Source organism: Mobula hypostoma, chromosome 20 (assembly GCF_963921235.1).
Source record: "Mobula hypostoma chromosome 20, sMobHyp1.1, whole genome shotgun sequence".
Taxonomy (NCBI): Eukaryota; Metazoa; Chordata; class Chondrichthyes; order Myliobatiformes; family Myliobatidae; genus Mobula; species Mobula hypostoma.
This window is the reverse complement of record NC_086116.1, coordinates 29,924,326-29,996,414: the sequence shown is the minus strand read 5'-3', so window position 1 is coordinate 29,996,414 and position 72,089 is coordinate 29,924,326.

The window sequence follows — 72,089 nt, the reverse complement described above, 5'->3', positions numbered from 1 at the left end:
CGTAATTGAGTGTTAGTAAGCGGTGAGCAAAAGATACAGCTTCCACCAGTCCCCAGCAACTACAAACTGCAATGAGCAAAACGTGGAGATGTAACTTATTCCCTTCACTTTTACCAACCCCCACTCATGTGACTAGTTACCATAATAAACATAACAAATGCACAACACAGAATACATGGCAGACAGAGAACAGATACGTGGCTCCTATATACATATGTCCCACCATGTCCCCCCACAATCCACTATTCATCTCCATACCAGGGGAAATTTATTGACCCGGCAACCAGCATGTTCTTGAGATGTGGGAAGAAACTAGAGTATCCAGGTGATGCCCACTGGGAGAATGTACAAACTGGACACAAACACAGCCAGCAGCTCTACCCCCTTGAGCGGTGAACTGGCAGCTGTGTCTCAATGGTACTATTATTCTTGAATTTCCAAAGGAAACTGATGCAATAGGATGATGAGAGGTTCAGTGGTCAGAAGTGACTTGGTGGTGATTTTCCACATCTACTGCCAATCATGATGATGATCATCATCATTATGGGCTGTATGACTTGGGTGATCATAGTCTTTCCACGACCATGATCGTTCTTGGCAAATTTGTCTACAGAAGTGGTTTGCCATTGCCTTCTTCTGGGCAGTGTCCTTACAAGACAGGTGACCCTAGCCATTATCAATACTCTTCAGAGATTGTCTGTCCGGCATCAGTAGTTGTATAACCAGGACGTGCGATGTGCATCAGCTGCTAATACGACTATTCACTACCTGCTTCCATGGCTTCACGTGTTCCTGATCACGCATCTAAGCAAATGCTACACCTTGCCCAAGGGTGACCAACAGGCTAGTGGAGGGATGGAGTGCCTTACACCCCCTTTGGTAGAGACGTATCTCTACACCACCACCCAGACAATAATAATCCAATTAGCAATTACTTGATAATATGGAAAATTGTTCATTTAAGTTCTATTCACAAAAAAAGGTCAAATATTTTTATTAATTACCGCCCAATCAATCTACTTTCAATCAGATACTACATGATGGAAGCTGTTATTGATACCACTATCAACTAGCACTTATTCTCCAGTAACCTGCTCAGCAGTGCCCATTTTGCCAAGACCACTCCACTCCAGATGCCAATGCAAGACCAAATTATAGGGAACACAAGAAAGAATTGAATAGAGAGCAGAAGTACTGGAACCCTGGCGGAAAAGTAAATGAGATGCTTCAGTGCATAAAAGTAAGACCTACAGATTTAGAAAGCTATTGTGGAACATTTAGGATCTGGGGAATTAAGTAAGGACAAGTGAGGTCTTCAACAATGACGACAACCTTGAGAAGCCTGCGTGTGTGCTGGAGTAGTCCACCAGGAGTGATGCAAATGTAGGGCTCAGTACTGCGGATCAATCACATCATTCAAAACCTTTTTCCAAATTGCCATTTTTAGCCTACATTAAATTGCATAAATTAATGCAACAGAGAAATTATGCATTACGCAATACAACCCTTAATTTTGTATAAAAGATCATTTTGTGTATCTTTTAACATCTCCATTATTCCTCGGACTGTATCACAGCGAAACCTGGAGCCGATACTTTTCCCAGAGCTATTAATCTGTCAGCTGAAGATGGATAGTGCGTTCATGTCCAAATTTCACAAAATGCTGCAGTCAATGTGTATTCAGTGCAAAGGATTTACAACTCAGCTTGGGCACAGCTTGAAGCTTGTCCTTCCTCAGGCTGTAACAATAATTATGACTTTGGTTATCCAAATGATTTCAAAACAATCGTCAATATGAATGCTTGAATCTATCTTGACTATGTTTGACAACCAAATTATTAAAAAGTCATTTATTTTTCCACCAAGGAAAGGTGAAAATGCACACATTCGGGAGGGAGGGAGGGAGGGAGGGAGAGAAAGAAGGAGAAGAAACTCTCCTAAATATGCTGTTGAGTTTACGCTGGGAACCGGAGGATAATTTGTTTTTGCAGGTATTTGTTTATCTGGCTGACTGAGTAAGTAAAGTGCATAATAAATCTTCCAGAAATCACTTCCTTTAACATGCATGGAGGTAGAACATTTACACGCTGCTTTCCAAAATGGTTTGCTCAGTGTGCTGTCTTTCTCTTTTAAAGGACCCATTGCTGAAGGGATTAAAGAGGCACACTTCCATTTATTCCTTCCCACCATCTCAGGAAATCCAAAACCACGATATAACAAAGTAAGCAATTTCAAAAGATAGCAAGGAAAACTGAGTGAGCTTAGCACTTGGCTGTTTCCGAGGGTGATCCGTGAGGCTTTGAGCGAAGCGTGCGGCCTCGGAGCCAAAAAGCCTGGAGACAGGGCACGAGCCCACTACTTCTTACAGATCTTGCCAATTAAAGTACCTGAGAAGATTGAAATCATTGAGCAGGTTTTCAGCACCGTCTACCAGCCTATCGCTTACTGTTGCTGGAGGAAGTTCTCCATGTGTGATGGTCTCTCTCCCTCTTTCACTTGTTGCTCCCAAAGAAAGCTCCCTGTATTTAAGTGATCTCTCTCTCTCTCTCTCTCTCCCTAGATAGTGTCAGTAGAAGATGCCGGAGCAAAGTTGAATCAATGCAGATTGTAGATTTGGACTCTAATTCAGGATTATGATGTGTTCCAGCTCTGGTCGCTTTTTCTTTGTTACTACTTCAGGGCGATTGTTGAATCGTGGCAGCCTGCAGATAATCAACACTGAACTGAATAAGCCTTTTGGTTTTGTGTTTTATATTCTGTGTTTCCATTGTTTTTTTTTTGCCGTTTGCTTTTTTTGTGCAGAGGGGAGGAGCAAGGGTTTGATGTTTGATGTTTTTCTTTGCACGGGTTGGTTCCATGGTTCCTCACAACACTCACAACACGCTGGAGGAACTCAGCAGGTCGGGCAGCATCCGTGGAAATGATCAGTCAACACTTCGGGCCGGAACCCTTCGTCAGGACTGTAGAGGGAAGGGGCAGAGGCCCTATAAAGGCGGTGGGGGGAGGGGGGGGGAGGAGAAGGCTGGTAGGTTCCAGGTGAAAAACCAGTAAGGGGAAAGATAAAGGGGTGGGGGAGGGGAAGCAGGGAGGTGATAGTCAGGAAAGGTGAAGAAAAAATAGGGGAAAACACAAGGGTAGTAGAAGGAAGCGGAACTATGAGAGAGGTAGAAGGCAGCTGGGAGAGGGGGCAAAATGAAATAGGGATAGGGGAAGGGAGGGGGAGAGAAAACCCGGAAGTTGGAGAATTCAATGTTCATACCAAGGGGCTGAAGACTACCTAGACAGTATATGAGGTGTTACTCCTCCAACCTGAGTTTAGCCTCATCATCATCATCAGAGGAGGCCATGTATGGATATATCGGAGTGGGAATGTGAAGCAGAGTTGAAGTGGGTGGCAACCGAGAGATCCTGTCTGTTGCGGCGGACGGAGCGGAGGTGCTCGACGAAGCGGTCCCCCAATCTGCGTTGGGTTTCATCAATGTAGAGGAGGCCACACTGGATGCAATAGATGACCCCAACAGACTCACAAGTGAAGTGTTGCCTCACCTGGAAGGACTGTTTGGGGCCCTGAATTGTGGCAAGAGAGGAGGTATAGGGACAGGTGTAGCACTTATGCTTACAGGGATAAGTGCTGGATGGGAGATTCATGTGGAGGGACGTGTGGACCAGGGAGTCGCAGAGGGAACGATCCCTGTGGAAAGCGGAGAGGGATGGAGAGGGAAAGATTTGCTTAGTGGCGGAAGTTCCAGAGGATAATGTGCTGGATCCGGAGGCCGGTGGGGTGGTAGGTGAGGACAAGGGGAACTCTGTCCCTGTTGTGGTGGCAGGAGGATAGGGTGAGGGCCGAAGTGCGGGAAATGGAGGAGATGTGGGTGAGGGCAACATTGATGACAGCAGAAGGAAAACCACAGTCCTTAAAGAAAGAGGACTTTTGAGATGTCCTGGAATGGAAAGCCTCATCCTGGGAGCAGATGCAGTGGAGAAGGAGGAACTGGGAATAGGTAATGGCATTTTTGCATGTGGCAGAGTGGGAAGAGGTATAGTCGAGGTAGTTATGAGAGTCAGTGGGCTTGTAGAAGATGTCAATGGACAGTCTATATCCAGAGATGGAGACCAAGAGATCGAGAAAGGGGAAAGAAGTGTCCTAGATAGACCAAGTGAATTTGAGGGCTGGGTGGAAGTTTGTAGTAAAGTTGATGAAATTGACGAGCTCAGCATGGGTGCAGGAAGCAGCACCAATGTAGTTGTCAATGTAGCGAAGGAAAAGTTGGGGAGCCGTACCAGTAAAGGTTTGGAGCACAGACTGTTCCACATAACCAACGAAGAGGCAGGCATAGCTGGGGCCCATGTGAGTGCCCATAGCGACACCCTTGGTCTGACGAAAGTGGGAAGAGCCAAAAGAGAAATTATTAAGTGTCAGTTTCGCCAACCAGAGGAGGGTAGTGGTGGTGGGGAACTGGTGAGGTCTATTGTCCATGGTTCTTCATTGTTTCGTGGCTGTGAGGTAGACAAATTTCAGGGTTGTATACTGTACTGTATACATACTTTGTTAATAAATGTACTTTGAATCATTTCCATTTAAACTGCTGGCACACGATTCATCAACAGGCACTGGTATGTCATTCTGCAGCGGGAAAGGAAGTGGAATGTCAAAGTCACAGCTTTAACACTGAAGTAATAATTGAGACACATAAAAAGGTTTTGTAGGTCCATGATTTCCTGCAGGAACTTGAATGTCAGAACTAATCAGCTCAACAATTTCGATATTGATTGCTGTTTTAGGTAAGGGAAGCAGGGCCCTGTGAGGTGAAGAAAAGGGAGAAAGGTGAAACTGGGGCATTCAGAACAAACTGAACTATGAGCTGCCAGCCAGGAGAATGCACAGCAAGCGTGCAACAGTAAATGCTGGTCAATAGAGGAATTAAAAGAGATGAAGAGAGCCTGATAGAATGAGGTCAAACTGTTCCTTCCAGTGTATTAAAAACATGCTTATTCATACAGTTCTGATTACAACAACAACTACTTCCAGGATTCATTACAGTTCTCACCGAGCTAAAAGTGTCCCAAGGGCCTTCAAGGAATGTTACTGAACAAAGCAAAATTATTTTGGAGCCATGTGAGGAAATATTAGGGGAAGTGACCGAAAGCTTGGACAAAGGGATAGAATTTAAGGGAGAGAGGAGAGAAGGTTTCATTACAGATTTCTAGAGTTCCGAGACTTGGCAGTACTGCAATTGATGGTGGTGAGATTAAAATGAAGACTGAGCAAGTGTCAGCATTATATCTCAAAGTGTTACTGAGGTACACACAGTACTGTGCAAATGAGTTAGGCACGTAAATATAGCTAGGGTGCCTAAGACTTCAGTAATTTTATGCATTGCACTGTACTGCTGCAAAAAAAACAACAAATTTCAAGACATATGTGAGTGATGATAAACCTGATTCTGATGTGGATCTCTATTGTGGACTGAGAGTAGGAAGGGGCAGGGAGAGGGGAATCATGGTTCGGTAGAGGGGAAGAGAGAGGGGACAGAGTGGGAAGCACTGGAGGTAAACCAATTGTTTGGAATCAAACGATCTTGCCTGAGGTCTCAGGGCAGGGTGCGTCTCCACCCACGCCACCCCTCGCCCCGGCACTCCTTCTCTGCCACCTGTCCCACACCCCACCTATGGCTCTCCACGCTCACCAAACCCAACATCTTTCGCTCCCGCCAGATTTACAAACACAGTGTCCGCTCCACATTGAGAAATATAGTTCTGTGCAAAAGTCTTCGACACCTTATGTATATACTGTACGTGCCTAACACTTTTGCACCGTACTGTATGCACTATCCATGTAAGCCAGATCAGGGTCAGTAAATACAACATCGAATTTCATCTTCCAGATGTTGCACCAGCAATCCCATGTACCGCTTTATGCTTGGAACTCCTACTGCCTCCACTGAACATTTGTGTGGCCCAGCACACTCGTACACGTTTATCACTACTGCACCATTCCTGTCCTTATCGGATAGACTACACACATGCTTCTCCCTGTCCAACGTCCCTTTCACTTCGTGGAAAACTCATGAGCACTTGTCTCTGCATCTTACAGGGGAGGGTGGCACACAACCATGATCAGCAACAGTACTTTAGTTTTTCCACTTACTTGTCCAATTTGTATAGCACTGTGGAGAAACATACTGTATATCTCAGAGCTCATCATTTAGCTAGTAAGAGTCTGCTTTATTTTTCTATTTACAAATCCCAGCAGAGTCATGTGACCTCAGTGTTTGTCATCTCGAAATACTCACCTACGATACTTTCCAACAGCACCTTCCAAACTTTTGGACTCCACTAACAAAAAGGGCAAGAGCTTCAGCTATAAGGGAATAAAGCCACTTGAATACTACCCTCTAAATCATACATTGTCCAGATTTGGAAATATATCAACAGCACTTCACCACTGCTGGGCCTAAATCATAGAACTTGAGTCAGGAGCAATGTGGAAGACCCATCACTGGAAGAACAACCACAGATCAAGAGGGTAATTCATCCTCAACTTTACCAGGACAATTATGGGTGGGTAATAAACGCTGCCCTTATCAGCAACACCCAGATAGTGGTAAACTCATTATATAGAAAAGGAACTTATCGTTTATCAGCACAGGCTGGGAAATTGTTCAGATTGTGGTGCTGATGCATGAAAACTATCTCCTCCTCTCAGCTGTCAGGCAAATTGACTCTTTGTCTGAACTGGATTAACGAGGCCATTAGTGAAAATTCAAAATGATCCTGATGGTGTTTCCTGTCTGTAAATCCCTCCTGCTCCTCTTCCAAGCAGACCAGTTCATTCACAGCCCTGCATGCTGATTTCATTGAAACTACAAGTGAAGAGCTTCAGTGACTATTTGTGTTCTTATATGATCACTGCGCACTTTAGCAGTCTGATAAATAGCAACCTCGCCCAGAGGCAGCTACAACAGTGTGTCAAGATCATACAGTCAGGTATGGTCATTTCTGAAAGGTACTTATACAGTACTGTGCAAAAGTCTTAGGAACACATATATAGCTAGAGTGCCTAAGACTTTTGCACAGTACTGTTTTTGTCAATGTAGAGCAGAGAGTAGATGGAGCTCGTCAGCCTGGAAAGAGAGGGAAAACTCTGATTTCAAACCTCCACTGCCTTGCAGCCATACCCACTCATGGGAAAGGTTTTGGGAGTAAACCCTGAGGACAAATCCGGAGCTGGAGTCCCTAAGGCAGTCCGACGTTGCCTACAACTTCATTCTGGCAACTCCTGCAACGACATCGGTGCCAAATTGTATCGGCCCTTGCCCTTCCCTTGGACAACATCGGTGTCGTGGAGAGGAGAGACTTGCTGCGTGGGCATCTACCGGTCTTCCATAAAACCTTGCCCAAGCCTGCGCCCTGGAAACCTTCCAGGTGCAGATCTATGGTCTCGCGACACTAACGGTTGCCACCACCAGAGCAGAGAGTGACTTTGTAAATCTGGCAGGAGCTTTTCACAAACATGATTCCCTCCTCCCTACCCCTTCCCACTCTCAGTCCACAATAGAGACCCATATCGGAGTCAGGTTTATCATCACTCACGTGTCATGAATTTCTTTTTGTGCAGCAGCAGTACAGTGCAATACATAAAATTACTACAGTATTGTGCAAAAGTCTTAGGCACCCCAGCTATATATAGGGGCCTAAGACTTTGCACAGTACTGTATCATTACCCAAAACCTTCTCTTTTTTTTATGTTATCGCATTTAACCTTCTTATATCACCTTTTTAAACTTCATATTTTTCTTTCCTTTTGTGGTCTTAGTAGTTTCCATAAACTGTTTTCAGATGCCTCTGTCTGTCCTGAATTTGCCGTTATAGCAGACACTTCTCCCATCTCGACTGACTCTGTATTGTTAGCAACTGGTATCTTTCAACCACTCCAAAGACAGACCAAGTTAACATTGTTTTGTTTGACTGAATTACTGCTTTATTCAACAAGAGGTGCATAGAACATTATGACAACAATTACTTGACACAATTGGCTCAATACCTGTTTGCAATATATGTATACTGTAATTGATATACAGTACCTATTTTTTCTAATTTTGTTTTTTTTCTTCTATATTATGTATTGCATTGAACTGCTGCTGCTAAGTTAACGAATTTCACAGCACATGCCAGTAGTCGTAAATCTGATTCTGACTCTGCATTCTGTTATAGGAATAAAGAATAGAAGCCTGTTAATGTATTTACTGTTAAGACTGCAAAGTTCCCCTGATGAGGACAAAATTTTCCATTTTGTTACTTACTGCTGCTGATTGACTTACTGAGGTCAGTGTCTTAGCTTTACAATATCCTTTCTGCCCTGAGCCAAAGTGTATAACATAATACATAGCATAACATATTTCATTTTCTGGCGGCCAGATGTTATTAACAAATTAATAAATTTTGGAGTGCAAAGCAAAGAATTTGGAGAAATTAAACATTTAAATCATGTTAAAGTCTTCAAAATCAGGTTTAATCGGCATTTGTTGAGAAATTTGTTGTCTTTGCAGCAGCAGTATAATGTAATATATAATAATGGAGAAAAAAACTGAACTGTTGTAAATATATACATAGTAAATGACTAACTTAAATTAAGTAGCGCAAAAACAGAAATAAAAGAGTAGTGAAATCAAATGGCAGAGGGGAAGAAGCTGTTCCTGAATCATTGAGCGTGTGCCTTCAGGCTCCTGTACCTCCTCCCTGATGACAACAATGAGAACAGGGCATGTCCTGGATGATGGAGGTCCTTAGCAATGGACGCTGCCTTTTTGTAGCATCACTCCTTGAATATGCCCTGGATACGAAGGAGGCTAGCGCCCATGATGGAGCATATTTTGACTGTGTGTTGTACCACCACACCGGCACCACCCATACCATACAGTGATGTAGCCATTTAGGATGCTCTCCACGGTACATCGGTAGAAACTTGTGAGTGTTTTTGGTGACTTACCAAATCTCCTCAAACTCCTGATGAAATATAGCTGCAGCCGTGCCTTCTTTGTAGCTGCATCAATATGTTGGGTCAAGGTTAAAAACATAGAAACGTAGAAAATAGGTGCAGGAGTAGGCTATTCGGCCCTTCGAGCCTGCACCGCCATTCAGTATGATCATGGCTGATCATCCAACTCAGAACCCTGCCCCAGCCTTCCCTCCATACCCCCTGATCCCTTTAGCTACAAGGGCCATATCTAACTCCCTCTTAAATATAGCCAATGAACTGGCCTCAACTGTTTCCTGTGGCAGAGAATTCCACAGATTCATCACTCTCTGTGTGAAGTAGTCTTTCCTAATCTCGGTTCTAAAAGGCTTCCCCTTTATCCTCAAAATGTGATCCCTCGTTCTGGACTTCCCCAACATCGGGAACAATCTTCCTGCATCTAGCCTGTCCAATCCCTTTAGGATTTTATACGTTTCAATCAGATCCCCCCTCAATCTTCTAAATTCCAACGAGTATAAGCCTAGTTGATCCAGTCTTTCATCATATGAAAGTCCTGCCATCCCAGGAATCAGTCTGGTGAACCTTCTTTGTACTCCCTCAATGGCAAGGATGTTTTTCCTCAGATTAGGGGACCAAAACTGCACACAATACTCCAGGTGTGGTCTCACCAAGGCCTTGTACAACTGCAGTAGTATCTCCCTGCTCCTGTACTCAAATCCTCTTGCTATAAATGCCAGCATACCATTCGCCTTTTCCACCGTCTGCTGTACCTGCATGCCCACTTTCAATGACTGGTGTATAATGACACCCAGGTCTCGTTGCACCTCCCCTTTTCCTAATCGGCCACCATTCAGATAATAATCCGTTTTCCTGTTTTCGCCACCAAAGTGGATAACTTCACATTTATCCACATTAAATTGCATCTGCCATGAATTTCCCCACTCACCTAACCTATCCAAGTCACCCTGCATCCTCTTAGCATCCTCCTCACAGCTAACACTGCCGCCCAGTTTCATGTCATCCGCAAACTTGGAGATGCCGCATTTAATTCCCTCATCCAAGTCATTAATATATATTGTAAACAACTGGGGTCCCAGCATTGAGCCTTGCGGTACCCCACTAGTCACTGCCTGCCATTCTGAAAAGGCCCCGTTTATTCCCACTCTTTGCTTCCTGTCTGCCAACCAATTCTCTATCCACATCAATACCTCACCCCCAATACCGTGTGCTTTAAGTTTTCACACTAATCTCCTGTGTGGGACCTTGTCAAAAGCTTTTTGAAAATCCAAATATACCACATCTACTGGTTCTCCCCTATCCACTCTACTAGTTACATCCTCAAAAAATTCTATGAGATTCGTCAGACATGATTTTCCTTTCACAAATCCATGCTGACTTTGTCCGATGATTTCACCGCTTTCCAAATGTGCTGTTATCACATCTTTGATAACTGACTCTAGCAGTTTCCCCACCACCGATGTTAGGCTAACCGGTCTATAATTCCCTGGTTTCTCTCTCCCTCCTTTTTTAAAAAGTGGGGTTACATTAGCCACCCTCCAATCCTCAGGAACTAGTCCAGAATCTAAAGAGTTTTGAAAAATTATCACTAATGCATCCACTATTTCTTGGGCTACTTCCGTAAGCACTCTAGGATGCAGACCATCTGGCCCTAGGGATCTATCTGCCTTTAATCCCTTCAATTTACCTAACACCACTTCCTTACTAACATGTAGTTCCTCCATCTCACTGGACCCTTTGTCCCCTACTATTTCCGGAAGATTATTTATGTCCTCCTTAGTGAAGATAGAACCAAAGTAATTATTCAATTGGTCTGCCATGTCCTTGCTCCACATAATCAATTCACCTGTTTCTGTCTGTAGGGGACCTACATTTGCCTTAACCAATCTTTTCCTTTTGACATATCTATAAAAGCTTTTACAGTCCATTTTTATGTTCCCTGCCAGTTTTCTCTCATAATCTTTTTTCCCCTTCCTAATTAAGCCCTTTGTCCTCCTCTGCTGAACTCTGAATTTCTCCCAGTCCTCAGGTGAGCCACTTTTTCTAGCTAATTTGTATGCTTCTTCTTTGGAATTGATACTATCCCTAATTTCCCTTGTCAGCCACGGGTGCACTACCTTCCTTGATTTATTCTTTTGCCAAACTGGGATGAACAATTGTTGTAGTTCATCCATGCAATCTTTAAATGCTTGCCATTGCATATCCACCGTCAACCCTTTAAGTGTCGTTTGCCAGTCTATCTTAGCTAATTCACGTCTCATACCTTCAAAGTTACCCTTCTTTAAGTTCAGAACCTTTGTTTCTGAATTAACTATGTCACTCTCCATCTTAATGAAGAATTCCACCATATTATGGTCACTCTTACCCAAGGGGCCTCTCACGACAAGATTGCTAATTAACCCTTCCTCATTGCTCAATACCCAGTCTAGAATAGCCTGCTCTCTAGTTGGTTCCTCGACATGTTGGTTCAAAAAACCATCCCGCATACATTCCAAGAAATCCTCTTCCTCAGCACCCTTACCAATTTCATTCACCCAATCCACATGTAGATTGAAATCACCCATTATAACTGTTGTTCCTTTATTGCACACATTTCTAATTTCCTGTTTAATACCATCTCCGACCTCACTACTACTGTTAGGTGGCCTGTACACAACTCCCACCAGTGTTTTCTGCCCCTTAGTGTTATGCAGCTCTACCGATATCGATTCCACATCTTCCCGGCTTATGTCCTTCCTTTCTATTGCGTTAATCTCCTCTCTAACCAGCAACGCCACCCCACCTCCTTTTCTTTCATGTTTATCCCTCCTGAATATTGAATATCCCTGAATGTTGAGCTCCCATCCTTGGTCACCCTGGAGCCATGTCTCTGTGATCCCAACTATATCATATTCATTAATAACAATCTGCACTTTTAATTCATCCACTTTGTTACGAATGCTCCTTGCATTGACACACAAAGCCTTCAGGCGCGCTTTTACAACTCTCTTAGCCCTTATACAATTATGTTGAAAAGTGGCCCTTTTTGATGCTTGCCCTGGGTTTGTCGGCCTGCCACTTTTACTTTTCACCTTACTACTTTTTGCTTCTACCCTCATTTTACACCCCTCTGTCTCTCTGCACTGGTTCCCATCCCCCTGTTGTGAACTAACCTCTTCTCGCCTAGCCTCTTTAATTTGATTCCCACCCCCCAACCATTCTAGTTTAAAGTCACCTCGGTAGCCCTCGCTAATCTCCCTGCCAGGATATTGGTCCCCCTAGGATTCAAGTGTAACCCGTCCTTTTTGTACAGGTCACGCCTGCGCCAAAAGAGGTCCCAATGATCCAAAAACTTGAATCCTTCAGAAGGTCTTCTTGGATTATTAAACCATCCACCACAAGCAGGACTTCCCAGTGTCCAAACATTTTAATTCCTATTCCCATTCCCACCCCGACATGACGGTCCATGGTCTCCTCTTGTACTAAGATGAGGCCATCCTAAGGGTGGAGGAGCAACACCCTGTGGCATAAGTATCCATTTCTTCTTCCAGTAACAAATTCTCTCTCCTTCCTTTTTCTGTTCCAGACTCTGACCGTTTACCTTGGCTCACCTGCCTATTACTCTCAGGGCCCCTTCTCCTTCTATTCTCCTCTCCTATCAGATTTCTTTCTCTCCAGCCAATCATCTTTCTCACCTACCTGGCATCACCTAACACCTTCCAGCTAGCGGCCTTCCCCAGCCTCCCCTTCCCCTCCACCTTTTTATTCTGGCATCTTACCCTTCCTTCTCAGTCCTGAAGAAAGATCTCGGCCCAAAGCATCGACTACCTATTTATTTCCATAGATGCTGCCTGACTTGCTGAGCTCCTCCAGCATTTTGTGTGTGTTATAACAGACCATAAGACAAAATGGTCGAATTAGGCCATTTGGCCCATCGAGTCTGCTCTGCCATTTCATCATGGCCGATCCATTTCCCTCTCAGCCCTTTCTTTTTCCCTCAATGCATAAATGCAAGTGGGTCACTTTCTCTAATTTCTGCAGTTTAAAACCATGTTAAACCTTGCAGTACTTGTACAAGTGTCTCAGTACGACAGTTGGAGGTAGATTCATTATATTAATAATCAATAGTATTTATTCTCTTGAAAGTCATTTTACCAATTGACGTTTAAGTTCATGGAACAAAGGAAGACACCTTGCGAAGAGCCCTTTTCTACCTGTTAGTTGCTGAGCCGGGTCGTTCAGTGTTAGAATGCTGCATTTGGTCCAGACATTTCTGGTTTGGAAGGGTTAATTGCCCAATGTTCTTCAATCATTTAAATCATTCTGGAACCATAACCACATGGATAAGGCCACAGGATATAGGATCAGGATTAGGCCCATCAAGTTTCCTCTGCCATTTCATCTTGACTGATCCATTTCCCACTCAGCCTCAATCTCCTGCCTTCTCCCTGTAACCCTGACTAATCAAGAATCTATCAACCTCTGCCTTAAGTATACCCAATGACTTGGCCTCCACAGCAACCTGTGGCAACAGATTCCACAGATTTACTGCTTATTTACCAAATCATTATGTCGATTCAGGGTAAAAGCAGTTCAGGTTTTGCTATATATGTTTTTTCTCTGTGAGGATGATCAAATATTTTTTCCCTGTTATTGCTAATCTAGAGCCAATTTCAACAGGGATCAATGTTCTGTTCCTTGTATTACTTTGATCTGCCAATTGTTATTGACTGCCATTTTCTGACTTGGTGCCATAAAGCGAAGAGAATCCTTGTAAGTAATTAACATGGGTTTTAATACAAGCTGAACAGGGTAGGGTAATCTCACATCTGCTTCTGTGTTATCATGACTAAAGTTGTTTAATCTCTCACATTATCGCATGATCTGTTTTTTGGAAATAAGTACCCCATAGATTTTCATCGCTGTTCCCAATATGAAATTGAACTTTGAAATTGAAATGCAAAATACTGTGTTTTGAATGACTAATCAGGAAGAATTTTCAGAAATGTACTTAAATATTTTAAAAAACATGATTTGAATAAAGTATTTTAAAATTCCATGTTACATATAATCATTTCTACATAGATTCTATTGTGTTTTTGGATTTACTGAGTATGCCCACAAGAAAATAAATCTCTGGATTGTATACAGTGACATATATGTACTTTGATAATAAATTTACTTTGAACTCTGAAATAACCCACCTTCTTTAATGGAATTAAATGCAACACCAGTCAAGAATATATTATCTACAAATTCTTAAGTAGTTTAACGTGGAAGGTTGCCAAATCTCAGCAGCTTGTACTAAAGTCACTTTAGTCCACAAATAACTGTTGTGAATATCAGGAGTTCGTTTGTTCGTTATATGCCATGTTGTATGATGTGGGCAATCATGGTCTTGACATGACCATAATTGTTCTTGCCAACTTTAGCTACAGAAGTGGTGTGCCTTTGCCTTCTTCTGGGCAGTGTCTTTACAAGATGAGTGACCCCAGCCATTCTCTTCAGAGTTTGCCTGCCTGGCATCACTGGTCACATAACGAGGACGTGATAAGCACCAATTGTCCATGTGACCATCCACCATCTGCTCCCATGGCTTCACATGACCCTGATCGGGTGGTGGGGGGGGGGCCGCTAAGCAAGTGCTGCACCTTGCCCAAAGGTGACCTTCAGGCTAGCGGGAGGAAGAAGCAAGTTCTACTTCCTTTGGAAGAAATGTATCTCCTCCCCACCACCCTATCAGGAGTTAAGTAATAAATGTGTACATGCATATGATGAGCTCACAATTATATTTTGCAACAAATGCATTAATTAATTAAAAATAAATCATAATGAAGTAACTGGAACATCACATAAAGATAGCAAGAATGTCCAGTGATATTGTTAGCAAAAACACCAAAGGGCTTGTTATTATTTTACTTTCTTATGCTGGAAAATCCATATGTTCTTTTATCTAATCCTGATCGAAAGGCCAAATGAAAAATTACAAACCTACTCCATATATTTGAATTAATAGTTAATTATTTTCTTTCTTGGATTAGCATATATTCTTTCTTTACTGAAAAAGATTTATTCTAGTAGTTTTAGAATCTTTACTGTCAAATAAAAGATACTCTGCAAACAAAATCCCTCTTCTTTCCCTTTTCTTCTATTCCCCATCTGGCCTCTTACTTCTTCTCCTCACCTGCGTACCATCTCCCCCTGGTTCTCCTCCTTCTTCCCTTGCACTCTCCCCTCATAAACCATAAGATAAAAGAGCAGAATTAGGCCATTGAGTCTGCTCCACTATTTCATCATGGCTGATCCATTTTCCCTCTCAGCTCCAATCTCCTGCCTTCTCCCCAGATCCATTCATGCCCTGGCCAATCAAGAATCTATCAACCGCCGCCTTAAATATACCCAATGACTTGGCCTCCACAGCTGCCTGTGGCAACGAATTCCACAGATTCACTGCTCTCTGGCTAATGAAATTTTTCCTCATCTTCATTCTAAAAGGATGCTCCTCTATTCTGAGGCTGTATCCTTTCTATCAAGTTCCTTCTTCTCCAGAACTTGACTTCTCCCACCCAGCTGGCTTCACCCATCACCTTCTAGCCATCCTCCTTCCCCTTTCCCACCTTTTATACTAATGTTCTCCCCCTTCTTTTCCTGTCCTGAAGAAGGGCCTCAGCCTGAAACATTGAATGCTTATTCATTTTCACAGGTGGTGCCTGACCTGCTGAATTCCTCCAGAATTTTGTGTGTGTTCTTTTGGATTTCCAGCTCAGCAGAACCTCTTGCATTCGTGACGTACTCAGCAACTTCAGATGAATGAATGACATTGCCCTGGTAAATCAGTGGATTAGCACGCATTATTTAAAGGAAAGTGAAATCAATCCTGATGTGCAATCAGAACCATGTGCAGTACATTTCAAAATATTCAAGCGTGTGTTCCTGTGCAAATTACATGCATGCATCAAAACACGTTTATCAAAGTACGGATCTAGTATATAACCCCGAGATTCATCTTCTCCACAGACAGCCAGAAAACAAATAAAAACAAGAAAGAAAAGTATAGAGCCCATCCAAAGAAAAAACATCGACCCCCCCACGCAAAAAGAACAAGTTGCGCAAATGGCAACAAGAACATTAAAACCACCCCTCCCAGCAAAAAACAAATTGCACTGATGTCAATGTCTCTCGAGCAAAAAACAAATTGTGCAAAAATAAAAATAAATCGCACAAATGGCAGCAACATCAACCCCCACACTCCCTCAGATGCATACTAATTAAAGTGTTGCTCAATCCCTGTGCAATTGGTGTCTCTTATGTGGAAATGGTTCATGTGTCTGGGTACACATTACACAGGACATTGGTCCAACATGCAATCCCTATGTCAGCACTGTTTAAGGATATAGGGGCACAACTGAGAGCATCCTGACTGACTGCATCACTGCCTGCTATGGGAACTCAACTTCTCTCAATCGCAGTACTCTGCAGAGAGTGGTGCGGCCAGCCCAGTGCATCTGTAGATGTGAACTTCCCACTATTCAGGACATTAACAAAGACAGGTGTGTAAAAAGGGCCTGAAGTATCATTGGAGACCAGAGTCACCCCAACCACAAACTGTTCCAACTGCTACCATCCGGGAAACGATACCACAGCATTAAAGCCAGGACCAACAGTCTGCGGGACAGCTGCTTCCATCAGGCCATCAGACTGCTTAATTCATGCTAACACGACTGTATTTCTGTGTCATATTGACTATCCTGTTGTACATTATATTTATTATAATGACTATAATTGCAGATTGCACATTTAGATGGAGACGTAACGTGGAGATGTAACGTTAAGGTATTTACTCCTCAGGTATATGAAGGACGTAAGTATTAAAGTTAATTCGCCGCTACTGGCCTGGAGTGCAGATGGATGGGCACCGCTTCTAAACCTGATTAATACACCAGATGTGATGCTAAAACATTCACAGATGACCTAATTCAAGCTCTGGGCTCTGTAAGTAGCAGAGCATCTACCTGGCTGCGATCTACATCTCTCAGGCCAAACTTTTGAAATATGGGGAGAAGGCAGGAGATTGGGGCTGAGAGGGAAATGGATCAGCCATGATGAAGTGGCAGAGCTGACCCGATGGGCCAAAAGCCCCAATTCTGTTCCTGTATCTTACGGTCTTATCATCAGGTGCATTGGAGTGAGTCCACTGTATTTGGACAGATGTACATTTGAAGATTCAGTAAAGAGTGAATGAACAATTCTGAAAGCCTACCTTTGTTATCCCCAAAAAAAATGGGGTTTTAGTTTAGGTATTGCTGGGACCCCAACATGACTGGGAATGGTGGGGAAGTAAGGTGGAGGTGTCTCATTTTGAATATTTCTGTGCAGAGGTGGTGGAGAATACTCCCCACCAGAAGGACTCAAGCTCAAAAAGACCCTGGATTAATGCTACTTCCTCAACCTATCTGAATGCTGTGCATCTGGGCCGAAGGTTTTTCAGAAGACAGACATGTAGAACTTTCAACCAGCAAAACTAAGCCACTTATTGGTCCCTGTACTGCCTTGCTGGCAGTGAAGGTCACTCCTGCTCTGAAACTATGAATTCTGCATTGTTCCAGGAGATGGTGGCAAAGATAAGACCTTTAGACCATAAGATATGGGAGCAGAATTAGGCCATTTGTTCCATCGAGTGTGCCCCTCCATTTCATCATGGCTGATCCATTTTCCCTCTCAGCCCCAATCTCCTGCCTCCTCCCTGTATCCCTTTATACCCTGACCAATCAAGAATTTATCAACCTCTGACTTAAATATACATAAAAACATAGCCTCCACAGTTGCCTATAACAGCAAATTCCATAGATTCACCACTCTATGGCTAAAGAAATTCCTCCTCATCTCTGTTCTAAAAGGATGCCACTCTATTGAGGCTGTGCCCTCTGTCCCTAGATTCCCCCACCATAGAAAATACCTTGTCCACATCCACTCTATCAAGGCCTTTCAACATACGATAAGTAAGGGCTGTCATGTGTTGCTCTTGACACATCACAGACGTCCTTATCTGAGGAGAGTTCCTTCCAGGAATGTGATGCATGTGATGTCTTAGGCCAGAATGTGATCCTCTTGAAGGCCTAGTCAATTGCTACTATTTAGTTCCATGTGACAAAGCAGAGTTATCTATCAACTGGATGGATTATTATTCTCCTATATCGCCAAGGTTCATTCCATTAACCACATTCCATTAGCATTTCTCATACAGAGAGACAGCCTGTGCCCAAATGCAACGAGCCCTGACAACAGGGCTTGGAATAACAACAAGCTACTGAACTCACTACTACCTTACAATGACTATCTCCACCAACAACTCTCATTTCAGGATCAATATTTCAGGAGAATTAATTTCAGGAGAATAAAGATGCATATGTAAAGCTCCTTTTCATTGACTACAGCTCTGCCTTTAATACCATCATTCTAAATAAACTGATTCCTAAGCTGCAGAACCTGGGCCTTGGCAGTCAGATCTGCAGCTGGATCTTCAACTTCCTCACAGACAGGACCCAGGCTGTAAAAATAGGGGACAAGCTCTCCTCTGCAATCACTCTGAGCACCGGTGCCTCACGAGGCTGTGTACTCAGCACCCTGCTGTACTCACTGTACACCCATGATTGTGTAGCTAAGTTTCCATCAAACTCAATATATAAGTTTGCTGATGACACCACAATTGTAGGCTGTATCTCGGGTAATGATGAGTTTGAGTACAGAGAGGAAATTAAGAACCTGGTAGCATAGTGAGAAGATAATAACCTATCCCTCAATGTCAGCAAGACGAAGGAATTGGTTGTTGACTTCAGGAGGAGTAGCGGACCGTACGACCCAATTTACATCAGTGGTGCACAAGTGGAACAGGTCAAAAGCTTTAAGTTCCTCGGAGTCAATATCACATTGGGTCCAACCAAGCAGAGTCCACTGCCAAGAAGGCCCACCAGCACCTTTACTTCCTGAGAAAATTAAAGAAACTTGGTTTGTCCCCTAAAACCCTCATTAATTTTTATAGATGCACTGTAGAAAGCATTCTTCTAGGGTGCATCACAACCTGGTATGGAAGTTGTCTTGTCCAAGACCGGAAGAAGCTGCAGAAGATAGTGAACATGGCGCAGCACATCACACAAACCAATCTTCCGTCCTTGGACTCACTTTACACCACACGCTGTCAGAGCAGTGATGCCAGGATAATCAAGGACATGACCCACCCAGCCAACACACTTTTCGTCCCACTTCCCTCTGGGAGAAGGCTCAGGAGCTTGAAGACTCGTACGGCCAGATTTGGGAACAGCTTCTTTCCAACTGTGATTAGACTGCTGGATGGATCCTGACCCGGATCTGGGCCGTACCCTCCAAATATCCGGACCTGCGGCTCAGTTGTTTTTGCCCTACCTTAGTTTCCATTTTTCTATTTTCTAAATGATTTATATTTTAAATTTTTAATATTTGCTATCGATTTGTAATCCAGGGAGCAGGAAGCGCAGAATCAAATATCAATGTGATGGTTTACGTTCTAGTATCAAATTGTTTGGCGATAATAAAGTATAAAGTATATGACTTCAGAGAAAGTCACTAGGATTTGGTGACACTCCACATTGAACTATTTAAGTGTTCATAGCTAACATACTGCTTGACTGCATACTGATTAGGGGGTGGCACGACAGTGCAGTGGTGAGCACCACAGTAACAGTGACCCGGGTCAAATTCCCGCCGCTGCCTATAAAGAATTTGCACGTTCTTCCCATGGCTTCATAGGTTTCCTCCAAGTGCTCCAGTTTCCTCCCACAGTCATCAGTTGCTAGGTTAATTGGTTATTGTAAATTGCCCTATGAATAAGCTAGGGCTAAATCTTGGTTCGCTGGGCGATGCGGCTTGAAGGACCGGAAGGGCCGTAGTTCAATAAATAAATAAATAAATTGACTGGTCGGTCATGTGATTCTTTTAGAGAAGGTGGGATATTCATAATGATTGCTATTTACTATTTTAACAATATATGTAAACTCATTTATAATGAATATTTTGCTGTGCAAGTTGCCGCAATCCCCCGCCATTCAATTGCACGAGCATTTTGGATTGCGGCATTAGCCAGATCCCAGACACATCACAGGTGGTAAGAAACATTGCAAAGCTCACACGAAATGTCGGTTATCAAAAGAACTGAAACAACTCTTCGAAGCTTCCTCTAGGTCATAAGGAGAAGCTCTGAGAGCAATGTTGCTGGGCTGCGCTCTCTCCTGCAAGATGGATCCCAGGTCACCCAACGTGCTTCCCAGGAAGCGTGTTGTTTCTTTTCCAGTGTATTCTTGTTCATTCATTCAATGTGGTGGCAGAGCCCTTGCATGAGTATTTTTCTTCCTTCTTTCTTGATTGTTCACTTAAGGCTGGTGACCTCTTGTTCTCCTAGCGTCACTAAACTGAACTTCTGATGAGAAAGCTGGACAAAGTAAAGGGTTTGCAAAAAGCTTTGATATCAATGTGGTCCCTAATGCACTTTATTGTACTTGATCTTTTTTTACAACAATGATTTGTGAATAAATAATTCCTATTTAAAATCCCTCTTTACTGCCTGCTTAGCTGAGCATAAGAGATGTGATCTGAGTAAAAACTTAAGTTTGAAATATCTTTAATGATTATAAATCTGTCAGAATAAATTTGTTTCAGGCAAGAGAAATCCACGTGAAGCCTCTTTGAGAGAATGTTATGGGAATTACAGTACTGTGCAAAAGTCTTATGTACATATATATAACTGGCATTTCTAAGACTTTTGCACAGTACTGTAGTAATTTTATTTATTGCACAGTACTGCTGCCTCAAAAAATATACAAATTTCAATAAAATATGTGAGTGATGATAAACCTGAATTTGATATGGGTCTCTATTGTGGACTGAGAGTGGGAAGGGAGCAGGGAAAGGGGAATCATGGTTGGGAAAAGTGGAAGGGATAGGGGAAAGAGCAGGAAGCACCAGAGAGACATTCTGTAATGATGAATAAACCAATTGTTTGGAATCAAGTGACCTTGCCTGGTGTCTCAGGGCTGGGTGTGTCTGCACCCGTGCCACCAACCCCCCAACCCGACGCCCCAGCACTCCTGCTCTGCCACCTGTCCCACATCCCTCCCATGATTCCCCACCCTCACCATTTCCCAGCATCCTTTTGCTCCCACTGGATTTACAAGATTGCTTTCTGTTCCACGTAGATTAAGTACAGTACTGTGCAAATGTCTTAGGAACCCTAGTTTTATGTATATATATACTTAAGACCTTTGCACAGCACTGCATGTGTGAAATGATTGATGGTGGGGAGGCAATGGAAGGGTCCTGCAGTGTTTCATTTTCAGTCTTGGTGAAATTGTAATCTTGTATTTCTCAGCACTCTCAGGTCCAGAACATTCAAACATTCAGCTTTCTCTTCACTTGCCTCTTCTCCAACAGCAGTCAACCATTTGAGGGACAGAAGATTTCTCCCATCTCATGATCATGATGATGTCATGAAACAGGTCTTTTGGCCCAGCACTCCATACCAGCCTGGATGTTCTTAGCAATACTCATCTCATCTTCTAACACTCAGCCCATAGCCTTCAATGCCTCATTTCTACTGTTCATCTAAATATATCTCAAATGAGTGAGGGCACGTGCCTCAAACACCTCCTCTATCACCACATTTCACCTGGTGAAGGAAGCCATTGAAATAAAACTAGGGGAAAAGATTTTTATCAAAGACAAAGGTCTTGCTCTAAATAAGAACAGGAATTCAATTGTGAACAAGGCAGGAAAGCTGAAATCTGACTAGATGAGGACTAACTAATCAAGAGGGACGGACGGCTGTGGTTTAAATACCACCAGACTTGACAGACCCAGGCATAAATCCCTGATGAAGATGGCAGAGTTTGTCTTTGAAATACTGGTTAAAATCGATACCTGTACCCAACTTGCAGCCCGAGAAGAGTTTATAAGCCCTTCACTTTTATCATGCTCCCACTAATGTGTCTAGTTACCACAATGAACGTAATAAATGAGTAACATCGAATACAAAGCAAATAGAGAACAGATGCATGGCTCCTACATGGATGAAAAAAACTCTTCCCAATTGCCCTCTAAATTTCCTTTACCTTAAATCTATGATCTTTGGTGCATCCCTGCACAACTTTATTTGAAAATATCAGAGCTTATCTCTGGCATGTTCCTGCAGATCTCCACATTACCACCTAGCTTTGAACACATAAAATGAACCTCCCCTTCCACCTGATGGATATCCCGAAGTACTTGCAACAGTGCCAGTTGTCATGTGTGACGCCAAGTAGAGCTACCGGACGGATGATGCTAATGAGAGAGATAACGAAAGACAATGGAGAAACATTCAAAATGCTAATAAGAGAGAAGAGAGGGATTAACGAGAAAGAAACACAATTCAGACCGGTTGCTTTGAACCCGAACTGTTTGAAGTTTGATGGACAGGTGATAGCCCAGCATGGGGATAAAAGGAGCAGGTTTGCTAAGGCATGAGACACGCCACAAGACCCCGGAAAGAGCAGTGTGCCCCCACAGGTTTGTGAGGGTTTGGAGGACTGGTTTACGGGAACCGATCAGAGGCTCACAGGCTGAAAAGGTACGATTGGTAGGAACCTGGGGTGTGTGTCCGCCCTTGCCTGGGTGCCGGGTTCACCGCGGAAGAACAATCGTATCCGGAAAGGAGGGGTCACAGTCAGTGACCACAGTGGGATTAGAAGACGTCAAAAGGTCTGCCCGAAACCAACTGCGAAGACATCAAAAGGTCTGCCTTAAACCAACGGCACTCTCTCTCTCTCTCTCCCCAACGGTACGACAACAGCGATTACTTCGAACTGCACTAAACTGAACTGAACTCTGCTTCACTTAAGACTGATCATTTTACCCCTAGACTGCGATAGAGCTTGGTTGATTCCTATTACCCTATTTCTGTGTATATGTGTGTATTATCATTGCTAACCTGTTACATTTATATCCTTACGATTAGAGTACTGTATTACTTATTTCTTTAATAAAACTTTATTAGTTCCTTGTAATCACAGACTCCAACGAGCGTTCCATTTCTGCTGGTTTGGCAACCCAGTTACGGGGTACGTAACATAAGTGGGGATCTCGTCCGGGATTTTGAACGCCAAAAATTTGGGACTGGGTAAATTGATTGGATTAAAATTCCCGAAAGAAAAAAAAGGGCAAACAGCAGGAATGGAGATTGAGGAATTTTTAAAGGCGCCAACCTCGGAGGCATTAGAGGATGCCAGGAAATCAGAATTGGCAACTATTGCCAAACGGTTGAATCTTTTTAAGGGGAAGCCGACAATGAGGAGAGCAGAGATGCACAGAGCTATCATTGAGCATTATGTATCTAAAGGTGTGTTTCCCCACGGGGAGCTGGAGGTGGTGTCTATGAGCAAACCTGGTGGAGAAGCAGTGCAGCTGCAGATGGAAAAATTAAGACTCGAGCTCGAGTTCCGAGTAAAGCAGCTAGAACGAGAAGAGAAGCAGCTAGAACGGGAGGAGAGAATAAAGCAGTTAGAACGAGAAGAGAGAGAGAAGGAAAGGGAGTTTGAGCTGGAGAAGTTACAGATGACGCTAGAGGGGGTCCAAATGTTGAACCAAGGTGGAGGGTTCAGGGCGACCCAGGAGGTTAGGTTGGTTCCCCCATCTGAGGAGGCCAATGTTGATTGGTACTTTCTACATTTTGAAAAAGTCGCTGCAAGTCAGGATTGGCCGAGGGATAAGTGGGCTGTTTTGCTTCAGAGCGTGCTGAAAGGGAAGGCTCAGCAAGCTTACTCGGCATTGTCCGCAGAAGATGCACAGAGGTATGATGTAGTGAAAGAGCCTGTACTCAGGATTTATGAGTTGGTCCCGGAGGCATACCGGCAAAGGTTCCGGAATGTGAGGAAGCAGTGGGGCCGCACGTATTTAGAGTTTGCCTGTGAGATGCATATGTATTGTGAGCATTGGTGCGCCTCGAAAGGGGTCAATGGGGATTATGACAGACTGCTACAGCTAATACTGATTGAGCAGTTTAAAGGTTGTGTCCCTGAAGGTATGAGGCCCTATCTAGATGAGAAAGAGGCAGAAACCTTAGCCGCAACTGCTAAGTTAGCAGATGAGTACACGTTAACACACAAAGCAAAGTTTACCCCGAGTAAGAGCTACCAGAAGGGTAGTCGAGAGGGCGGGGAAAGTCCGTCGGAAAAGCCAGAAGGTAAGCCGGGGACTAGTAAGAAGGATAAGGAAGACAGGAAGCAGTTTGGTAGGAAGTCTCTCAGGGTCGTATGCTATAATTGTGGGAAAGCCAGCCACATTGCGTCCAGGTGTTTTGCCCCAAAGAAGGAGACGGGGAAAGGAAAAACCACTTCAACTGGCTGTATTGAGCCGGCAAACAAACCACTAGGGGAGAAGAGGTCTGATAGAGTTCAGGAAGGGCGCGAGAAGTTTATTTTGGCCGGATTGGTGTCGGTAAAGGAGGGGCCAAACCCTGTTCCAGTACAGATCTGGAGAGACACTGGGGCTTGTCAGTCATTGATCTTAAGGAGGGTGTTAGACTTTAGTTCAGAGACTGAGACTGGGGAAGTCAGTGTGATAAAAGGCATTTTGAAAGGGACTGAAGCAGTATCTTTGCAGCAGATACACCTAAAAAGTAACTTAGTCTCCGGACTGGTCACGATAGGGGTGAGGCCCGAATTACCGATGGAAGACGTGGAGGTCTTACTTGGTAATGACCTTGCAGGTGGAGATGTGTACCCAGCAGTAAAGCTGACAAGCAAGCCTGCCAGGACTGAGGACCCGCCCATGGACTCACAGGTTTATCCCGTTTGCGCAGTGACTCGGCGCATGTCCAGAAAGGCTGCTGAAGCGAATGTGGATTTAGCTCAGATGTTTTTACCAGCCTTGTACCAGGAGGGGTTAGAAAGTGAGAAGAAGGAGCATAGTGGAGCGGAAGGAAGTGAGGGAGTTGAGGCAGATTTATCATTAGCGAGGAAGAAATTTATACAGGCACAGGAACGAGATGAGGAGCTGATGGTTTTGACAGAGACAGCTCTCTCCGAAGCAGAAATAAAAGGGGAACCAGTGGGCTATTATGTGAAGGAGGGAGTACTGATGAGGAAGTGGAGACCAAGTACCGTGCCTGCAGATGAGGAGTGGGGGGTGGTACACCAGGTGGTAGTGCCGAAAATTTATAGGGACGAGATTTTTAACCTGGTCCACAAGATACCCCTTGGTGAATATTTTGGGGTGAGGAAAACAGTCAATAGAATTATGAAAGAGTTTTACTGGCTGAACATGAGGAAGGATATTATTGAATATTGTAGACGGTGTCATTTATGTCAGGTGGTAGGAAAGCCAAATAAGGTCCTGCCTAAAGCGCCCCTTCGACCGATACCCGCTTTCAGGGAAACTTTCTCCCGAATAATTGTGGATTTTGTCAATCCCCTGCCCAGAACTGCGAGTGGGTGGGAGTACGTGATGACTATGATGTGCGCCGCCACCAGGTTTCCGGAGGCGGTGCCCCTGGCAAGCGTCAAGGCTCTCGCAGTGGTAAAGGCACTTATAAAATTTTTCACTACGGTGGGGCTGCCTAGGGAAATCCAGTCAGATCAGGGGAGTGTCTTCACATCTCACACATTCCAACGGATGTTGGATGAGATGGGAGCAAAGCAGATTTTAGCCTCGGCGTACCACCCAGAGTCCCATGGGGCGTTGAAAAGATTCCACGCCACATTAAAGACCATGATTAAAATTTATTGTCAAGAGAACGCTAGGGACTGGGATGATGCCTTGCCTCTTCTGGTATTTGCCGTAAGGGACACGGTTCAGGAGTCATTGGGGTTCAGCCCATTCGAGCTCATCTTCAGTCATCAGCCCAGAAGACCCCTGACCTTACTGAAAGAGCAATAGTCCAGTCCGGCAGTACAAGTCAATGTGATTGTCTATGTTTTAAAATTTCGTGAGAGGCTTAAAAGGATCTGTGACCTTGCCATAGAAAATCTATGACACTCTCAAACCAAAATGAAACTGTGGTATGATAGACATGCCCGCGAACAAGTCTTTCAAGTGGGCGATAGGGTCTTAGTTCTGCTTTCAGTGGTAACCAACCACCTCCAGGTGAGATTCCATGGTCCGTACAAAGTGATTAAAAAGATAGACTCTTTGAATTATGTTATCAAAATGCCGGACAGACGTAAGCCAACCAAATTAGTACACATGAATATGTTAAAAGCTTACCACGATCAGAAAGCAGATCTAGTTGGTGTTATCACGAAAATTAATGAGGCTGGGGTGCCAAATGATAAGGGGAAAACCCATCTTGAAAAGATAAATATGGTGCCGACCAGATTGGAGAACTCTATTGTGTTGGCCAACTTTGCTGATAAGGTCTCTCACTTAACCCCCAAACAGAGCGAGCCACTGATAAAGCTAATTAACCGGCATGCAGATGTATGTCCGGATTACCGAGGCGATGCAAGGGGACGGTACATGATGTTGGTGTCACAACAGACCAGCCTATTAAGCAACACCCCTATAGGATGAACTTGGAGAAGGGCAAGCTATTGGAAAAAGAAATTGAACACATGCTAGCCACAGGTATTATTAGGCCATCCAAATCGGAATGGGTGTCTCCCTGTGTGGTTGTCCCGAAAGCTGATGCGAGCATACGATTCTGTACAGATTACAGGAAGATGAACACCATCACAAAAACTGATGCTTACCCCATCCCAAGGGTGGACGATTGCATCGATAAAGTGGGGAGAGCTAAGTACGTCACAAAGATCAATTTGCTGAAAGGGTACTGGTGCGTTCCTTTAACCGATCGGGCTAGAGAAATCTCGGCATTTGTCACTCCATCCGGGTTATACGGGTATAATGTTTTACCTTTTGGCATGAAAAACGCTCCAGGGACCTTCCAAAGAATGATTAATTCAGTGATAAAAAGGTTGAAGAACGCAGAAGCGTATATTGACGATTTAGTGGTCTGGAGTGACACGTGGGAGGAGCACATTGTGGTAGTACAGGAACTGTTTAAATGGCTGTCTGAAGCCAACCTGACAGTGAACCTCACAAAAAGTGAGTTCGGCCACGCTAAGGTCACTTATCTGGGGTATGTGGTAGGACAGGGGCAGCTGGCACCAATGCAGGCTAAGGTACAGGCTATCTCTGAAGTTCCCATCCCAAAGGACAAGACAGCCCTAAGAAGGTTCTTGGGGATGGTGGGGTACTATCGGAAGTTCTGCAAAAACTTTGCGGATATTACCTTCCTTCTTACTAAGCTCTTGCCAAAGAATGCAAAGTTTGTGTGGAACGATCTTTGTCAACTAGCCTTCGAGAGTCTGAAGGCGATTCTGTGTCACCATACTGTATTGACTGCGCCTGACTTTTCAAAACTCTTCTCCCTGGCAACAGATGCTAGCGACGAAGCAGCAGGGGCGGTGCTGCTGCAGACAGACAAAGAGGAGATTGAACACCCAGTGGCTTATTTTTCTAAGAAGTTTAATGTCCATCAGAGAAATTATACCACTGTGGAGAAGGAATTACTGGCAATTATACTAGCATTAAACATTTTGAGGTTTATATTTGTCCGGCATGGAAACCACTGATAATTTACAATGATCACAATCCATTAGTGTTTTTGGCCACAATGAAGGATAAAAACAAATGCTTACTAAGTTGGAGCCTGGTCTTACAGGAATTTGATATTAAGATAAAACATATAAAAGGAACAGACAATGTGATTGCTGATTGTCTGTCAAGGTGTTAAAACTTAAAGTTCTCTGTATTAACCGAATAGCTGACGACTACCTGTATATTAATGTGTATCTTATAATGCGCATCCATGCCCATAATTTTTACCCCGATAAAAATCCTCTTAAGGGTGGGGGTGTCATGTGTGATGCCAAGCAGAGCTACCGGACAGATGATGCTAATGAGAGAGATAATGAAAGACAATGGAGAAACATTCAAAATGCTAATAAGAGAGAAGAGAGGGATTAACGGGAAAGAAACACAATTCAGATATTGACAGACCGGTTGCTTTGAACCTGAACTGTTTGAAGTTTGATGGACAGGTGATACCCCAGTAGGGGGATATAAGGAACAGGTTTGCTAAGGCACGAGACATGCCATGAGACCCTGAAAAGAGCAGTGTGCCCCCACAAGTGGTGAGAGTTTGGAGGGCCGGTTCGCGGGAATCGATCAGAGGCTCACAGGGTGTAAAGGTACGACTGGTGGGAACCTGGGGTGTGTGTCCGCCCTTGCCTGGGTGCCGGGTTCACAACGGAAGAATGATCGTATCTGGAACGGAGGGGTCACAGTTGGTGACCACAGCGGGATTAGAAGACGTGAAAAGGTCTGCCTGAAACCAACTGCACTCTCTCTCTCTCTCTCTCTCTCTCTCTCTCTCCAAAACAGTACAACAACAGCAATTACTTTGAACTGCACTAAACTGAACTGAACTCTGCTTCACTTAAGACTGATCATTTTACCCCTAGACTGCAATAGAGCTTGATTGATTCCTATTACCCTATTTCTGTGTATATGTGTGTATTATCATTGCTAACCTGTTACATTTATATCCTTACGATTAGTGTACTGTATTACTTATTTCTTTAATAAAACTTTATTAGATCCTAGTAATCACAGACTCCAACGAGCGTTCCATTTCTGCTGGTTTGGCAACCCAGTTACGGGGTACGTAACACAGTTTCCTCACCTCCCAACAGTCGTTGGAGAGTTCCAGTTAAATTCTACATTGCTATCAGGTTGAAATGAAAAGGAAAATATGAAGCCGACTACTTATTTCACTTGGTCCACCACCTGTTACCAAATCAACATTGAGACTAATGTATGTGTTTTGGCATCAGACAAGTCAATCCAATTAACACCATACATCTTTTTGTGCAGTCTTGATTTATCTCCCTTCTTTGGAAACATCCTAGAGCTAGGACCATGGCTTTTCATCTGAAATCAATAAGACATCTGCAGTAATTCACTATTGCAGGTTATAATAATTACAAGCCCTAAAGACAAGTTGTTCAAATTAGATCTTGTGAGATTTTTTAACAGAAATTGCAAAGGCATGAACATGTACCCTGTGGCTACTTTGTTAGGTACGCATTTGGGAAGGTAAAGTGTTCTGAAAAAAAATTCCGAAAATTCCAATGAAATTCTCAAAGTTTAAAGTAAATTTATAATTGAAATACATATACTATATGTCACCATATATAACCTTGAGATCCATTTCCTTGCAGGCATACTCAGTAAATCCAATAACCATCATAGAATCAATGAAAGACCACACCAACAGGGCGGACAACCAATGTGTAAAAGACAATAAACTGTCCAAAAATAAAAAGCAAAATACAATAGTAATAGCAGTAAATAAGTAATAAATATCAAGAGTCCTTTAAAGTGAGTCCATAGATCGTGGGAACAGTTCAGTGAGGGGGCAAGTGAGGTTGAGTGAAATTATCCCCTCTGGTTCAAGAGCCTGATGGATGAGGGGTAGTAACTGTTCCTGATCCTGGTGCTGGGAGTCCTGAGGCTTCTGCACTTTCTTCTTGATGGCAGCAGCAAGACGAGAGCATGACCTGGGGGGATAAGGGTCCGTGATGATGGATGTTGCATTGAAAAAATTAGTTGGAAGGGACTTCACTAACAGTATAGGATAACATTCTTTCTACAACCCTTTCATATGCAGTGACATCAATCACAACAGAAACTCATCCACCTTTAAACTCAATTCTGGTTGTAAGCCCAAAGTCAGATGAGCATTTTGCTCCAAGTGTCAATGACCTTCTACAAAAAGAATACGATCTTCCCTGACATTTACCCGAGTTTCATGCTTAAATAAATAAAGGCCAGGAAAGCCACCCTCACGTCAATGCCAAAGGGTTACAGGTTCAATGCTCACTCCAGAGGTCTGAATACAAATTCTAGGTGACAGTTCAGCGAAGAGTAAAGAAATTGTTAAACTAAGGTAATTATTTTCTGTCCAGGTAAATGCAAACGATCTGACAATAGAATTGTTTTTAAACAAAACAAAGAGAATTTTTTCCCAATACCCATTAGAATATTTAACTATGACAACATTAGAGTAGATATAGTACTGTGCAAAAGTCTTTTGGTATATATATATATAAATCAGACGGGAGCAGCGGATGTTGGGAATGGCGATGGTGGAGTGCCACGGGAGGGGTGTGGGACAGGTTGCAGAGAAGGAGTGCCAGGGCAGGGGGTGGTGTGGGTACAGACACACCCAGCCCTGAGACACCAGGCAGGGTCAGTTGATTCCAAACAATTCGTTTATTGATCATTACAGAATATCTTCCTGGTGCTTCCCCCTCTCTCCCCTCTCCCATTTGGCCAAACATGATTCCCCTCTCCCTGCCCCCTTCCCACTCTCAGTCCACAATAGAGACCCATATCAGAATCAGGTTTATCATCACTCACATAAGTCACAAACTTTTTTTGCAGCAGCAGTACAATGTAATACTTAAAATTACTACAGTACTTAACAGAAGTCTTAGCCGCTCTAGCTCTCTATATTTGTCTCAGACTTTTGTACAATAGATAGGGTGAATGCATACAGTTTTGGGGAATAAAAGACTAGAGGACATAGGTTGAAGGTGAGAGGGGAAAGATTTAAAAGTGATCTGAGAGGGTATCTTCTTCAGATTATAGATGGTGTATATGAAATGAGTTTCCAGAAGAAGTGGCAGGGGCAGAAGTTTATGAGAACTTTTAAAAGTGAGTTAAACAAGTATATGAAGGTTTAGAAGGATCAGGGCAAACCACAAGCAAGTAGGACCAGCTTAAATGGATGCCTTGTCAGCATGAATAAATTGAAACGTTGTATGATTTGATGCTGTATGACTCTAAGACTCTATTCTATACCTAAGATAGTGTATGCTTATCTTGGAGATGATGCTATGCAGATAAGATTCTAAAAGGTGACCTTATAGAGGTTTATAAAATAAGAGGGATACAGGTAGGGTAGGTAGAATCTGTTCTCCAGGGCAGTAGCGTTAAGGATGTAACAGCACAAATTTCAAAGATTCGAGATTCAAAGATTCAAGGCACATTTATTATCAAAGAATGTATGAATTATACACCTTGAAATGTGACTTCTTACAAGCAGACACAAAACAAGAAACCCGAGTAACCCAATTAAAAGAAAAATCAAAAACTACTGCGCAGAGAAAGAGAGAGAGGGGAAAAAAGCACAAATCATCCAAACAGCCAGCAGCACCTCGAACCAGACTGAGTCAGCCAGAGTAGGCCTAAGCCTTGGTCCCCAGTTCATCACACCAGCAGGGCAGAAACACGGAGCAGCCAGATCAATTCACAGCCTTGGTGCCGTGGAAAAAGCATTCAAGGAAGATTTTAAGGTGAAAGGGAGGAGTTTAAGGACATGAGGGGTAAATATTTCACACAGTGTGGTGAATATTAGAAATATTCACCACACTATGTGAAAAGCTATCGGAGGCAATTATAGCTACAAAACTTAAAAGGCATATGAATCCTGCAGTAAGACACTAAATTGGAGTAAATTTAGAATTGTAATGATTGCAAGTACATCTTGACAGTGTAGGTTTTCATTAAAATATAGCGGAAGCTTTTTTAAGTTTAAGGAAAACCGTAACAATTTCTTTATTGCCAACCAAACACAGAACATAAAGCGCGGTAAAAAAACTTTTTGTCATTACGTCATCACGTCAGACGAGCCTCTTAAGGTGCCTCAGGACGCATACCACCAGGTTGAAGAACAGTTATTATCCTCAACCATCAGGCCCTTGAACAAAAGAGATTAACTATACTCATCTATTGAGATGTTTCCACAGTCAATGGTCTCACTTTAAGGACTCCTTATCCTGTTATTTCATGTGTTCATCATTTATTGCTATTTATCTGTATTTGCACAGTTTGTTGCCTTCTATGCTCTTGCATTTTCATTGAACTTGTTTACAGTTACTATTCTATAGATTTGCTGAGTATGCCCACAGGAAAAAGAATCTCAGGGTTGTACAGTATGTGGTGACTCGTATGTACTCTGAAAACAAATTTTGCTTTGAACTTTGAATTTTAAGTTGTTAAAGTGAAACTCAATGTCAGTGGTTGTGAATTATGCATATGCTTCCACCCATTACACTACCCTGAAACAGTTTCTGCATAGGAAAAAAAAACAATGTCATAAATATTGTATTAGTGGAGGTAAATAGTGCTGAAAAGACAATTGTACAGGTAGATGGATAGGATAGGTGTCTAATTGGCTAAATGAGATTAGCGTAGACAGACATCACTGTTGGCATGAACGGGGTGGACTGAAAGGACTCACTTCTGTACCGTGCATTTTGATGATTCTTCCTCCAGTTCCTTGAATGGAAGTAGTTGTCTTTTAAGGAAGATTGGTCTTTACTTATTGGAGGTTATATTTTAAACTTTTAAGAATTCTGTGAATAATTGGAGTAAGTTGATCCACAAAACAGAGCCAAAATCTGTTTTGCTTATCCTCCCCACTCCCACAATTTACTGAGGAGCAACGTATACATCAGGTCCTTTGGAGACTAATTGCTTCTGTTTAGGGAAATTTAATCTCCAATTTGATGTCAGCATGAAAGCAATTTCTCCGTGCCTTGGGGAAGTGATTTGATTATGAAAGTCAGACGATGTCATGTAGAAGCACCTGGTTCTTTTTTCCTCACACTTTTCAAATTGTGACAAATATTGTTTGGCCAAATGTAATGTGAAGAAAGTCACCAGAGAGACACTGAAGCTAGAGAACACAGAAGTGTCTTATTCAACAAAATGATACACTCTTGGAGGAAGAGACCTGTTCAAACTAATATTATATGACATTGTACATTCTAAAGATCAAAGGTAAAAGCAGGACAATTCTATAGTTACAATGTACCTACAGTGCTTCCTTTGAATTACATATGGTTTTCACACACTTCCTTCTTCGCACCCACACTCCAGACACATATTAATCAGCACTGTCTGGTTTACAATCAACTCTAGTCTACAGCTGCAAAAAAAAACTATTGTTCAGGGCTGCATTTTAAATTTAATCTGCAATCGACATTCATGTCTGAAGACTAGTTGCTGGCGAAATTAATATTTGCTATATACCCTAACTCCAAAAAATGCCCTAACAGTTGTGACCAGTGACATTGGTGAGTTTTTCACCTCCATTAGATGCTGTCTGACTTGCTGTGTTCCTCCAGGCCTGTATGTATATTCTTTTCAAGAATATATTTTTAATTTTTAAGAAAATCCATATGTCCAAGATTCGCATGTCAGATGGAGCCCTTCGTTTTTTTGATTCTCCATCGGATGCCCAGAGTTATCTGGATCAACTTTCATCTCCAACATCTTAATTGCCTTCTTTTTAATTTTCTCCGTTGATCGGAGGCTGTGAATTGGTTGGTTTTAACTTTTCTGTGCCCTATTTGGGCAGAAAAGTTTACTTTCGATTTCTTAATATGGCTGCTAAACTTTCTTTTTAACTGCGTCATTTCTTTCTTTTCCCAGGGGATTCTGGGTGGTTACTTCCCTTTTGTCATCTTACGTATTTCCTGTGCGGCCTTAAATTTTGTAGTTTTTGTTTAAATTTTATTCTGTTTTGCTTTTTATAATCACTTTATGTTAATAATCCTATTTTTTTTGTTGCTGTGTCTATTCATGAGTTTGAGGTTTATTGTGGTTTTTTTTTTAATATATATTTTCCGGCTTTTGTTCTGTTCTGTGTGTATTCTAATTGAGCTAACTTTTTTTTTACTTATTTTTTTACTGTTTTACAATTAGCTGATCCTTTTCATATTTATACCTTTTTTTTAGGGAGCGTATACCGGAAGTCATGGGGGTAGTTTTAGCGCTTGCTTCTTTCTGGGGGGTCTGTTTTAGATTTTGCCTTGGGGTCTGGGGCTGGGGGGGGGCGGGAGGGGCTTCACGTTTTAGTTTGTTTTTCTTTGGGCTATATACATTATTGAAGTTCTGGTTGCGTCCTTTTCCCCGGTATCTTTTGTATGTTCTGTTTCCTCTCCGGGTTTGTGGGTCGCGCCTATTGTCAATCCTCCTTGTTGTGGGTTGACTTTAGGATTTATGGAGTCTATTATTAATTTTGTCTCCTGGAATACTAATGGTCTTAATCATCCTATTAAAAGAAAAAAAGTTTTTAAAGTGTTCCGGAGACTTAAAGCACAAATTTTATTTTTACAAGAGACCCATGTACGGAGGGGGGACAGACTACGTTTTTTCAAATTCTGGAAGGGACAACAATTTCATTCGAACTCCAATGCTAAGATTCGAGGCGTCTCTATTTTTATAGATTCCTCAGTTACTTTTATACAACAGGATATTATCTCTGATCCGAATGGTAGATTTTTATTGGTTAGTGGTTTACTATTTAATAAAAAAGTAGTTTTGGTTAATGTTTATGCTCCTAATATGGATTGTCCGGAATTTTATAAATCATTGTTTGATCAGTTTCCGAATTTGAACGAGTTTTCATTGATTTGGGGCGGAGATCTTAATACCTGTTTATCTCCAGCTTTGGACCGTTCGGCTCCTTTACGGACTTTACCTAATAAATCTGCAAATTTGATTAATTTTTTTCTTTCTGATTCTGGGTCGACGGACATTTGGCGTTTTCTGCATCCTCAGGAAAAAGATTTTTCCTTTTTTTCACATGTTCATCATTCCTATTCAAGAATTGATTATTTTTTTATTGATTCTCGTCTCATTCCTTCAGTGATTAAATGTGATTATGATTCTATAACCATTTCGGATCATGCTCCACTTAAGCTTTCTATTAAAATTATGGCCAATATACCAAACAATAGACAATGGCGTTTTAATTCGCTGTTGCTTCAGGACTCGGACTTTGTTAATTTTATGAATGAACAGATTGAGCTTTTTTTTACAATTAACCATACAGAAGATATTTCGGTTAACACTCTTTGGGACACTTTTAAAGCCTATATTCGGGGTCAGATTATTTCGTATTCCGTTGCTTTGAGGAAGAAACAGAAGCAGGAGGAGATGGCAATTGTGGACAAGATTAAAGAAATTGATAAGAAATATGTTATGGCTCCTTCTGAGGAGCTATACAAACAAAGAACTGAACTTCAAATGGAACACAGTTTACTACTCTCGTCCTCGATTGTAAACCAATTAAAGAAAACAAGAAGTGATTTTTATGTTCACAGTGATAAAATTGGTAAGCTGCTGGCTAATCAATTGAAATCTAATTATGTTAAATCTCAAATCAATCAGATTTATAACCAAAATGATCGATTGATATTGGATCATGTGGGGATTAATCAAACCTTTTGTGATTTTTATTCTTCTTTATATCAATCAGAGTCTCCTCGAGATTCTAAATATATGAATGATTTTTTAGATAAGTTAGACTTTCCTCAGATTTCACAGGATATGTCTTCTTTATTAGATACTTCCATTACAATGGATGAGATTAAGAATGTTATTTTTTCTATGAATCTGGGGAAAGCTCCTGGCCCTGATGGGTTTACCGTTGAATTTTATAAATGTTTTGCTTCTTTATTGATTCCTTGGCTCTATAAGGTTTTTGAGGCTTCTTTGAAACTTGGTAAACTTCCGGAATCTTTTAATAGAGCATCAATTTCTTTAATACTAAAGAAGGATAAAGACCCTGCTCAATGTGCATCTTATAGACCAATATCTTTATTAAATGTTGATTCTAAAGTTTTTTCTAAGTTATTAGCAAATAGACTAGAAAAAGTACTTCCTTCTATTATTTCGGAAGACCAAACGGGTTTTATTAAAGGTCGTTACTCTTTTTATAATATTCGTACATTGTTAAATATCGTTTATACTCCCTCACAAAATGTTCCTGAGTGTGTTATTTCTTTAGATGCCGAGAAAGCTTTTGATAGAGTAGAATGGCCTTATTTATTTAAGGTGTTTGAAATGTTTAATTTTAGCTTGAAATTTATATCCTGGATTAAACTGTTATATCACTCCCCTGTAGCCTCGGTTCGTACTAACTCTTTAAACTCACCTTTTTTTCCTCTCTTTCGTGGTACTCGACAAGGCTGTCCTCTTAGTCCCCTATTATTTGATATTGCATTAGAACCTCTTGCAATTGCTATTCGAGAATCTTCAAATATTACTGGGATAACTCGGGGATTAAAGTCCCATAAATTATCACTCTATGCTGATGATTTACTTTTATATATTTCTAATCCTGAGAGATCTATTCCTGTTGTTTTAGAGTTATTAGTACAATTTGGTCTTTTCTCAGGTTACAAATTAAATCTTAGTAAGAGTGAACTTTTTCCGATTAATAAACATCTTCCCTTATATTATAAATTTCCATTTAAATTGATTAATAATTACCTTTCATATCTTGGGATTAAAATTACTTGTAAACATAAAGATTTATTTAAGACTAACTTTTTACCATTAATAGACCATATTACTCAACTTTCATCTAAATGGTTTCCCTTATATCTAACTTTGATTGGTCGTATTAATGCAGTTAAGATGTTTTTTTTGCCAAAATTTTTATATGTGTTTCAGGCTTTACCAATTTTCGTTCCTAAATCTTTTTTTGATAAAGTCGACTCTAAAATTTCTTCATTTATTTGGCAGAATAAGAATCCGAGACTGGGTAAAATACATTTACAGAAAGCTAAGCGAGATGGAGGTTTAGCATTACCTAACTTTAGATTTTATTATTGGGCTATTAATATTCGACATATGAAATTTTGGTTACTTGACCGGGATATACTATCTATTCCTAAATGGGTAGCATTGGAATTACAATCTGTTCAGGGTTATACACTTGGTTCTATTTTAGGTTCATCTCTTCCTTTTGATTCGAAACGCCTTAAGCAGGTCTCTAACCCGATCGTTAAATATGCTTTGCGTATTTGGTTTCAATTCAGAAAATTTTTTGATCTTAATCAATTCGGGTTAGCGATTCCTATTTTAGGTAACATATTTTTTCCTCCCTCTTTTACGGATCGCGCTTTTCAAACTTGGAAGACTAAGGGTATTTTATGGTTTTTGGATTTATTTTTAGATGGTTCCCTTATGTCTTTTGAACAATTATCTAATAAATATAACTTATCAAGAATACATTTTTTTAGATATTTACAAGTTAGAAATTTCCTAAGTACTATACTTTCTTCCTTTCCAATGCTTCCTCCTATATATATTTTAGATTCGATAATTAACCTTAATCCATGTCAGAAAGGTGCATCGGCTATGATTTATAATATTATTATGAAACTTAGGAAAGCTTCATTTGATAAGATTAGGGTAGATTGGGAACAGGAATTGGGGCTTACCATTTCTGTGGATGATTGGGGGCAGATTTTACAATTAGTTAATACTTCCTCTATTTGTGCTAAACATTCCCTAATTCAATTTAAAGTGGTTCATAGAGCACATATGTCCAAAGATAAGTTAGCGCGTTTTTACTCGCATATTAATCCTTTCTGTGATAGATGTTCGGGGCAGATAGCTTCTTTAACTCATATGTTTTGGTCTTGCCCTACTTTGGAAACTTTTTGGAGAGATATTTTCAATATTATTTCTAAGGTATTAAATATAGATATCTCTCCTCACCCTACTACTGCTATCTTTGGACTACCTAAAATTTCTAGTAATCTTTCCCCTTCAGCCCGTAGAATGATTGCATTTCTTACTTTAATGGCGAAAAGATGTATTTTACAACATTGGAAAGAGCTTAATGCTCCAACTACCTTTTTTTGGTTTTCTCAGACGATTTTATGTTTGAATCTGGAGAAAATTAGAAGTAACCTTTATGATTCTTCATTTAAATTTGAACAGATTTGGGGACCTTTTATTCGATATTTTCATTTAATGTAATATTTACCCTTCTTGTTTTTTTTCACTGTTTTAATGGAGGTCGGGATTGAGGACGTGATTTTAAGTTTAACTCTGTTTGGTTTCAAGTTAGCCCATTGCTTTGCTTTGCTTTTAGTTAGTTGCACGGTGGGTTTTTTTTTGGGGGTTTTTTTTCTTTTTTTTCCATTGATATATATAAAATCTAGTATACTATTATGTTATCTTGGTTTCTTATGCTTAAATTACATTGTTTGTAGTATTTTCTTTTTGGTATTGTTATCTTTTGGAATTTTATTATACTTTAACATTGTATTAATGTTTATATGGCTTACCTTTTTTGTATACTTACTCAATAAAAAGATTTAAAAAGAAAGAAAAATAAAAAAATCCCTCCCCCTCCCCTCTTCTTCTATTCCCTATTGTGACCTCCTACTTCTTTCACCTGCCAAGCACTTCCCCCGGGTCCCGTGCTCCTTCCTTTTCGCCTATGGTCCACTCTCCTCTCCTATCAGATTCCTTCCTTCTCCAACACTTGATCTTTCCCGCCAATCTAGCTTCACCTATAACCTTCCAGTTAGCCTCTTTCCCCTCCCCCCACCCTTTTTATTCTGGCACCTTCCCCCTTCTTTCGTAGTCCTGAAGAAGGGTCTCAGCCCGAAATGTCAACTATTTATTCCTTTCCACAGATGCTGCCTGACCTACCAAGTTCTTCCAGCATTTTGTATGTGTTGCTTTGGATTTCCAGCAACATATGGGATGACTATGTTTTTCCATCTGTTACATCACCGTGCCAAGAATGTGCCCACTAAAATTACAGCTAAAGACAAGGAGCGCAAATATTTGAGAGAAGCCTTGAAAGCTTGTGGCTACCCTGACTGGGCCTTCATCAAGACAGCAACAAAAACCCAGCAGGGACATCAGCCCAGCAGACAGAGGTAAGGAGCAGAGCAGATGAAAATACATAGTCATTTCATATGTAGCCGGAGTTACAGAGAAACTCAGAAGGATTTTCAACAAACACCAAAACCCTGTGTTTTTCGAACCTACAAACACACTCAGACAGAAACTGAAGGATCCGACACCCAAACATAAACAGAGCACTATTGTATATGCTGTCCAATGCAATGAGAACTGCACAGATCTGTGTATCAGAAAGACAAAACAACCACTTCACAAACAGATGGCCCAACGTAGGAGGGCTAACACCTCAGGTCAAGGTTCAGCTGTACTGTAGATCTACACCTAAAGGACAAGGGACACTCCTTTGATGATAACAATGTGCACAGGGAGTGCACGTGGTTTGAAAGAGGGGTTAAAGCAGCCATCTTCGTCAAACTGGAAAACCCATCTCTGAACAAAAGGTGGTGGGGTACGACACCACCTATCAGCTACTTACAATGCTGTCCTAACATCTCTACCCTGGTGTCTCCACAACAGTTCACACCTCCATTCATGCAAAGATAAGACTAATGACCTTCTCATTACCTCCATGACTCTAAACGACCCTCATGTGATTGCTATACCTTTAAACTACTCAGAGTTTATAAACCGGAAAATTACCCACCACGGATCAGAACTAAAGAAACCTCTCAGATGAGGGGTGAAACTAACCTAGGCAGCTGATGACACCTCTTAAATCCATGATCTCTACTACCAAGCCAACAGAGTTCTGGGATCATTGTCACTTACAGGTTCCTCTGTTTTCTACACATTATCCTGATTTGTAAATATGGTGAAATTTCTTCTAAATCCTGGAACTGACTGTTCAATGGCTTTACAGGAAAACTTTCACCAGAAGGAGAGCAGCAGAGAAAGCTACTTGCCAATACCTTCTCCTAAACAATTGGGGATAGATAATATTTGGCCTTACCAGTGAAGCCCTGGATGGCAGGGTGGAAATATTTCTCTACCAAAGGAGGTGTAAGGTGCTTCTTCCCTTCACTAGCCTTCAGGTCACCCTTGGACAAGGTATAGCACCTGCTTAGCCCACCAATCAGAGTCACGTGAAGCCATGGGAGTATGTGGTGGATGGTCGAATGAGCTGGATGCATCTTGTATAATTAGTCTAATCACTCAAACTGCAGAATAATCAGTTATTGAGAAAGGAAGGAGATCCTAATAAGATAATTGTTCAGAACAGTCCCTGAAAGTGATTGGTTGTCAGTGTGAGGGAAAGTTGAATTGATCTTTAAAGACTGGAACTATAGCCAATAAGTAAAACACCAGGGGATAGATGGAGAATAAACGATGGCAGCTTTTTATCTATTGCACATAACACAGATATACTGAAGTTATCTACTTCAATAACAAGTGCCAAGGTAAGCAATGAAAATAACAGTCAATTATCTCATTTGGGATTGTAGGTAAATTACATAGTATTGATAGTGGTTGACTGAAACCACAGACTTCTTTGGCAGAATAAATCCACATATGAACCTGAATGTATCCAGCAGCATTCTAGTGGAGGGTTGAGAGTATTTTAGTGCATTCTCATCCTCTTCAAAATTCAGCAAGCATAGATATGTTTACAGTATTAATGTGCTCCTTGCTCATTGTACAATTTACTTCAAACTGTCATGTTCAGTTATTTCCTACTCAGAAGAGGACAGTCTGAACTAAGTGCCAGGGCTGGAGCTGGAACAGCATGAACAAACATTTTATCTGTGAGTGGAGGCCATCTGGGAGATCAATATGTTGTTTCAAAGTTAGTGGTTGTGACATGAAAGGTGTCTTTTATCCTAGAGGCCTTGAGAACTGCCATTATCATTACTTCATCCAATTTGCAATATTACCAGGTCACTGCCACAAAATAAAACTATAAACACACAGGTTAAAGCTTACACATACAGCTTATTATGGAATCATTTAAGAGACTTAAAAATGATAAAAAACTTTGTGTTATTTTAAGTTCTCCACTCCCACTTAATCTCCCAAGAGGACCACAACCTTGTTCGTGACTTGGGGGCTTGTGTGCCTCAATGACCCAAAGAGCTATGCTGGGTGGAATCAGGGCTTCATGCTTTGACTCTTGGTAGGATCACCCATGCCAAATAGGTCAAAGGGTAGAGGCCAGACTAAGGGTAGTCCACCAGTCCTCCAGGTTCAGGGGTTCAGTTCAGAGCTAACAACCCTGACTGGTCTAACAGAACTGTTACGGAAACAGCAATGAACAATCGTTCTACATCTGAGTGTGACGGTATTCCTGAGTCTCCGCCCGGAACTTGCATGAGTGACTGTAGTGAAGACCGAGCTACCGACACAATGAAGGAAGCCCTGAACACCACCGGAGACGGAGGACCTTCATTGCTGCCCGAAACGCCAGCTGAATAACGGGCAGTAGAGAGACTCCCACTTAATCTGGCAATTTATGCATTGCTTCTGCATAATTTTAACACAATAAAATGATGAGAATAGGTAATTCTTTTGTTTTTGAGAATTGATCATAGATTATTTCATATAAAACCCATCCATGATATGTTAACGTTTTAGCATAGAGTTATTCAGCACACAAGCAGGCCACCAAATCTGTTCCAACCACCAAGTACTCATTTATATCTATTTTGCACTAATCCTATCTATTCCCCAAATCTTCTGGTTTAAGATGGTGCCACTGAAGATAAGTAACATGTCCTGGTGGTTCCCAAAGCAAAAACTACAACTAATTACCTTATTAATAATGCCTTTCCTGTGAAAATGATGGTAAATGATCACCGTAAACAAGGAAGAGGCAGATGAGGATAAGGCTGACTTGAGGGCCAAGGCGTGCGGATGCGAGACAGATTCGGGAAGAGTTCGAGACATGTCCGAGGGGAAGTGGTTCGGGCATGCGAAGCTGAGAGAAGTCGGAGAGGAGAAGTTTCAGAGCCCATCAACCTAAACCGGAAGTGAGGTTGGATCGATCTAAGTGTCAGCCCAATTTGGAGAGGTCAGGTACGGGCCAAAACATGGCGGCAGGGTCAAAGCCCAGAGCATATCGATGCAACAGGGCCTCAGTCTTAGAGCAAGGAACGTCCAATATTTGGATGATTCAAATGCCGGGCTGGATAGATTGAAAGGCAGGGTGTTGGGACCAGAGGCCAGAATCAGGCCATCTCTGCTTGCTGCTCCACGACTTTGGCACTGCATTTCGCTGCACTATAAGGCTGGTGCTGTGGGGCTATGGGGCTGCTCAGGGCTTTGTGTATGCCAGCTCCGGGACATTTCACTCCGCTGTGCGACGAACCGAGGCTGAGGCTGTAGGCCTGCTCTCGCTGCTCCAGGCTTCATGTCCATGGACTTGCTTTCATTCTGAATGCTGTTGCTTTCTTTCATTGTTTGCACGATTTGTGTTTTTTTTCTCTCTCTCTCTGTATTGATTCTCTACTATCTACCTTTACCTTGCCATTCTCCTCCCTGCCCTGGATAGGGCTGGGATTGCTGGCAACACTAGCGAGAGCGGGAATTACTTAACATGGAAATGTACCAGATGGATTTGTTAATTGCTGCAGTCCAATTAAATTACATTTCTGTAAGGAATGTAGAAATACAAAATCATTCAAGACTTAAGGTTCAAGGCTGTTTAATGTCACTTCCAGTGCACACGTGCACAGGAAGACAAAATAATTGTTACTCGAGAACCAGAGCAGCACAAAAAAAAGATGAAGAACACAATAATAAAAATAATACATTGCTTATATGCATAGATTGATTATATGCCAATAAAGTGTTGCTGGGCAGAAGGGTGTCTGTGCTAAAGGTGACTCTGATAGGAAATGATAAAGTAATGGTGATGGGGGATCCTAGATGCCAGGTATGCTGATGCCAGCAATGTGTTGGGCATTTTTGACTACCCATCCATCACTGCTGTGTGATTGGCGGACTTGAAAATGTGATTACTCAGGTGTTACAACAGGAAATAGAAAAGGCTTGTCAGAAGGACAGTGTTACGATAATTGTGGGGGATTTTAACATGCGAGTGGATTGGGAAAATCAGGTCGGCACAGGATCTCAAGAGAGAGAATTTGTAAAATGTCTGCGAGAGGGCTTTTTAGAACAGCTTGTTGTTGAGCCCACTAGGGGATCGGCTGTACTGGATTGGGTATTGCGTAATGAACTGGAGGTGATTAGAGAGATTGAGGTGAAGGAACCCTTAGGAGGCAGTGATCATAACATGATTGAGTTCACTGTGAAATTTGAAAAAGAGAAGCCGAAATCTGATGTGTCAGTATTTCAGTGGAGTAAAGAAAATTACAGTGGCATGAGAGAGAAACTGGCCAAAGTGGACTGACTGGAAAGGGACACTGGCGGGAAGGACGGCAGAGTAGCAGTGGCTGGAGTTTATGTGAGAAGTGAAGAAGGTGCAAGACAGGTATATTCCAAAAAAGAAGACATTTTCGAATGGAAAAAGGATGCAACCGTGGCTGACAAGAGAAGTCAAAGCCAAAGTTAAAGCAAAGGAGAGGCATACAAGGAAGCAAAAATTAGTGGGAAGACAGAGGATTGGGAAGTTTTTAAAAGCTTACAAAAGGAAACTAAGAAGGTCATTAAGAGGGAAAAGATTAACTATGAAAGGAAGCTAGCAAATAATATCAAAGATGATACTAAAAGTTTTTTCAAGTATATAAAGAGTAAAAGACAGGTGAGATATAGATATAGGACCGATAGAAAATGATGCTGGAGAAATTGTAAAGGGAGATAAGGAGATGGTGGAGGAACTGAACGAGTATTTTGCATCAGTCTTCACTGAGGAAGACAGCAGCAGTTTACCGGACACTCAAGGGTGGCAGGGAAGAGAAGTGTGCGCAGTCACAATTACGACAGAGAAAGTACTCAGGAAGCTGAATAGTCTAAAGATAGATAAATCTCCCGGACCAGATGGAATGCACCCGCATGTTCTGAAGAAAGTAGCTGTGGAGATTGCGGAGGCATTAGCGATGATCTTTCAAAAGTCAATAGATTCTGGCATGGTTCCGGAGGACCGGAAGATTGCAAATGTCGCTCCGCTATTTAAGAAGGGGGCAAGGAAGCAAAAAGGAAATTATAGACCTGTTAGCTTGACATCGGTGGTTGGGAAGTTGTTGGAGTCGATTGTCAAGGGTGAGGTTACAGAGTACCTGGAGGCATATGACAAGATAGGCAGAACTCAGCATGGATTCCTTGAAAGAAAATCCTGCCTGACAAACCTATTACAATTTTTTGAGGAAATTACAAGTAGCCTAGACAAGGGAGATGCAGTGGATGTTATATATTTGAATTTTCAGAAGGCCTTTGACAAGGTGCCACACATGAGGCTACTTAACAAGATAACAGCACATGGAATTACGGGAAAGTTACATATGTGGAAAGAGCATTGGCTGATTGGCAGGAAACAGAGAGTGGGAATAAAGGATCCTATTCTGGTTGGCTGCCGGTTACCAGTGGTGTTCCACAGAGGTCCATGTTGGGGTCGCTTCTTTTTACATTGTACATCAACGATTTGGATTATGGAATAGATGGCTTTGTGGCTAAGTTTGCTGACGATACGAAGATAGGTGGAGGGACTGAGGAAACAGAGAGTCTGCAGAGATACTTGGACAGATTGGAAGAATGGACAAAGAAGTGGCAAATGAAATACACTGTTGGAAAGTGTATGGTTATGCACTTTGGCAGAAGAAATAAATGGGCAGACTATTATTTAAATGGAGAGAGAATTCAAAGTTCTGAGATGCAACGGGACTTGGGAGTCCTCGTACAGGATTCCCTTAAGGTTAACCTCCAGGTTTAGTCGGTGGTGAAGAAGGAGAATGCAATGTTGCCATTCATTTCTAGAGGAATAGAGTATAGGAGCAGGGATGTGATGTTGCGGCTCTATGAGGCACTGGTGAGACCTCACTTGGAGTATTGTGGGCAGTTTTGGTCTCCTTATTTAAGAAAGGATGTGCTGACGTTGGAGAGGGTACAGAGAAGATTCACTAGAATGATTCCGGGAATGAGAGGGTTAACATATGAGGAACGTTTGCCCGCTCTTGGACTGTATTCCTTGGAGTTTAGGAGAATGAGGGGAGACCTCATAGAAACATTTTGAATGTTGAAAGGCATGGACAGAGTGGACGTGGCAAAGTTGTTTCCCGTGATGGGGAAGTCCAGTACGAGAGGGCATGACTTAAGGATTGAAGGGCACCCATTCAGAACAGAAATGCGAGGAAATTTTTTTAGCCAGAGGGTGGTGAATCTGTGGAATTTGTTGCCACGGGCAGCAGTGGAGGCCAAGTCATTGGGTGTATTTAAGGCAGAGATTGATAGGTATCTGAGTAGCCAGCGCATCAAAGGTTATGGTGAGAAGGTGGGGGAGTGGGACTAAATGGCAGAATGGATCAGCTCATGATAAAATGGCGGAGCAGACTCGATGGGCCGAATGGCCGACTTCTGCTCCTTTGCAATATGGTCTTATGGTCTTATGGTTTGGCCATGTGGTCATGTGTAAGCACAGTGTACAGCAACGGGCTCAGAAGTATCAAAGCGGCCAAGATACTATACATTCTAAAACTCTAATTAGTTTTAAAATCCTTGCTGATCCAGGACATCAGGATTTCTCCCTGAGTCCTGGAAATAATCCTTGATTTTTTTTTTCCAAGCCAGCCTTGCTTGTCTGCTTAATGCCAACATCTTCAAAAAAGGATGCCCCTTCAGCTCCATAATGGTGACTATCCTGTGCAGTCTGAGAGCTCACTATTTCTTAACTTGATCTCATCTTCCATCCTTGAGCACCAACATCACTCCTGGCACCTTTAGCTAAAGGCTACATTAAAACAAAAACTACGAAATATGACAAAGAAAATACAATTGGGAAGGAATCCCCGATCTTATTGATTCTGGTCAAGATGACGTCAGCGAACAGCGCTTCCTCAGGCGACATCTTCCAAAAAGTCCACAAAATAGTTTCTTTCACTTCTTTCACATCTTCTTCTTATTTTAAATGTGTTTCTGGTACTGTTAGAGCCTGTGATATCTACCGTTTGAAGATCAATTGAGCAATCTGACATCTTGCTGTCTCCAAGGAGATTCCAGGAGGCAAACAGCCTTGAGGCCTAGAAGCTTAGAGATGGAGCGCAGATGCATGATTGATTCCACCGATCAAAGCGACGAGGAAGATTGAAACATCGAGGTGAGGGCAGAAGGTGAGTGAGTGTTCAGCGGCATCTACCAGCCTCTGGCTCACAGCTGCCGGAGAAGGTGTCTGTGTGTGATGGTCTCTCTCTCCCTCTCTCCCTCTCATTCACTGCTTCAGAGGAAAGGTTCCTGGGATTGAATGGTCCCACTCCCTTGATGCTATCAGAGGATGTTACTGAAGTTCTGGGTCTGCAGTTTATGGATTGGACTCTTACAGTTTTATGTTTTATATTCTATGTTTTTGCCCATCATTCTTTCCTGTTGCCGTTTTCACAATTTGTTTTTTACATGTGGGGGAGGGGTGGTTTGATGTTCTTGTTGCCATTTGCACTATTTATTGTTTGCACGTGGGGAGAGTTTGATATTTTTGTTGACATTTTTTGAGATTTGTTTTTTTTTTGCGCATTGGGGGTAATGTTCTTGTTGCTGTTTGCACAACTTTTTTTTTGCCCATGTGGGTTGATGTTCTTTATGGCAATTGTTTGCACAATTAGTCTTTTTTTGCGTGTTGGGGGGTGATGTCCTTGTTGCCGAATGCACAATTTGGTTTTCAGCGCATAGGATGGGGTTGCTGTTCTTTGTGCGATATGCCTTTTTTTTGTGTGTGGGGGGGTGGGTGTGATTTTTCTTTTGAACAGCTTCATGGTTTTATTTGTTTCCTGGCTGTCTGAAGAAGATAAATCTCAGAGATGGATACTGCATTCATACTTTGATAGTAAACGTACTTTAAACAGTAGGGATTGTAACATATCCTTAACATATGGTTATTTCTATGGATTGTTGAATTAGTAACAATGGTAGTTACATAACCTTCAGTTTAGAGTACAGGTTTCCCCCGCCATCCAAAGGTAGAGCATTCCTATGAAACGGTTCATAAGCCGGAATGTCGTAAAAGGAAGAAGCAATTACCATTTATTTATATGCGAAAATTTTGTGAGCGTTCGCAGACCCAAAAATAACCTACCAAATCATGCCAAATAACACATAAAACCTAAAATAACAGTAACATATAGTAAAAGCAGGAATGATATGATAAGTATACAGCTTATATAAAGTAGAAATACTTTTCCACAATCATTGCCTGAACTGTTCTCTGTAGCGAAAATCTCACGCAAGCGCCGTCGGCAAAAACACGGCGCAAGCGCTCTCCAGTAACCTTTAAGCTATGAAGCTGCCAAATCTACCAAATACCACGTAAAAATACACAGCTGATATAAAGTAGAAATAATGTATGTACAGTGTAGTATCACTTACCGGAATTGGGACAGCGTCGAGCACACTGATGATGGTGTGTTAGGCTGAGTCGGCAGTTGGGGTGGTGCAGTGGCCCCCCACCTTCCTGGCAGCGACCCGATACATTGCTGCGAAGCATGCAGGGATCCAGCGGTAGCCGGAAGACACGCAGCACATCTTTAAGAAAAAAGCGGAAATAAACAAGCTAATTAATTAGGTGCCACCCAGCACGTAATTAATTAGCGTGTTTATTTCGGCTTTTTTCTTAAAGATGTGCTGTGTGTCTTCCGGCTACCGCTGCATTCTCCACAAATCGGTATCTGTTCGTGGCCTGGGTGTTGGAGTGGTGGGATACTGGGGTGTCATCTCATCATCGTCTGTTTCCATTAGAGCAGGCAGCTCATCTTCTCTTATGACTGCCCGCCTCCATGTCGAAGGTCGAGGTTCGTCGTCTGCTGTAGCTGATGTGGAAGGCTTGCTTGACTGCTGAGCCTCACGCATTTTTCTATCATACAGTTCTTTGTAAGAACTCAAACCATCCTGCAAATATCCCCTAAACCTACGTACCCTTTCAAAAATAAAATCGTACTTTATCATTACTCATTCGGTTTCGATTATTATCCTTTCCTCTTCCAATTGCACCAGTTCTTCATCTATCAGTTCTTGGTCATGGGATGCCAAAACCTCTTCAACATCATCTTTGTCAGCTTCCACAAGTCAAATTCACTTAGTCCTTACTTCGTTCACCATGATCGAAACGCTTAATTATGTCTAGTTTTACGCTACGTTTAACACCCTTACGAGCTCTTTCAGGCTTTTCCGATACCTTAGAACTCATCTTGCAAACAGCTGCTCACAGGCACGTGTTTAAGCAATGCCGGCTAGAATGCTGTTCCGAATCCGGGGGAGAGCAGCTGCTCGGGGCCCGCGCTGCCTTTTATCATGCGTTGTTTTTTTTTGCACGCTGCTTTTTTCGTAACAGTGAAAACACCTTCTGTTAGCGAAAACAGGATACTAATGTAGGTCTTTCATAACGGTGAGGTTTCGTAAAGCGAACGTTCAAAAAACAGGGATACCTGTAATTATAAAGAGAGTTACATAATTCTTCATATATATGGGGCATGACTTCTGTACTTGCTGAAGCCAAATCTATCATTTCACTTAAGGAAACTAAATAAACACATAAAGAACAAAATATATTCTAGAGAGAAAGAAAGAATGTAAAAATGGAACTGAAACTTTCATGGGAACTATACCTAAGGCATTGGACCAAACTATCTCTGTTAATTCTAAAATTTCTGAGATTTATAAAAGCCTAAATGCATTATTATGCTTAAATCCAATTAAACTAATTTCTCTAGATTACTGGTTCAAATATTAATGTTGACAATGAAACAGGCCAAGCTACCTAGTGATGCCATTGCTGCTATTCCTTAGTGTGAATTTGCAGAGCTCTAGACTGAGGAAGCCAAGTTATATTCATTCAGTGGCCACTTTATTAAGTACCTTCAAAGTGGCTACTGAGTATATGTTCCTGGTCTTCTGCTGCTGCTGCCCATCCACTTCAAGATTTGACATGTTGTGCGTTCAGAGATGCTCTTTTGCATGTTTATTTGAGTTCCTGTTACCTTCGTGTCAGCATGAACCAGTCTGGCCATTCTCCTCTGACCTCTCTCACTAACAAGGCGTTATCGCCCACAGTACTGTCACTCATTGGATTTTTTTTGTTTGTTTTTCACACCGTCCTCTGTAAACTGTAAAGACTATTGTGTGTGAATATCCCGGGAGATCGGCAGTTTTTGAGATACTCAAACCACCCTGTATGGCACCAACAGCCATTCCACAGTCAAAGTCACTTAGATTACATTCTATCCTTATTCTGATGCTTGGTCTGAACAACAGCTGAACCTCTTGACCATGCCTACATGCTTTTATGCATTGATTTGCTGCCACATGATTGGCTGAGTAGATATTTGTAATAACAAACAGGTGTACAGAAATACAAATGGACACCAGCAGTGTAACTGGAAGTAAGAATGTACATAAGTACAGGTATATCTAATAAAGTAGCCACTGGGTGCATATTGGTACTGGTTATCTAGGAATCACTTTACAAATAAGATCACCACTTGATCACTGTTAAATACCAAGCGAGTCTCTTAACATGAAATATCTGTGAAGCGTGTACATTCTGCATTGGTAATAAATACTTCGGGTCTCTTAGGAGTAAATTATTCAACTGAAGAGCTCTACTTCATGATCATTTAATCTGATATTTCAGCCTGCACTCTATATTGAACCTGATGTTCCTTGTTGAGAACTTAATGTTTTTCTTTGTGGTTGATGTGGCCCAGGCAAACTTTTTCTTGACCTTATCATTCTGTTTGAATTGTAAGTTTTCTATCTTAGCTTTTTGTATTTAATTATCTTATTTGTTCCTTTATGATTAGCTTGTTCTCTGTGAAATATGAGCCTGCTAAAATTAGTCTATTTAATCATGGTTCACAGATAACTCACCAGAAGGGTGCCCAGCTTGTTTCCATTGTGGACTTGGAACAGTGGTTCATCTTGTTTGATCCAGAACTGATTGATGCATTTAAAATATTGAAATGACTAGTCTATATTTAGTTTACAGATGATTTGAATTTTAAAAAATAAAGGTAACAAACATATTTTTTTACTCACATAGAACATAGAAGAGTACAGTACAGGAACAGGGCCTTTGGCCGACAATGTTGTGCTGAACCAGCTAAAAATAAATCAAAAAAACCTCAAAAACTTAGCCCCTGCCCCCCCACCGAAACAATGTCCATATCCCTCCATCATCCTCACATTCATGTTCCTATCTAAACACCTCTTAAAAGCCTATAACGTATTTGTCTCTACCACTATACCAAGCAGCACATCCCAGGCATCCACCACTCCCTGAGTAAAAAAACCTTACTCCTCACATCCCCTTTGAACCTACCCCCTCTCACCTTCAATGCATGTCCTCTGGTACTAGACATATTACATATCCTGCCATTCATGACTTAATGACAGCCAAAGTGCTTCAAAGCTAACAAAATACTTTCACTGGACTATGGACTATAATGACAATTGTATAAGGTTTCTTAATGAGATTAGGGAGGATTGTGTAGCAGATGTAACAAAAGAAAGATGTATTTATCATAACCTTGGAATCCTTAACAGAGAATTCCAAGGGTATTCTGAAATATCCTCACTACTATAGAATAAGTCCAATTGGTGCATAGTAAGATTTCACAGACAAATGAGAGATTACAGTACTGTGCCAAAGTCTTAGGTATATATATTGCATTGTACTGCTGACTGCAAAAAATAAAACAAATTTCATGACATATGTGAGTGATGATAAACCTGATTCTGATACGGGTCTCTATTGCGTACTGAGGCTGGGAAGGGGGCAGGGAGAATGGAATCATGGTTAGGAAAAGGGGAAAGGACAGGGGAGGGAGCGTGAAGCACCAGAGAGCATTCTATAATGATCAATACACCAATTGTTTGGAATCAAAATACAGTTATGTGCAAAAGTCTTAGGCTGTCTAACCATATATATTATATATATATGTGCCTTAGACATTTGCACAGTACTGTAGGCCCATCATGATTTAACGCCCCTCTATTAGCTCACCCCTCCTCCTTCTATGTGTTCCAAGTATGAAGTCCTATCCTGTCTATAACTCAGCCCCTCACATTGTTTTAACATTCTCGTAAATCTTCTTTGCATTCTTTCCATCTTAATGACTTCTTTCCAATAATAGAACAACCAAAACTATACGCTGTTTCCTGTGTGTACTCTCACCAATGTCCTGTACAGTGCAAAAGTCTTGGGTACACACATACTGTATAGCTAGGGTCCCAACGAAGTTTGCACTGTACTGTATTTGTCAACATGAGCAGAGAGCAACTTTTAAAGCTGGTGGGAGCAGAGGATGTTGGGAATGATAAGTGTGGAGCACCAAGGGAGAAGTGTGGGACAGGCAGCAGAGAAAGATTGCCAGGGGCAGGGAGTGGCATGGAGCAGACACACCTAGCCATGATACACCAGGCAAAGTCATTTACTTCCGAATAATTAGTTCACTGATCTTTACAGAATGTCTCTCTGGTGCTTCCCACTCCCACCACTCTCCCTTCCCCTTTTCCCAACCATGATTCCCCTCTCCATGCGCCCACCCCCCGCTTCCGCTCTCAGTCCACAACATAGACCCATATCAGAATCAGGTTTATCATCACTCACATTAGGAAATCTGTTTTTTTTGCGGCAGGAATACTACAGTGCTGTGCAAAAGTCTTGGGCACCCTAGCTATATACATGTGCCTAGGATTTTTGCACAGTACTGTACTTCTGGGACAAGCGTCATAATTCCTATAATCAATGTCCTGACTGACAAGGACCAATAAGCTAACAGCTTTCTTCACTACCCTGGCTACCTATGACACCAGTTTCAGGAGGCCATGTAGTTGTACTCTTTGGAACCTGCATGGAACCAACATTGCACACTATATACCAAGCGTGACCTCACTAAGTCTTTACAGTGTTGTGGTAATAATTCCTTCCTCCAATGCCTCAGAGCCTCACTATTACACATAATATTGCTGGTGAAACAATTTTGATGTCCCTTTACAGACCTCTAACATTGGCCAACAACCCAGGTTACCAGGGTGATAATTACTGGGATTATAATTGTCACATTCAAGGAGAGAATTGTATAAATGCCAAAACCTTCAATTTACATAGTTAGTGTCACCAAAATAATGTCTGACAAAAATAAACACTGCTGTCATAGACACAATAACAGAAGCCACATATTTTAGAGGTGTAGCAAAGTGGCAGGGCCTGGGTCCGAGACCGAGGAATAACCCGATAATTTACGCGTTAGGCCAGATTGAAAAAGGCTGGGTGTTGCAGTCAGAGGCAAAGGATAAGCCGGTGTTCAGCTCACTGCTCTACGAGGCTTACTCGTCTCCGCCCTAAACTGAGCCTGTGGCCTCCAACTAATGGGCTCCTCAGTCGGCTGCAGTGATGACCAGCTTGGTGGCTGTGAACTCACATTCATGAACTTTATTTCTGAATATTAATTCCTTACTTTCATTGTTTGCACGATTTGTTTGTTTTTCCTGCATGTTGGGGGTCTGACAGTCTTCATTTCTTTAATGGGTTCTATCGGGCTTCTTTGTTTTGTGGCTGCCTGTAAGGAGACAAAACACAAGGTTATATATAGTATACTTTCTTTGATATTAAGTATACTTTGAGATTGGCAATAGCACAGTGTTTGTCTCCGATAAATTGTTCATATGGTTCAAAAAAAAAAAGAAAATACAGTAGATTGCATAGAGGGGTTTCCCTTGGCTGAACTTTAACCTTTCCAATGGGGCCATACTTGGCCACAAGAACAGGCAATATGGCTTCCTGGCAGATTTGCCTTAAAAGTTCATTTGTGCTCTTGTAAATAAAGGTGTTTCTTTTGCTGTAACTCTGGCTTTACATGATCTCATGAATGGCAGAACTTGGGGTTCAGACAGCAGAGTGACAAATACTGTTCTCATAGTTTTATGTCTCCAAGTGTATTCAAGGGTATAATAAACTGGACAAGTAAAGCTTTATGTATTTGTAATAACTGTTTTGAAAGTTCTCTCTCATTATGTATTGCACATTCAAATGATTGCTCTTTCATTTGAAAAGATTTTATGGCATTTAATGGCTACAAACTACCCTAAAGGAGGGGGAGGGAACGTCGACTCAGACCATGACAGGCCTGCGTCGGGCATTTTTGTGCCTTACAAGGCGCAGATTGGAAGTCTGTGTGGGGCACCACTCCTCACACAGACACTAGAGCAATGTGTGGTTAAGTGCCTTGCTCAAGGACACAAACACGCTGCCACAACTGAGGCTCAAACTAGCAACCTTCAGATCACTAGACGAATGCCTTAACCACTTGGCTTTGTGCCCAACACAAAGGAATGAACCCAAAAAAAATTCCCTGCTCCTTCCCTCTTCTTCTATTTCTATTCCACACTCCGGCTTCTTACCTCTTTTTCTCACCTGCTATCACTCCCCCCACCCCCCAGGTCCTCTCCTCCTGCTCTTTCTCCTCTGGTCAACTTTCCTTTCCTATCAGATTCCTTTCTCTCCAGCCTTTCACCATTCACCTTCTAGCTAGTCCTCCTTCCTCTCCCTCCACCTTTCTTTATTCTGGCGTCTTCATGCCCCCCCGCCTTTCCCTTTCAGTCTCAAAAAGGGGTCTCATCCCGAAACGTTGACTGTTTATTCATTTTCACAGATGCTGCCTGACCTGCTGAGTTCTTCCACCATTTTGTGTGTGTTGCTGTGGATTTCCAGCATCTGCAGAACCTCTTGTGTTTATGCCCTCATACTTACCTATTGCCTTTTTTTTCAGTTTCATCTATGCTGTGCTCTCTCTGTAACAATGATGACATCTCCTATCACTATTGCTGATGACTCGTGTGAATAGCTTCTCAGACCTGAGCAGAGCAAGCTGCAAATGTAGCATTTCTTCCTGGTTTTCCTCTCCTTCGGAGGTTTATTCAGTGACCACAGCATCACAAGGTTCCTTAAAATTGTTATAGCCAGGGGTAGTAATGGGGATAAGCTCCCACTACTGATTTAATTCTTCCAATGGTGTGCGTCTCAACAAGCCACTGACAAACAAGTCCAGCTCCTGGCCCTCACATGTGGCTTAGCTACTAAGCCCGGCGGAACAGTACCTTCTGACAGGAGAGGAGGCAAAGGCAGGTTACTGGTGCCTTAAGACCAGTCGCTTTGGGCAGGTGGGGCTCATCAGCTGTGGTTAGTAGCTCATCTAGGAGAAGGAAAACTCTGAACTCAAACCTCCACTGCCTTGCAGCTATACCCACTCATGAGGAAGGCTTCGGGAGTAAACCCTAAGGAAACTGGCATCTCCTGTGACATCGCTGGTGCCAAACTATATCTATCTCTGCCATTCCTTTGGATTCATCAGATGCGTTGGGGGGGGGGGTTGCTGCTGCATGGGTGAAAGCTTGCTCTGCATACCTTACAGCCTTGGCTTGTGTATCATGTAGACAGCTGGGTCACCCCCAACTAACGGAGGGCCACAAAACATCACATGACCACCTCCAGGATTCATATTATTTATGGCTTCAAATCATAACATGCTCATCTCTATCCAGAACACACCTGAGCTCCTGTGCTGTCCACCAGCCCCAGAAATCCACCATTGTGCCGGTGGATATCAAATACTCCTTCTCCAGGGGTATATGGGCATGAATGTAACCCTGGAAGATGAGTAGACAATCAGCTCGGACAGAACTCTCAACCACCCGCCACATAGACCTGGGAATGGCCACCATGGCTAAGCTGAGGAACAGTGGTCTCCCACTGATAGCTTATAGGCATCAAAGGGTTCTCTTCAGGAAAGGCTGATGCCAAAGCAGACTGACATGGTGTTTAACGATGGCCCAAATGAAGAGGGAGAGATATAGCGTCAGAATGAACCATTCACTGAGTTTTAATAAGATCTATACAGGGAACAAAATCATAAATGCTAGGTTGACAGGGTTGCTATCTAAAACTCTCAAACTAAAGTCTATTGTCATCACTGCATCTTGGAAGCAGTAGCTTAATACTAAATGAATACTGTTCCTTTGTAGTATCAATCTAAATTGTAATCTTCTTTCCAGCAACATGGAAGAAGTTACGCAGCACACACAAAATGCTGGTGGAACGCAACAGGCCAGGCATCATCTATAAGAAGAAGTACAGTCGACGTTTCGGGCTGAGACCCTTCGTCAGGACTAACTGAAAGAAGAGATAGTAAGAGATTTGAAATGATAGGAGAAGACAGGAGGGGGAGGGATGGAGCTAAGAACTGGAAAGTTGATTGGCAAAAAGGATACAAGGCTGGAGAAGGGAGAGGATCATGGGATGGGAGGCCTAGGGTTAAAGAAAGGGGGAGGGGAGCCCAGAGGAAGATGGAGAGCAGGTAAGGAGTGATTGTGAGAGGGACAGAGAGAAAAAAAAGAGAAAAAAAGGGAATAATAAATAAATAAATAAATAAATAAATAAGGGATGGGGTAAGAAGGGGATGAGGGGCATTAACGGAAGTTAGAGAAATCAATGTTCATTCCATCAGATTGGAGGTTACCCAGATGGAATATAAGATGCGGTTCCTTCAACCTGAGTGTGGCTTCATCTTGATAGTAGAGGAGGCCGTGGATAGACATATCAGAATGGGAATGGGACGTGGAATTAAAATGTGTGGCCACTGGGAGATCCTGCTTTCCCTGGCGGACAGAGCATAAGTGTTCAGCGAAACGATCTCCCCGTCCACGTCGGGTCTCGCCAATATATAGTAGGCCACACCGGGAGCACCGGACGCAGTATATCACACCAGCCGACTCACAGGTGAAGTTTCGCCTCACCTGGAAGGACTGTCTGGGGCCCTGAGTGGTGGAGAGGGGGGAAGTGTAAGGGCATGTGTAGCACTTGTTCCACTTACAAGGATAAGTGCTGGGAGGGAGATCGGTGGGAAGTGATGAGGGGGGGCGAATGGACAAGGGCGTCGTGTAGGGAGCGATCCCTGCAGAAAGCAGGGGGAAGGAGGAGGAAAAGATGTGTTTGGTGGTGGGATCCCGTTGGAGGTGGCGGAAGTTACGGAGAATTATATGTTGTACCCGGAGGCTGGTGGGGTGGTAGGTGAGGACAAGGGGAACCCTATCCCTAGTGGGGTGACTGGAGGATGGGGTGAGAGTAGATATGCGTGAAATGGGAGAGATGCATTTGAGAGCAGAGTTGATGGTGGAGGAAGGGAAGCCCCTTTCTTTAAAAAAGGAAGACATCTCCTTTGTCCTGGAGTGAAAAGCCTCATCCTGAGAGCAGATGCGGCAGAGACGGAGGAAAAAAGGGGATGGTATTTTTGCAAGAGACAGAGTGGGAAGAGGAATAGTCCAGGTAGCTGTGAGAGTCCGTAGGTTTATAGCAGACTTCAGTAGATAAGCTGTCTCCAGAGATAAATACAGAAAGATTAAGTAAGGGGAGGGAGGTGTCGGAAATGGACCAGGTAAATTTGAGGGCAGGGTGAAAGTTGGAGGCAAAGTTAATGAAGTCAACGAGCTCAGCAGGCATGCAGGAAGAACATGCGTGAAGTCAACCTACGGACTCTCGCAGCTATCTGGACTATTCCTCTTCCCACCCTGTCTCTTGCAAAAATGCCATCCCCTTCTCGCAATTCCTCTGTCTCTGCCGCATCTGCTCTCAGGATGAGGCTTTTCATTCCAGGACGAAGGAGATTTCCTCCTTTTTTAAAGAAAGGGGCTTCCCTTCCTCCACCATCAACCCTGCTCTCAAATGCCTCTCTCCCATTTCACGCACATCTGCTCTCACCCCATCCTCCTGCCACCCCACTAGGGATAGGGTTCCCCTTGTCCTAACCTACCACCCCACCAGCCTCTGGGTCCAACATATAATTCTCCATAACTCCTGCCACCTCCAACGGGATCCCACCACCAAGCACATCTTTCCCTCCCCCCCTCTGCTTTCTGCAAGGATTGCTCCCTACGCGACTCCCTTGTCCATTCGTACCCCCCCCCACATCCCTCACCACCGATCTCCCTCCCGGCACTTATCCTTGTAAGCGGAACAAGTGCTACACATGCCCTTACACTTCCTCCCTCATCACCATTCAGGGCCCCAGACAGTTCTTCCAGGTGAGGCAACACTTCACCTGTGAGTTGGCTAGTGTGCTATACTGTGTCCAGTGCTCCCAGTGTGGCCTTCTATTTATTGGCGAGACCCGATACAGACTAGCAGACTGTTTCGCTGAACACCTATGCTCTGTCTGCCAGAGAAAGCAGGATCTCCCAGTGGCCACACATTTTAATTCCACGTCCCATTCCCATTCTGATATGTCTATCCATGGCCTCCTCTACTGTCAAGAGGAACAACACCTTATATTCCGTCTGGGTAGCCTCCAACCTGATGGCATGAACATTGGTTTCTCTAGCTTCCATTAATGCCCCTCCTCCCCTTCCTACCCCATCGCTTTATTTATTTATTATTCTTCCCCCCCCCCCTTCTTTTCTCTCTCTGTCCCTCTCACAATCACTCCTTGCCTGCTCTCCATCTTCCTCTGGGCTCCCCCCCCTTTCTTTCTCCCTAGGCCTCCCATCCCATAATCCTCCCCCTTCTCCAGCTCTGTATCCCTTTTCCAATCAACTGTCCAGCTCTTAACTTCATCCCTCCCCCTCCTGTCTTCTCCTATAATTTCCGATCTCCCCCTCCCCCTCCCACTTTCAAATCTCTTACTATCTCTTTTTTCAGTTAGTCCTGACTAAGATTCTGGCCTTGAGACTGTACCTCTTCCTATACACGCTGCCTGGCCTGCTGCATTCCACCAACATTTTGTGTGTGTTGCTTGAATTTCCAGCATCTGCAGATTTTCTCGTGTTTAAGTTAAGCAGGGAGCTTTGCTGTCGTTATACAGCGGTCCAGACTTGACAAGACTGAAACGAATGGAAGGGGGTTAAATACAACCACAAAGAAATCCTGATTGGCTGGAAAATGCAGATTCATGGGTGTGATCGTCGACCCCTTTCAGCTGCCTGCCTGCGAGGGTGCCCAGACTCCACGTGCAGTGTCCACGGCTGTGACATAGATATGTTGTGCTATGTTGTACTTTTCTATGCTTTAAGTTTCTAAACTATTTTATGTGTCTGTTTTCGTGACACAGTTAGATTTCTACAAACTCCTACAAGTGGACAATTCTGATTTGATGGAGACAGACGTGAGAAGCACAGAGGAACATCTGGAGAAATTTCTGAAATGCCCGGTTCGCTGCCACTGCTACTGTGCGATCGAGAATCTCCGGAGGGAAGGCCCCAAAATCCCCGGCTTTGCCTGCTGCTGGCTACCGAGACTGGGGTCGAAGCGTTCGGCGGAGATGGTGCTCAATACTCGGTGTCAGAGGGCTGATCAGAGCTCGAAGTTTTCGGACGACTCAGAGTCGGACTGTGGTCGGGCATGGCAGGGAAAGTTTTCTTCCTTCTCCCGTCTGCGTGAGATATGGGACTTTCGAGAGACTTTGAACTTTTTTGCTGTACCATGGCCTGTTCTCCATCAAGTTATGGTATTGTTGCACTGTTGTAACTATATGTTATAATTATGTGGTTTTTGTCAGTTTTTCAGTCTTGGTCTGTCCTGTGTTTCTGTGATATCACACCGGAGGAATATTGTATCATTTCTTAATGCATGCATTACTAAATGACAATAAAAGAGCACTGTGTGTCTTCATAATCTAATCTAAAAAAAAGTTGTCAATTGACAATCCTGACTAGGAGTTTTATTAGTAATCAGAATACTACATTTGAAAGAGATTATCTGGCTACTAATATCAATTTTTGATCCAGTTTGCCCCTCAACCATTTTGAAGCTTCATAAAGCTATTCTGCTGAAAATATGGGGCAACACACACAAAACGCTAGGGGAAATCAGCAAGTCAGGCAGCACCTATGGAGAGGAATAAAGAGCCCAATTTTCTGGCTATGAACCTTCATTGGGACTGGAAAGGAATGGGGAAGAAGGCAGACTAAGAATGTGAGGGAGTGGAAAAAGTACATGCTGGAAGGTGATAGGTGAAACCAGGTGAGAGGGAAGGTAGATGGGTGGGGGAGGGGGAAGATGTGAGAAGCTGGAGCTGATAGCTGAAGAAGAAGGAATCTGATAGGACAGGAGAGTGGACTATAGGAGAGAGGGAAGGAGGGAGGAATACTGTCTCATACGTCTCACTTTAATCATGCGGCTTTCTGTTTAAATGCAAGATTGATCTGGTCCAGATATGCGCTACTGGAGACGAGAAAATTGATGCCAGGTTAATTTGACTAATAGAAATAAAATTACCACCATTCAAATAATGTCAGCCCACATTGACAGTAAAAGAAGTACTTCTCTGATACCTTATCCATGTTATTGATGATATGGAGATATACTTGAGGAGCACTGGGTGATAATTTCCAGTTCATTGGGTTGAAAATGCCTTAGATCAAAGCAATGAGTGTTTCCTTTGAACTATTCTTGGAAAATCTGAGCTATTTGTGGATTGTTTCAATCTATATATGGAAACAACTGACTGCATTTTACAGTTCTGTCAGTCAATTTGGGTTTATGACAGCTTTGATTTCAAGGGCACCATAAATAAACTTTGACTTTTGATCTCTGACAATTGTCATAAACATTATTAGTCTGACTCAGTGAGACTTTTTACTTTGGAATTCATTAAATATGATTTACTGCAAGAAGTCTTATGCTTTAGAAACTGATGTTTGGTAGCAAACCTTGAGCTCATGATTTAAAACTATATGATTCACAGAACAGTGATCAATAACATATTACAATATAAGTATTTTAAGTGCAATCTGCCATAAATTACTATTGCAGATGTTAACCCACTATACCCCAGCTCCCTTTTTGTAGTTTACTGTGTGCTGTACAGGTTTATCCCAGTTAAGGGGTTACTAATTACAGGCAGCATCCATCATTAAGGTCATGCCTTGCTCTCATTACTGCTGTGAAGGAACTACAGAAGCCTATAGGTACAGTCTCATGTGACTCTGACCAGGCCTAAGCAGGTTCTGCACCTTGGCCAAAGGTGACCTGCAGGCTAGCAGAGGGAAGGGGCTCCTTACACCTCCTTTGGTAGAGACGTATCTCCACCCCGCCACCCAAACAATAATAACCCAATTACCAACTGTTCAGTAATGTGGAAAATGGTCTAGTTAAGCCCTATTATCAATCCTGGACCCAACATATCATGGGAGCTGCAAAGAAGGCATGACTGCGGCTAAATTTCATTAGGAATTTGTGGAGATTTGCTACGTCATCAAAGGCAATCACAAATTTCTACAGAAGAACCATGCAGAGCATTCTAACTGGCTGCAGCACTATCTGGTATGGGGGGCGGCTACTGCGCAGGATCGAAATAAGCTGCAGCCAGCTCCATCGTGGGCACTAGTCTCCGTAGAATCCGGGACATCTCCTCAAGGAGCACTACTTCAAAAAATGAGGCATCCATCACTCGGGACATGCCCTCCTCTCATTTCTACCATCAAAAAGGAGGTACAGAAGTGTGAAGGCTCACACTCAACGATTCAGGAACAGCTTCTTCCCCTCTACCATCTGATTTCTGAATAGACATTGAACCAATGAACATTACCCTCATTGCTTATTTAATTTCAATTTTTGCACTAAACATTTAATTTTTTATATATATATTTTCTGCAGTTCATGTTTTTTTTCTATTATTGCATTGTACGGCTGCTGCAAAGACAACACATTTCAACACGTGCCGGTAATGTTAAAAGCGATTCTGATTCTGATTTAAATATTGCACGAATCTATGGACTGAAACTTGTCAGCTACTGCCAGCAGTGGCATGTCAAACCGCCAATATTTTACCACATTAGTGATACCAAGTCTGGGACTCTGTGCAAGTGGCGAAGTCCCAAATTTGCCAGGCACCCTTGTCAATATTTATCGTCCAATATTCTGTTTTAACTTCAATGTAGAAACATACTTGGAGAAAAAATATAATTGATGTATTTGCTTTGAATTTCCACCATTTGCAGAATTTCTTGTGAATATAATTGAAAAACTAGTTGTTTCTTCTTCTGAATGCTGTAGTCACCCTGTCCATGGGAGCCCAGAAAGGAATGACTGAAAGAGACCTCAAAAATACTGCTGAAGCTCGGCACGTGTTGGTGAATTCCAGAGAAAGTATCAGTCATGTCTTCGAAGAGGACCACCACCTTGCTCTTGGGTGCCTCCATGACCCAGAGGGTTGTGTTGGCTGGAGTCAGGGCTTTATGCTTTGATGCTTTGACTGTTAGTAGGGTCACCCCTGGCAAACAGGTGAAAGGGTGGAGGTCAGACTAAAAGAGGTCCACCACCAATACTCCAAGTTCAGGGGTTCAGCTCAGGACGTGTAAAACAAAACTGTCACGGAACCAGCAATGAAGAATCGATCCGATTCAGATTGCGATGGTATTCTTGAGTCTCCACCCAGAACTTACATGACTGACAGTAGTGAAAGCTGAGCTACTGACATGATGAAAGAAGCCCTGAGCACTGCCTGAGATGGAGGATCTTCAATGCTGCCGTAAATGCCAGGGGCGTAACGGGCAGTAGGATCAGTCATGTAGTCCTCAAAATACTGAATGAAAACATACTTAACTTGTAATACAGTGAGCTATTAATTTAACTAAACATTTCACTCAGTTATAACCAGAATATTGTAAAATATGAATTGTAATGTTTTCAAGTGCATGATGACAGTTTTATGGAGCAATGTCACAAAACTTTGAGATCATGCATATGCCTCGTCCAAAAGTACACATTTAAATTACCCCTCCTTTCAATTACAGATATAATAATGGCTCAAGTCCAAAAACTCTCAACAGGCCTATAGACCAAGTGGTGACATTAAAGGCAGATTAACTGGGAATTTCAGAGCAGGCCAAGAACAATTTGTTTCATGACCCATCACTGCACAATTCAGCAGCTGGCATTGTCCAAGGCACCAGGACAAGGTCAGGGACAAGGTCAAACTGAAGGGTTTTGAGGCCTGGAGGGTGAGGGACAGTGGGAACCAACAGATGAGATTGTGACCAGTCGGGGTCATGTGAGTGTGTGCCTTCAGGCCTCTGTACCCCTTGTCCGATGGTAGCAATGCGAACAAGGAATGACCTGGGTGATAGGGGTCTTTAATGATGGACTTTCAACGAGGATTGTTGGAAGGTGATGAGAGACAGAGTTGCAATCTGATGATAAGGATTGAAAAAGAAGGTCATGGTCAGTTTGGGAAATTGGTGAAGGAAGATGGTCATGTGCTGAGCTAGTGGGGTACGGGACAAAAATTGGATTAGAAGTCAGCAGTCAAGATAGGTCGAGTGTTGGTTTAGAGATCAGTGGAGACCTCGAGGTCTAGTCACGCAGGAGAAAGAGAAAGATGAGCACTGACCGGATAGTCAGCAGAGAAAAGTGGTTGAAGGATAGGTTGAGGGATCAGTAGAGAATGAAAGGCAAGGGGCAGCCAGGAATGTCTGACTAGCGCAAAGATGAACATTGGTTTGGGAGCTCTACTAATAATCTGGGTTGAGAGAAGCACCAAGTAATCAAGGTAATTGCCTCATGGTGAATAGAGAGGTTGGGGCATGGATCAGCCTGGTGGAGTTGAGTCTGAGGCAAGTTTGAGTGAGGCAGTTGGTAAAAGATCTGAGCAAAGATGGAACCAATTAGTCAGGAAAGAATCATTTGTTGAGCAATGATAGATAATTTGTAAAAGTGGAGTAGGTCTGTGCTTTAGGTGGGCTCTGATGAATGGCTGATGATGTGGAGCCACGCTAACAAGATAGCAGAGGATAGATTGTGCTGGGTAACATATTAATAGTTAAGTGAAGTCATGAGTTCATAGAAGAAAGGAGAACCATCAAGATACTCTTAAAATTGCTTAAGATTGTTTAACGTAATTTCTTGTGCACAAGGGTAAGGAGAACAAAATAATTCTTAGTCTGCATCCAATGCTGTTCCTAAAAAAAAGATAAAGAACACAATAATAACAATAAAAGTACACCTTAAAATGCACCATACATAAGACAGCTGACATACAGAGATTGAATGTAGGTCGATGAAGTGACTCGAGGCTGTATATAAGGTGACTGATGGGAATGATAAAGTAGTGGAGGAGTTAGTGGGTGGAGGTGTTGATCAGGCTTACTGCCTGAGGAAAGTAACTGTTTTTGAGTCTGGTGGTCCTGGCATGGATGTTACATAGCCTCCTCTCCGATGGGAGTGAGAAAAACAGTCCATGAGCAGGGTGGGTAGGACCTTTCATGATGTTACTGGCCCTTTTCTAGCACCTTTCTGTATACATGCCATTGATGTTGTGTAGACTAGTGCTAGTGATGTAATGGCAGCTTTGACTACCCGTTGCAGAGACTGCCACTGTGCAGTTTCCGTTCCAAGCAGCAATGCAGCTTGTTAGGATGCGCTCTGCTGCGTATCTGTCGGATATGAGTATTAATGTGCATGGTCCAGCTCTTCTTCAGCCTCCTCAGAAAGTAGAGGTGTTAATGAGCATTGTTGACACCTTAACTTCTTAAAAATCTCCTCATCTTTTTAACTACATGTGCAAGCAAATTCTCTTTTAACCTTTTATCAGGAAGGCTTTGGAGGGGGGAAACCAGAGCACCTGGGGAAAACCCAGGCATCCATGGGGAGGATGTACGGAGTCCTTACAGATGGCACTGGAATTGAACACTGATCTCCAGCGCCCCGAACTGTAATACCATTGTGCTAACCACTACACTATGGCAGCTTTTTAATTATAAAGAATAAAGAATTTTATGAAAATAAAATTAGCGATTAAAGGACAGATATGAAATAAAATCTACATAAATATATATACAGTGGCATGAAAAAGTTTGGGCACCCCTGGTCAAAATTTCTGTTACTGTGAATATTTAAGTGAGTAGAAGATGAACTGATCTTCAAAAGTCATAAAGTTAAAGATGGAACATTCTTTTCAACATTTTAAGCAAGATTAGTATATTATTTTTGTTTTGTACAATTTTAGAGTGAAAAAAAGGAAAGGAGCACCAAGCAAAAGTTTGGGCACCCCAAGAGATTTGAGCTCTCACATAACATTTACCAAGGTCTCAGACCTTAATTAGCTTGTTAGGGCTATGGCTTCTTCACAGTCATCATTAGGAAAGGCCAGGTGGTGCAAATTTCAAAGCTTTATAAATACCCTGACTCCTCAAACCTTGTCCCAACAATCAGCAGCCATGGGCTCCTCTAAGCAGCTGCCTAGCACTCTGAAAATTAAAATAAATGATGCCCACAAAGCAGGAGAAGGCTGTAAGAAGATAGCAAAACGTTTTCAAGTAGCCGTTTCCTCAGTTCGTAATGTAATTAAGAAATGGCAGTTAACAAGAACGGTGGAGGTCAAGTTGAGGTCTGGAAGATCAAGAAAACTTTCCAAGAGAACTGCTCGTAGGATTGCTAGAGAGACAAACCAAAACCCCAGAAAGTTTTATTTTAACTTCATCAGTCCACAGGAGTTTCTAAAATGCATCAGGCTTGTTTAGATGTTCCTTTAAACCTTTTGAATAGAACTTTTTGGCTGCAGTGAGCAAAGGTATGTTTGGAGAAAAAAGGGTGCAGAATTTCATGAAAAGAACACCTCTCCAACTGTTAAGCACGGGGGTGAATCGATCATGCCTTGGGCTTGTGTTGCAGTCAGTGGCATGGGGAACATTTCACTGGTAGAGGAAAGAATGAATTCAATTAAATACCAGCAAATTCTGGAAGCAAACATCACACCATCTGTAAAAAAGCTGAAGATGAAAAGAAGATGGCTTCTACAACAGGACAATGATCCTAAACACACCTCAAAATCCACAATGGACTACCTCAAGAGGTGCAAGCTGAAGGTTTTACCATGGTCCTCACAGTTCCCCAATCTAACCATCATCGAAAATCCGTGGATAGACCTCAAAAGAGCAGTGCATGCAAGATGGCCCAAGAATCTCATAGAACTAGAAGCCTTTTGCAAGGAAGAATGGACGAAAATCCTCCAAACAAGAATTGAAAGACTCTTAGCTGGCTACAGGAAGCATTTACAACCTGTGCTACTTGCCAAAGGGGGTGTTACTAAGTACTGACCATGCAGGGTGCCCAAACTTTTGCTTCGGGCCCTTTTTCTGTTTTGTTATTTTGAAACTGTAAAAATTGGAAATAAAAAAAGTAATCTTGCTTAAAATATTAAAGAAATGTGTCATCTTTAACTTTATGCCTTTTGGAAATCAGGTCATCTTTTACTTGCTTCGCCCTTCACAGTAACAGAAATTTTGACCAGGGGTGCCCAACCTTCTGCATGCCACTATATATGCCAGCTTGTATTTGCAACTTATTTACTTAATGCCCGTGAAGCCTCTGGCATTTAGGACAGCAAAAAAAGTCCTCCATCTCTGACTGCCCTTGACTATCTTCTCTAATGTGCCCCTAGGTTTAGTTTTTCCAGGGCCATCATATCTTCCTCTGTGGTACGATGCCAAGTTGTCTTTGGTCTCCCGTGTTTCGTCCCCTCTTCATGGATCCAATGAAGTGCTGTCTTGAAGATGGCATTGGCCTCTCTTCTCATCACCTGCCCAATCCATCTCTAACGTTTCATCATGCTGATTGTGACCATGTCCTCTTGGTGACACTGAAGGAGCAGGGCGTGGTTGGAGATCTTTTTAGGCCAGAAAATATGGAGCATCTTCCAGAAGTAAACAGCAAAGTGTTTCTACTAAATCCTTTGTACATCTGTGGGAAGATATGTCAGTTACTGAGCTATTCCAGAACAGGAAATGAGTGAGGAATAGCATCCCCGAAGTAGATAGACAAGTAAGTAGTTTGTTTCTTTTCTTTAACTTAACTAATGGTAATGCTGTAACATTTTCAGGTAAATATGTTTTAAAATAATTTGCTTTAAGTTTCTATTGTTTATGTTCATCTCTTCTTTTCATTTAAGTCTGCTTCTCAAGCTAGAAACATTTACAAATGGTTGAAAAGACTTTTTACTGTACATGCTATCAAAAGACCATCAAGGCAGCCCAGGGAAAAGGCCTTGGGATCCAATGTCTCAGGTTTTATCATTTCTGTGGGCCTGCTTCAAATCACAGGCCACAAGGCCTGGAGCTCAGTTTTCCTGCAGGGCCACAATAGGCCAGTGTATTTTCTGGAATCAGACATGCTCAAATGTGAGGTGTGGGTAAATCAGAAATAATCCAGTCCAATTTTTTGAACTGCACAAAAGTAATCAGTTTATAATTTTGACTGCTGTTGTGGCTGGGTATAGGATTTCATCAGAGGGGTGTGTGTGTGTGTTTAAATGTACATCATGCTATGATTTTGAACACTTCACCCAATCACCTCTTAATCTTCACTGGTTCAAAGAGATATGAAGATGGAGAAGGCTGGGTATGTTCAGTAGGTCATAGAGTGCCTGTAGAAAGAGAAGTAGGGTTGCATTACAGCTCTTTGACCTTTCATCAGAAAGCTAGCTTCAAATCAGATTTCTTGCATCCACAGCAGTTTGCTTTGGTGTCAAAGGGAATTCACTCAATACATTGTACTATCAATATTATTAGAGCTTCAACAAAACCAGTAAACTATTTATAGTAGGAAAATAATGTCTTTGTGCAACAGAGCTGTGTCAGAATGCTGCAAAATGAGTTTTATCTTTAACAGATGTTTTCAATAAATATAATCAATGCTGGCAGAAGCTCCAGGTATACTAGACTGTCAGAGTGGTTGCTTAAGGAAAAAAATTTCCCTTTTGGAATGGGTGCCACGGTAGCGTAGCGGTTAGCGTGCCGCTCTTACAGCTCACGGCATCAGAATTCAGAGTTCAGAGTTCAATTCAAGCACCACCTGTCAGGAGTCTCTGCACCTCCTCCCCGTGAAATATGTGTGTTTTCCCCAGATGCTCTGAATTCCTCCCACAGTCAAAAGATGCACCAGGATGGGTTAAGTAGTCACTGTAAATTATCCGGGGTTGGGGAGCTTGAAGCTGTATCAGCACTGTATCACTTAGTAGGTTCATTTTAAATTGTCCAGTGGTTAGGCAGGGTTCGAAGGGCTGGGAGGGCCTCCACCGTGCTGTACTGCTAAACAAATAAATCAATAAAGAAACCAAAGTCCATCATTTACATAGGGTGGTCAGGGTGAAGGAGCGGAGGCAGTGGAGTTTCTCTTTCCAGGCTTAACTTTGAAACTAAACGTCAAACACTACACACGTACAGTAACTTCTTACGATGACTGGAACCTCGGCCAGTCACAGTGTCAGAAAGAATGTGCGTCCCTCACAGGGCCTCAAGTTCAGAGGGAAAAAAGCAGCATTGCTTCTGGCCTATGCTCTCAATGAAACAATCCACTCCTTGGTTCATTTTCTGTTTTCTAAATAAACAGCATGCCTTCTTGCTCAACTTTAAATGAGACCTTTTTCCTTTGTTTACAAACACACAAGGCAGCGATATAATTTGCACCAAAAAGCTCAATTTCATCTCTTGTGCATGAGGTCATTGTGGTGAAAATGGTGCACAGTTTTACTGGCTCTCTTCCCCGCTTGACAAAGAAGTTTGCCAAATGATTTTATTCATAAAGACAATGCCCCTTTAAGTACCATTTCTAACAGAAAAAGTATTTTTCACCCACATGGCAATCAATTACAGTTGTGCGTTTGTGTCATAGTTTCTCTTTACTTCTGTGTTCAAATCAGCTAACACCAATTTCATATACAAAGCTGTTCCTGTCAAAAAGATTTAGTAACATACATTTATTTCTAAAATAGGTGCATATTTATGCTCATTTCTAACTGTTCTATTTTCTTGGTGGCTATATTATCACTGCAATAAAGATTTCACACCACTATCTGTAAAAGATTCAGTTTTACATAGTAACATGGGTCCCAATAGTTGATCAGGGGCTGGAAAATGGATATTTACTGATCTCTTTGTGTCCTCACTCTTAACACACTGACCTATCATATAATAAATGAATACTTCATTAATGAAGGTATTATTGGCAGTAATGTTGGGACTACAATGGAACAATCAATCCAGTGTTTCTCAGTTGGACGTTCCACACATCCAGTTATTGAGTTAGGAATAATCCCAACGGGGCCATTCTAAAATTATTGGGATTGGAAGCATGAGTTTTGTTTTATGGTGCTTCGGTCGTTCAATGTGTTAGGGATCAGAGATGAGATATAAATTAGAGAGATGAAAAGCACTTTGAGCTGGCCTTTAATTTAAGACCATCTTGAGACTTCTAAGTCAAGACCATTGCAGTTTTTAATTAGGCTTTGATTAGATGCCAAGCGATCCCTTCAAAAATAGGCTCAGGGATCTTTGACTCCTTTAAGGACCATAAAGGAACTTAGAGCTGTCACTTAAAGCAAATATAGAATGGTGAAGGCAATAGCTGTTAAAGGGGCCAATGAGAAACAAACAAAAAGCATGGCAGCCTACTCATCACCCAATATCTTCATTTCCTCCAGGAGCAACGTGTTCTGACCGCAACATGCATTACAGTTGATACCCCGGCTTACTCTGACAGCAACATACCAAGCCCATAGTCTCCACTACCAGGAAGTTCAATGAGTGCAGTTTCATGGGACGCGCTGTGTCCTGCAAGTTCCTCTCCGAGGTACGCAAGTGTCTCGCTCAAAGGTGCTGCCGGTCTTGCTTTATTACCGGGTCCCTGCAACATTAGAGTCATCAAAAAGCACAATACACTTTGGCCCATCTATGCTGTGCCGAATCATTTAAATTATCTCATCCACCTGAACTGGAACCAGAGCCTTCCGTAGCCCTACCATCCGTGCAGCCATCCAAACTTCTCTTAAATAAAACAGGATCTAGTGCTTTCCCATCATTTATTACGAATAAACTCTTCCTGGGTTCCAGCCAAGTACAGGTATTGATTTTAACCAACGTTTCGATGACAAACTCTGCTTCTTCATCAGAGATAATGCCTAGGCATGTCTAGTCCAGTGGTATTTAGATGCCTGTCATCTGATCCTCTTGATTGGTTAGTCCTTATCCTATCATGTTTCCATTGTCCTTGTTTACAGTTGAGTTCCAGTTCTTACTTAGCGTGAGACCTTCGCCTTTGTTAAAGTCCTTTCCCTCTAGTTTTATTCCAATGGCTTCCTTCACAGGGTGGTCCCAAGTGCCATTGGCTCAGCACAGTAGTTTTGTGCCACGAAAGTCAATTCAATGCCAATTGCAAATGCAATGCTCTGCTATGGCCGAATTCTCCAGGTAACCCAAACAGATACACCTCCTGTGCTCCTTGATGTGGGTTTCCACCGTGTGTCCTGTCTAGCCGATATACGCTGCTCTGCATTCATAGGAAATCCTGTAAACACCAGCTGTCCTGAGTTCCAGGTTATCTTTGACCTGCATAAGATGAGATATGAGCTTCCTTGCGGGTTTGTGGATGGTATTAATCCAGAATTTCTTCAGGCTCCTGGAAATCCTTCCAGAAACCATAGAAATATAGGGAAGACAAGTGGTAGCGACAGGTTCCTCCTCGTTTTTAGGTTTCCTGTTTTTTTCTATTGAACCTTTTTATATCCAAACATTCAATTTACGATGGAGATGCAGAAGAATGTTTGCCTCCCGTTCCTGGACATTCTAATACAATGGAAACTGGACGGTAACCTCAGACATGGCTTTTATCAGAAACCCACTCAAATGGACTTGTACTTCAACAATAACAGCCACCATCACGCCTCCCAACATAGAGTAGTTCTTTCTACTTTGATTAACAGTGCAAAAACTATTTCAAACCCAGAGAGTCTCCACGAGGAAATAATACAATTAGGCACAATGTTCCTACAGAATAGCTACAAGGTGAAGGAAGTCAATCAGGCCTTTAAGTGGGTGAACAGAAACAACAGGAAACCTAACAATGAGGAGGGAACTGTCACTACCGCTTGTCTTCCCTATAATTCCATGGTTTCTGGAAGGATTGCCAGGATCCTGAAGAAATACTGGATGAATACCAAGCTCAAACCACATCTTAGGCAGGTCAAAGATGACCTGGGATTCAGGATGTCGGCATTTACAGGGATTTCCTGTGGATGAGGAGCCAGATGGAACACACAGTGGAAACCCACATCAAGAAGCACAGGAGGTGTACCTGTATGGCTTACCTGGAGAAATTGATGGGAGCAGAACTTTGCATTCACAATGGCCTTAGGATTGACGTCAACAGCACAAGACTACTGTGCTGCACCAATGGCTTTAGTGACATAAAACTAAAAGAAAAGAATTTTAACAAAGATAAAGGTCTCACTCTAAATAAGCACTGAAACTTAATTGTAAACAAGATGGGACAGCAGAAATCTGATTGAATGAGGACTAACCAATCAGGACGGACAGACAATGTATAAATACCACTAACTAGATATGTCTCAGCATTATCTCTGATGAAGATGGCAGAGTTTGTCATCAAAGCGTTGATTAAAATCAATACCTGTGCCCGTCTGGAAGCCCAGAAAGAGTTCAATCGCTTAAGTGTTGAAATCGAACTCAGATGCACCATTTCTGCTGGCAGCTCATTCCACACTCTCACCACCCTCTGAGTGAAGAAGTTACCCCTCATGTTCCCCTTAAGCTTTCACCTTTCACCCTTAATCCATGATCTCTGGTTGTATTCCTACCTAACCTTAGTGTTAAAAGCCTGCTTGCATATACCTTCCTATACCCCTCATAATTTTGTATACCTCTATCAAATCTCCTCTCAGTCCTCTACATTCCATGGAATAAAAGTCCTAACCTATTCTAACTTTCCTTTTAACTCAGATCCTCCAGATCTTGCATTGTGGGAGGAACTTCACACAGAGTACAGCCATTCATAAAGGAGGCTCACTATCACAATCTCAAGGGCAAGGAGAGATTGAAAGTTACTGCCAACTATGCCCTCAATCCATTCATGAGTAATAAGTATTCAGCCTTTCTACTTGCCCTGTAACAGTCCAGGCAGAAAAACAAGTAGTCCCCTGACCACTTAAATCTGCCTGCTTTCCAATTGTTTTCAATTTATGACTGGCTTAAGTGCTGATTCCCTTTGTCCTATGAAGCCTCCTTACTAGCTCAATTCTCCTTCCAATACGAAAGTGACCATCATCATTCAGTAAGTTCTGTAATCTCACAAGTTATTGACATGAAGCCAAATCACATAGGTAAGTGCTCTGTCCACTGTTTAATATTGAATGTCAATTCCACGGTTTGCTTTCAAAGAGGAGCTATGTATTGTCAAGCCAATAGACAAAGACTTACAGCATTTGCTGGTGGGATCACCCTTTAAATCATCAACAGTACCTCCAGGCCTCAGTAGGTCTCATTCCAAATGACTAAGGGCATAAGAACATAAGAATTAGGAGCAGGAGTAGGCCATCTGGCCTGTCGAGCCTGCTCTGCCATTCAATAAGATCATGGTTGATCTGGCCATGGACTCACCTCCACCTAACTGCCTTTCCCCATAACCTTAATTCCCCTACAATGTAAAACTCTATCCAACCTTGACTTAAATATCTTTACTGAGGTAGCCTCCACTGCTTCATTGGGCAGAGAATTCCACAGATTCACCACTCTCTGGGAAAAACAGTTCCTCCTCATCTCTGTCCTAAATCTACTCCCCCAAATCTTGAGGATATGACAACTTTCTGGTTTTCACTAGCACAGATGCTAGTGCACGGTAGCATAGTGGTTAACACAACTAACATTACCAGTGACCTGGGTTCAATTCCCGCCACCGTCTGTAAGAAGTTTATATGTCCTCCCCTTGACTGCATGGGGTTCCTCCTGGTGCTCTGGTTTCTTTCCACATTCCAAAAACTATGGAAGCCATTCAAAGAAAAATATCAAACCCCCCCCCCCCCACTCCTCTATGCACAAAAAAAAACAAATCGTGCAGATGGCAACAAGAACATCAGACATTAACGAAACAGAAAGAGGCAGGTGAATTCTCCTTGTGTCCAGGCAACATTTCTCTCTTGGCTTTTGTCGATATTAAAAGTTCTTCCCACCTACTCATGAAAAACCTGGAACATGGAAACTGACAGCCACAGTTCCCACGTTTTAAAAATGACAGCCCCAGACAACTGGGGTGTACAGGGGGTCCAGGGAGCGGTAGCACCTCTGGTGAAGGGGCTTGTCACATCCAGTCTGGGCAGTTCACTCGCCTTTGTTCCCCACCAGACACTCAGCTCTCACCCGTGGCCCCAAGTAGCGGTTT